The 71331-nt window shown below is 40.2% G+C and overlaps 5 protein-coding genes across 6 annotated transcripts in view; 4 read left to right on the top strand and 1 right to left on the bottom strand.

Annotated features, from left to right (window-relative positions):
- Window positions 1-9097, bottom strand: part of LOC111839626 (tectonic-3-like) — a 12115-nt gene extending 3018 nt beyond the window's left edge. The window contains exons 1-8 of the mRNA XM_023803700.2: window positions 8210-9097; window positions 8000-8114; window positions 7688-7788; window positions 7419-7540; window positions 7197-7305; window positions 6554-6666; window positions 5483-5521; window positions 5323-5397 (exon numbers count right to left, since the gene is read on the bottom strand). Of these exons, the coding sequence (XP_023659468.2) occupies window positions 5323-5397; window positions 5483-5521; window positions 6554-6666; window positions 7197-7305; window positions 7419-7540; window positions 7688-7788; window positions 8000-8114; window positions 8210-8630 (1095 nt within the window). The 5' untranslated portion in view covers window positions 8631-9097. The remainder of the gene's footprint in view (window positions 1-5322; window positions 5398-5482; window positions 5522-6553; window positions 6667-7196; window positions 7306-7418; window positions 7541-7687; window positions 7789-7999; window positions 8115-8209) is intronic.
- A 2936-nt stretch (window positions 9098-12033) lies between these two features.
- LOC111839627 (uncharacterized) lies at window positions 12034-27149 on the top strand. Its single transcript, XM_023803701.2, has 11 exons — window positions 12034-12076; window positions 13070-13338; window positions 13423-13507; window positions 19797-19926; window positions 20011-20227; window positions 20579-20687; window positions 20786-20817; window positions 20924-21023; window positions 21177-21242; window positions 26632-26724; window positions 26814-27149. Exons 2-11 carry the CDS (start codon window positions 13070-13072, stop codon window positions 26979-26981), a joined length of 1269 nt encoding a protein of 422 aa, XP_023659469.2. The 5' UTR covers window positions 12034-12076; the 3' UTR covers window positions 26982-27149.
- Window positions 27150-31938: 4789 nt separating this feature from the next.
- On the top strand, window positions 31939-42619 carry LOC111839622 (sulfotransferase 1 family member D1-like). Its single transcript, XM_023803695.2, has 7 exons — window positions 31939-32288; window positions 35276-35404; window positions 36546-36643; window positions 36739-36865; window positions 37462-37556; window positions 38141-38321; window positions 39242-42619. Exons 1-7 carry the CDS (start codon window positions 32111-32113, stop codon window positions 39352-39354), a joined length of 921 nt encoding a protein of 306 aa, XP_023659463.1. The 5' UTR covers window positions 31939-32110; the 3' UTR covers window positions 39355-42619.
- LOC111839621 (sulfotransferase 1C1-like) lies at window positions 41459-49850 on the top strand. Of its 2 annotated transcripts, none has more exons than XM_023803694.2 (8): window positions 41459-41575; window positions 43698-43877; window positions 44207-44335; window positions 44494-44591; window positions 44682-44808; window positions 45353-45447; window positions 46105-46285; window positions 49058-49850. In XM_023803694.2, exons 1-8 carry the CDS (start codon window positions 41548-41550, stop codon window positions 49180-49182), a joined length of 963 nt encoding a protein of 320 aa, XP_023659462.1. In that variant the 5' UTR covers window positions 41459-41547; the 3' UTR covers window positions 49183-49850. The 2 variants fall into 2 exon arrangements, with proteins under 2 accessions (XP_023659462.1, XP_023659461.2); XM_023803693.2 differs by lacking the exon at window positions 41459-41575 and adding an exon at window positions 42767-42931.
- Window positions 49851-54309: 4459 nt separating this feature from the next.
- Window positions 54310-59339, top strand: LOC111839623 (sulfotransferase 1C4-like). The gene is made up of 8 exons (XM_023803696.2): window positions 54310-54686; window positions 55185-55343; window positions 55498-55626; window positions 56468-56565; window positions 56667-56793; window positions 58029-58123; window positions 58233-58413; window positions 58508-59339. The coding sequence occupies exons 2-8, from the start codon at window positions 55187-55189 to the stop codon at window positions 58618-58620; spliced, it is 900 nt and encodes a 299-aa protein (XP_023659464.1). The 5' UTR covers window positions 54310-54686; window positions 55185-55186; the 3' UTR covers window positions 58621-59339.
- Window positions 59340-71331: the final 11992 nt, after the last annotated feature.

Genomic DNA, 71331 nt, shown 5'->3' with positions numbered 1-71331 from the left:
GCTACAATTTGCACGAGCTCACCAAAATTGGACAGTTGAAGACTGGAAACATGTTGCCTGGTCTGATGAGTCTCGATTTCTATTGAGACATTCAAATGGTAGAGTCAGAATTTGGCGTAAACAGAATGAGAACATGGATCCATCATGCCTTGTTACCACTGTGCAGGCTGGTGGTGGTGGTGTAATGGTGTGGGGGATGTTTTCTTGGCACACTTTAGGCCCCTTAGTGCCAATTGGGCATCGTTTAAATGCCACGGCCTACCTGAGCATTGTTTCTGACCATGTCCATCCCTTTATGACCACCATGTACCCATCCTCTGATGGCTACTTCCAGCAGGATAATGCACCATGTCACAATGCTCGAATCATTTCAAATTGGTTTCTTGAACATGAAAATGAGTTCACTGTACTAAAATGGCCCCCACAGTCACCAGATCTCAACCCAATACAGCATCTTTGGGATGTGGTGGAACGGGAGCTTCGGGCCCTGGATGTGCATCCCACAAATCTCCATCAACTGCAAGATGCTATCCTATCAATATGGGCCAACATTTCTAAAGAATACTTTCAGCACCTTGTTGAATCAATGCCACGTAGAATTAAGGCAGTTCTGAAGGCGAAAGGGGGTCAAACACCATAAGAACATAAGAACTATACAAACGAGAGGAGGCCATTCGGCCCATCGAGCTCGCTTGGGGAGAACTTAACTAATAGCTCAGAGTTGTTAAAATCTTATCTAGCTCTGATTTAAAGGAACCCAAGGATTCAGCTTGCACTACGTTATCAGGAAGACTATTCCATACTCTGACTACACGCTGTGTAAAGAAGTGCTTCCTTAAATCCAGTTTGAAATGTTCTCCCGCTAATTTCCACCTATGGCCACGAGTTCTTGTATTTGAACTAATGCTGAAGTAACTATTCGGTTGAACAGCATCCAAACCTGTTAGAATCTTATAGACCTGGATCATGTCCCCCCTCAGTCTCCTTTGCTTGAGGCTGAACAGATTTAGCTCAAATAACCTTTCCTCGTATGACATTCCTCTAAGACCAGGAATCATTCTTGTGGCCCTACGCTGCACCTTTTCTAAGGCCGCTATGTCCTTTTTAAGATATGGTGACCAAACCTGTACACAATATTCTAGGTGAGGTCTCACCAAGGAATTGTATAATCTTAGCATTACCTCCCTTGACTTAAACTCCACACACCTGGAGATGTACCCCAACATCCTATTGGCCTTTTTTATTGCTTCCCCACACTGGCGAGAATGAGACATGGAAGCATCAACATACACACCAAGGTCTTTCTCATAATCAGCTACCTTTATTTCAGTAGGTCCCATAAAATACCTGTACTTTATATTTCTGCTCCCTACATGGAGTACCTTACATTTGTCTATGTTAAATTTCATCTGCCAGGTGTCAGCCCAGTCACTAATTAAATTAAGATCCCGCTGTAGCTGCTGAGCCGCTAGTTCAGTATCTGCTACACCACCCACCTTGGTGTCATCTGCAAATTTCACCAGTTTACTGTATATATTGGTGTCTATATCATTTATGTAAATTAGGAACAAAAGTGGTCCTAAAATTGAACCCTGCGGTACCCCACTATGAACGCAGGCCCACTGTGACATCGAGCCTCTTATAACTACTCGCTGCTTCCTATCCGTTAACCAGTTATCAATCCAAGTCGCTACAGTTCCTAAAATACCTGTCGCTTTGAGTTTAAGTGAGAGCCTCTTGTGGGGAACAACATCAAAAGCCTTTTGGAAATCTAAATAGATGACATCATAGGCCTTCTTATCATCAACTTCCTGAGTAGCTTCCTCAAAAAACTCCAACAGATTTGTTAAACAGGATCTACCTCTCCTAAATCCATGCTGGCTATCCCTCAAAATGTTATTTGAGTCCAGGTAAATCTACCATTTTCTCTTTGATTATAGCCTCCATAACTTTACCAGTTATACAAGTTAGACTGATTGGCCTATAGTTTGACAAATTACTTCTATCCCCTTTTTTGAAAATGGGCGTTATGTTGGCATGCTTCCAATCAGAAGGTACCACACCTTCAGATAAGGATTTTTGAAACAGTAATGTTAAGGGTCGGCAAATAATATCCCTCATCTCTTTTAACACTATAGGTAAGATGCCATCAGGGCCCTGTGATTTATTTATTTTGAGCTTAGCTAGGCTTTGCAAAACATCAGCTTCAGTTATATATATATTAGTTATAGACGATGTTGAATTAGTAATAAGAACTGGTAAGTTACTAGTGTCCTCGACAGTGAATACCCGTGCAAAACTATCATTGAACTCATTTACTATGTCAATGTCGTTTTCAATTATAAGACCCTTACTATCCTGCAGATTAGTAATTTCAGCTTTTAGAGCTCTTTTAGAGTTAAAATACTGGAAGAAACTTTTAACGTCATCCTTAGCCTCCAATGCGATCTTCCTTTCGACATTCCTTTTAGCTCGTCTAATGTCATTTTTTAATTCAGCCTGTAGATTTAGATACTCTTGCTTTATTATGTCATCATCAGTTATTTTCCATCTCTGGAACAAAGCCCTTTTCCTCCTTACTTTATAGATTAGATTTATACTAGATTTATTCTTGCTAGAAACAGGTATGAAGTCCTCTTGTACTTGCAATAATGTGCTTTTAAAAAATTCCCATGCCTCTTCAACAGTTTTGTTATTTAACTCCATCCAGTTCACGGTTTCTAGTTTTAATCTCATACAATTGAAGTTAGCCTTCCTAACATTATATATTTTTGATTTGGACTTTGCTCTTCGGGCACTAAACTTAACCTCAAATTTAACCATGTTATGATCGCTACTGTCAAGTGGTTCTAAAACATCTAATTTACCAATCCTGTCCTGGTTATTAGACAAAACAAGATCAAGAATGGCATCTCCCCTGGTAGGGGTGTTAACAAACTGAGTAAAAAAACAATCCTGTACTAATTCCACCATCTCAAGTTCATTTTCAGAAGAGCCAGCAACAATGTCCCACTGTATCCCCGGTAGATTAAAATCACCCATAACTACCACATCATTTTTATTGCTCATAATCCTAATATCACTGTATAACAATCTGCTTTCCTCAGCAGCTACATTGGGTGCTCTGTAACAAACACCGACAATTAGGCTATTTGAGTTTGTAGCATCTAATTTTACCCATATAGCTTCCGTACTTTTACTTATATCAGTAAGCTCCCTTGCCTGCAAGATTTCCTTTACATATACTGCAACACCACCTCCCTTCTTACCTATACGGTCTTTACGGAACAATGTGTAACCATCCATATTATATTCTTGTCCATCCTTATCACTCAACCACGTTTCAGTTATTGCTATAATATCATAAGAGTCCGATGAGATAAGAGCCTCTAAATCATGAATTTTATTCCTAATACTCCTGGCGTTTAAATACAGACAACAAAGGGTAGGCTTATTACAGTGCCTACTTATAATATGATTTTTTTGGGCTTTCCGTTTCCCCCCAGTTACATACTTAACTAACCTCCCTGCCCCCCCAGTCCCTAGTTTAAACATTCCTCAACTACTCTACAAATACGCCTTCCCAGTACACTGGTTCCCCTCCGGTTCAGATGCAACCCATCCGGCTTGAACAGGTCCCACCTGTTCCAGAAGGTCCTCCAGTGCCCCATAAACCTAAACCCCTCTTTCCTACACCATCCTTTTAGCCACGCATTTAATCTCCTTATCTCAGCTAACTTAGCCTCACTTGCGCGTGGCACGGGGAGTATTTCGGAAAATACCACCATGGACGTTCTGCTTCTAAGCTTATTGGCGACTTCTATAAATTTATCCTGCAGAACAGCCCTTCTACCCTTGCCTATGTCGTTGGTGCCAACATGCACCACGACAACTGGATCCACCCCAGCTGGGGCCAAAAGCTTGTCCACACGATCTGGAAGGTCTCCTACCTGGGCACCAGGCAGGCAAGACACCGTACGGGACCCTCTATCACGCGTGCACACATAACTGTCTACTCCCCTAATAATTGAATCCCCCACTACCACAACCTCCCTCTTTCTGGGGGGAGGGGGCTCCTCAGTGCCCAAGGGCCCACCTGCTTCCCCAGTCCCTTCCGGCTCTAAAGCTGGAAGCACCTGAAACCTGTTAGACACAGACACCTCAGGTGATGCCGCCTCTGTAACGTGTGTACGCCTTTTCCTGCGTCTACGACCTACGGTCACCCAGCTCTCTCGACCTCTCTGCTCTTCATTCTCCCTCCCCCCCGTTAGTGGCGTACACACCGTCTCCCTAAACGGCGTATCAACTAGCTCATCTAACTCACTGTTGCATTGGATGCGAGCCAGTTGCTCCTCAAGGTCGCGAACCTTGACCATGAGTGAGTCCACTAGCTTACATCGCTCGCAGATGAAGTCCGACTGGACACTAACGTCCAGAAGGGCAAACATCTTGCAAACGCAACACTGAGCTGGCCCCATAATTAACTAACTCACTATGACCCCGTACTCCCAGCCCAGTAAATTTATATAGTGTATTTAACTATAAAGATTAATTTGCGTAACAATAAATGCAGTAACGTGCGGAGTACACTAAAATAAGTTATTACTTGTGTTAAAACGGAACTTAATTATTATTTTATTAAAAATTTTAAACCTGATAAACTTACTACTACTTACCAGAAGAACTTCTGCCTGAACCAAGTATGAACTAAAAACAAGGCGAAATCGAAGTTGCTCTTGGGAGGTCGAAAAACCACAAAAACCCCCTCACAGCAGGCTACTGCCGGAGCGGGAAAAAAGTGGAAAATGTCCTCCCGGCCCCGACTGGCGACCGAGCAAAGCTCAGGAGCAACTGTCCTTTTCCGACGCTTGGTAGCGATACCGACGTTAGATGTTATTAGTTATAATCGCCCCGCGGGTGTTTGTTACGGAGTTTAAACGCGGACAGAAAAACGCCGCGCACGCGACACCCGCAGCTCTCTGTCGGTAATAATCGCGCTGTTGATTAACAGACAGGACAGACAAGCACTCACGCTGACCGAAATAAGAACAATAAATAGAAATAAACAGCCACCCACGTAAACAGGTAAAGCACACAAACACTCAAAACACTCCAAAAAAACAATCCCAAACAATCGCTGCAGCTCAACACCACTCTCTCGCAGCAATCCTCGCAGCAATCCCAGCAATCCCAATATTTTCATATTAATATGGTGTTCCTAATAATCCTTTAGGTGAGTGTATATCATTATACGTATGTAGACAGTTATCTGTCAACAATGTTTTTTATTCGTTTATTAAAATAATACTGATGTTAACTAACCTTTGATACCACGTTCAAACAGGAACCATTCTGGATGCTTGGTTCTGGCCATTCTGACAGTGGAACAACTGGTATCTAAACACAAGAGAGTCAACAGATGCGTAAAACCCAAAGTCATTTATTCTGAAACAAAGACTTCATTTGTAATGTTCAGTCTTACTGTAAATCCAGGGAGGGAGACGTTCTGAGAGAATGGGGCCTGCAACACAAATCACTGTTAGATGCATGACATGGCACTGCCAGAAAAGGCTGTGAACAAGAGAAACCAGTCCTGAAAAACCTAAAAATACTTCATGCTCATGTCAAGCAGCCAATGAACCTGTGAACCTTTTTCTTCTACTAATGCAAAAGAGATAACTAATGAATGCTTGTGGTCATGAATTTTCTCTATGAAGACCCTGAGGAACTGTACAGCTATGAACAATGCAAAATGTATTGCGGTGATGTAACCATCGCCAGCCGCATGTCTCATGGTATCCTGAGAAACACATCAGATTGCGATGCAACTGTAAGTAGTAGTGTAAGTAGAATTTTAGTTTTTCTGCTTGCCTAGTGTCTCAATGTCTTAGTAATAAGAATTTTTAAGTGACCACTTCTTAGCAAATTTCATCTCATTCCTGACATATGTCTTCTAATACATAAATAAAACTTTTAAAGGAGTCAAATAAAATAATGAAAATATACATTACGCAACATTCCTTCTTGCTAAAACTAATGGAATATGTTGAATTTAAAAATTCTCTTCTCCTCTAATGACAATTTATATTGCAGGCAGCCTACAGTTACTGCAGACTCTTCAATACTTTTATCATTTGCCACAGGTATTCAACTCTTTGTGAGCCAGGTTTATTAACATCTGACAATATCATCCACCCTGATCTCAACTATTTTAATATGTAGAAACTAAAATACACAAGGGGACTCTTCATCAGCTCTCTGCAAGGATCTGGAGTACATTCACTGCAACTGAGTGATAAGAAAACAGGAAATAACTGGGAACAAGGAATTTGTGAATGTTGTCTTTGGTGCAAATAACAGTTAAGTGCTGGGATTTGTATACCATTACAATTTTGGAACTATACTTTGAAAATACCTCACACCTAAGTCAATTTTAATAACTGATACAAATAATAAAACTATCAGTTCTGGCACAATACAAGACCATGTGGCATCAAGACAAAAGCACAATCATATGACAAGTCAGCACATTCATTGAATCAGAGCCACAGACCTTTAGCAGACTGATTCCAGAGAAGTAAGAGCGGGCATTAAGACTGGGGTCTGTGAGACAGCTCTGTGCAGTCAGGGAGCGGGAACAGGAGAAAGAGAGGGAGCGCAGGAATCCTGTCATTCAAACATAAATAAATAGATAGTGAATTCAAAACATCTGTCATCCAATGCAAGTAACGAAGTTTACCCTGCTCCAAAATGTGTAGGGAAAATGGGCAGGCATTAACTGCAAAATTTAATTTCTATTTTTTTTTTTCTCAAATTTTTGCAAATGAAGCATGCAAATCTGTACTTAAACATCTGCAGATCAAGCCAACATAATGATTATGCTGTAAAACCATCTGACTGTAGAAGCTATTAGTTAAGCAACTGGAATTCAACAGGCACTTTGACTATGTGCGTGATGGTTGAGGGTTCCACTGGTTATAGAATTACCAAACCATAATTTTAAGTGTTGTATATGCCTTAAATTCAGTATTTGACATACAAGATGGAATACAATTAAAAATATGACATTATAATCTAAAGAAGCTATTTTAACAACTAGAAAAGGATCCTTTTTGTTTTGTTTCTTTTTGAACATGCAAAGTCAAATGAGAAATAACATTATAGTATGCTGCCATCCAAATATTAGAAAATCTTACTCCCAGGGTTCCAGTCCACACACGAATCAGTGCCTGCTCCTGGTGATGGCTGTCTGAATACACCCAATAATGATGAGCTATTGTAATAGGTTAAGATGACATCATCAGCCTGGGACAGAGAGATGTAGATTAATGTGTGTTAATATAGCACAGTGACCAAGCTACATATGCTATAACTGCAATCACAATGATTGTGACAAAAATGCAGACATAGTGCCCCACCTTGTAGAAAGCTCTAGCTGCAGGGCTGGAAGACTGAACTCTATGTTCAGCGAATGAGTAGAAATCCTGTATCTCTGGGAGCCATGAAAGAGCAGGACGACTCTGCTGGATTGTCAGGTTATCTGCATTGAGGATTTTGCAGGAAACAGAAGTATTATTATATTTAAAAAGGAGACTGGCGCTGAGATTGTTGGACAGCTTATATTACACTACAGAACTGAGATATAAAAGCAGTAAACAAATCATTATTGAAAAACAGACAGGTTTACCTTCTAGACTTTTTACACAGAAGAAAGTTTCATTCACAGCTATGAGGCTGGGGTCAACATTCCCTCTGAACATCAGCCAACTCTCAATGCACACAGCATAACTGTAAAACAATCCAACAGCTTTCAAACAGACCAGCACATGCTAAAACTTTAAATGCACTCAATTCTAACATAAAGCCAGCATACCAGGATCATGCTAATTTTAATATGCCATTAATGCAATTGATGAAATTAAACATTTTCATAGTTTCATTTACTTGGCAAACACACACATGCATGCTGTTTAGCTATCACCATCCACTGTCATCTCACCTCTCCACAGTCTCACAGCCACTGAAGACCGTATTCAGGTCACTGACACCACAGTCGATAAAATCACAGCAGCAACCAATATCACAAAACTGTGGGCTAATATCACATGAACAGCCTGAAAAGGAGGAAACAATTAAACAGAATATGCATGCTGTCTGACCGCAAAGAAATGTACTAAATAATCAATGTGATACAAAAGTTAAGTTGCACCTATACTTCTCTTTATGGGAACATCAGTTGTTATTAATCCGGCATCTGTGGTAGCGTCACTCGGTATTAACGTAGAACCTGCAGCGACCTCAGTTAGTAATGTCTCATTTGTGGTGGCATCAGTTGACATTAATGTAGAATTTGTAATGTTATCAGTTGGTAATAATGTAGAGTTAGTGTTGCCATCGGCAAGAGTTGAATTTGGTTGTGCACTCGTCGCAGACATTGTCTCAGGGGTTGCAGTATAAGTCGTGAAAGTGGTATCCGTGGCTGTAAAGTTAACGGAGTCCTCGGCCGGCCATGGAAATCCCGTCGAATTCCTAGGTTCAGAAAACGTCGTCTGCAAAACAACAGTCCCGAACCAATTCGCAATCAAAACCGCAGAAAACGGCACCACGTTACACCAAAGCCAAGTCGCCATTTATTAGAGAGAAAATTAATTATCAAAAAACCTATTCAGGAAAAAAAAAACTCATTTAATGTTTCTAACTATTGTTAAACACTCCATTTTGCTTAATAACATATTGAGAGCTGTTTTTTTAATAAAAAACCAACGAATATGGCCTTCTATAAAAACAGCGGCTGAGAAATAAACGAGTGATGCTTTAAATGCATCACCAGTAATTAATAACTTATGTTACTTATTTTAAGTTCTCTTGCATAGATCCAAACAACCATAGTAATCAACCGTCTCCATGACACCAAAAATCAGCGTCTATTTCCTACTTCCTGCTCCTCTTCTTTTTCGGTGTATCCGTAATCTTACAATAAAAGGAAAATAAACATCGCCATCTAGCGTTTGAAAGGTGAATTTGCACAGTCCATAACACAACTTCGTTACTCCTCATTCATTTTAAAAGGAACTGTATATCAATTTATGTAGCCTTAATTAAGTAGCCATATGGTAGTCTCCCTTGGAATGCAGAACTGACTTTCATGTCTTATATTTAATTATTATTTTAAAATAGTTACACAATTGCTGACAAAATAACATTTGTACATTGTTGTCGGTAAATCATATAGTTGTACCTCGGTCCTCGAACTCACTAGAAATAGAATTTCTTGAAAATCGAACAAACCAGTTTGAGCTAGAACTCGATCTGAATAACAGAAGTCGAACCGTGAACGCCGACCTAATATAAATTGTACGCGCCAGGAAATGAGTCATACTACAATGCAATTCTTACTTGAATGCCTTCTTCACAGACTGGACGATTAACCAAATAAAGCAGCGCAACATTACAGTAACTAACAATAAATAAACCACTAACTTACGTGTACTATTAGAGCATTTATGTCATTTATTTAAACTTTATTTTACCAGGTAAATTAACTGAAAACCAGTTCTCACTGCTTTACGTGATATTCGGGAGAAATAGCAGATTACGCATCGCAACTGCCTGGGTCCCCTGGGATGCAAACGTCATGCGTGTAACTAAACTCTTCAACCAATAAGGGCAAAGGTGTGTCGTCACGGAGGCGGTTCCAGTTTGTGCAACCGGGTGAGAGGTCGCAATGCATCTAACCGTGATGCATTGCGTCAGGATCAGAAATTCAGAATGCGTTGCTTTAAGCCAGCGCTGTAAGCAAGTCGAACGCACCTAATGACCGGACTGGGGAAACAAACTGAAACGCGGACTTAATACAGAGGATTAATGACAACAACCAGAAACAGCTGATCACATGGGTATCCCACACGAGGTTAACGAGGGGGCGTGGCACACGGAAGGAGCGGACGATCGGGCAGGACAGGGGTAATGTTGGGATAATGGGGATCTTTATCGTTTTGGAAGCCATTAAGAAAAAAAATGCTCTTCTTGTTTCTTCTCATTTTTTGTTTAAATGCTAAAACAAAAAAAACAGCACATATTTAGGTGTAATTTTGGGGGGCCGGGAACCAATTAATTGGTTTTCCATTATTTCTTATGGGAAAAATTCGATCCGGAGTCCTGAACGGATTAAGTTCGAGAACCGAGGTACCACTGTATTACACTGTATTGAGTTAAAGGACGTCACCAGACATTTACTTTTGCTGGGGCGTATTTCACAAAGCAAGATTTCTTACTTAGCCTGATGACTATGAGGGATGTCAGATTTAAGGTAGTCTGAGCTACATTTAAGTGGACGAAGATTTGTCCCAGACTACCTTAAATCCAACAAGTTATCTGACTAAGCAAAGAAAAACCGTGCTTTGTGAAATGACCCCTTGGTATTACGGGGTAGCTTTACTTTTCTGAAATGTAAGGTATCTGGTTCCCACACGTTCTACTGCAACACCCCATACACACATACACAAGCAGTCACTCACGCACGTACGCAGTGCGCGCTCCGCGATAGTTACAATATTTGACATTCACTTTTAAACGCAAGGCCAGATATCAAATTATAGTATTCACCCATTAAAATAAATCTTAAAAACCACAGGAATTTGTTAGGGTGGGTGCTATGGCTATCATAGGGGTAGCCACAGCACCCCAAGCCCCTCCCAGGCGCTGTTCACTAAAGTACCTCCTTTTGCAAAGTACAGTGGTACCTCAGAGCTCGAACTTAATTCGTTCAGAACTCCGGATCGAATCCTAAAAAGAATTTCCCCATAAGAAACAATAGAAAACTAGTTAATTGGTTGTTGGCCCCAAAAAATTACACCTAAATATGTTTTTTAGCATTTAAACAGAAAATGAACCGGATAAAACAAGAAGAGCATACACTGTACTAAACACATCTAAGCACATTTATCAAAACAATAATTTGTAAAGTAAGAAAATAAATGTATCCAAACAATGTGTAAATTAAAAAAATATAAAAAAATGTGTCCTGCCCCGATCGTCCGCTCCTTCCGTGTACCACGCCCCCTCGTTATCGCCATGTGGAATCCCCGTGTGATCAGCTGTTTCTGGTTGTTGTCATTAGTCCTCTGTATTTAGTCTGGGTTTCAGTTTGTTTCCCCAGTCCAGTCATTGTATTGTCCATCTGCGTTTTGCCTGCCTTACCTGTAATTAAACCCCGTATTCCCCGATACCCTGACGTCTGCGCCTTTTGTCTCCGTTCCGTCCCTGTTCGGCATGACAATATTATTATAATAAAATGTATTAATGGTTTATTATTAATATTAAAATAATTCATAAGAAATCTTTATTTTTAAATGTATTTTATGATATAATAAAAAATACTGTTACTGTCTATCGTTGTCTAAATGTATTTATACTGTCTAAAATAAATACAGTGGTACCTCAGTTCTCGAAGTCAATGCGAGGCTGAAACTGAAGCTTTACCCTTTGTTTCCGCTGAGAGACGTGCGGCGTGACTCATTTCCTCGCGCGTACAAGTTATCTTAGGTCGGCGTTCACGGTTTGACTTCTGAGATTCAGATGGAGTTCTAGGTAATTTTTTTCAAACTGGTTGGTTCGACTTTTAAGAAATTTGAGTTCTAATGAGTTCGAGAACTGAGGTACCACTGTATATATATTAATTATTATTTTTAGATAACATACAAAAATGTACTTGCCAACGGCGTTTTTAGAGTGATAGTATTCTTAACCAGGTTCTACTGAACCAGAATCAAAATGTGTTCACTTAAGTACGTCACTCTGGTAAATGTGTCTGTGAAATGCAGTAAATGCAAATACATTATACTATAGTACATTATATTGATATTAGGAGCACTTTGTAACTTGTAAAACGCAGTGAGAATACTGAGTTGACCACGCATAATGTATGTGCATAAACACATAGAAGAGGGTGTAGTGTACTGGCCTCGACATGACCCACCCCATGCAGTCCGACATGACCCCCCCCCCCCTCCCCCATCAAGCCTCGCTGTTCAGTTTGGTTTGGTTGCTAAGACACCGCTGTTATTCACCGAAGAGTGTGAGTAAATACGGTAAAATCTGTATATACGAATAGAGATAAAGCAATTAGTTGAAATAAAGAACTGCTTTTCCATTGTATTTGTGTTGAAATACGTTTAACAATTACATCACTGTAATTAGCGTTGAAGGTATTCGTTTTTGTTGCGTTTTCAGATTGCAGAGTAGCTACGTAACATATGAGTTTTACTGGAAGTTACTCAGTTGAATACCTACGTATGATCCATTTCATTTGCTTACCTAACAAAACATAACTTTCAAAGTCGCATTTTTTGTCTACCTACTACCGTGTTTTCGCTGCCCTATAATAAAATGTGTGTATACATACCTTTGTGTTCGATGGTCACTTTACAAGGTGCACCTGCTCATATGCTCAAATTAATGTAAGCAGTTAAGGTCCAGTAGCCCCCCCCCCCCCCCCATCAGTTCTTCTGAATATTTTTAAAAAAACTAACAGCTAGAATGCAAATTGAGTACTGAATATAATTCAATTTCTGACCAATTTTAATATACATAGACAGTCAAAAAATGATGATTTAATGATATTCATGATAGCATATCTCTCAAAGTATATGTTAGCTTAGCCATTTCCAAACCTCTTCAAAAGTCACCCCAGTATTTGTCATAATACCTCATTAAGTTATTTAACTAATTAAATTGTTTAACTAATTAAGAGAGCTGTCGGAATGTGTCAGATATATGGAATGGCTGAGGTGTCCCTGAGGAGAGGTTTGGGAATCAAAGTCATCCAACAAGATTTCAGTAACTTTTTTTTCAAAACAGAAGAAATTATTGTTATTTTGTGTTGCTGTTCGTTTGCACGTTTTTCATGTTAAATTGTGTTTTTTTTTCTCAACAAATATATAGTTACATCCCAGATAAATGGCTTGAGACATTCTGGCTGCCTATGACTTTTGCACAGTACTGTATGTTATAGTTATTCCAGAGGGCTTTGTGTTTTTCCTTTACGCCTTTGTTGTACTTTATCCCTTAGATGTCACGAAGTCCTTCAACCTTTGTGGATGCTGATAATCCACATCAGAGTCTTCGCTCACAGTCAGAACTGACTGACACTGAGAGCAGGAGTGAAACTGATGAAGCAGAAAGTGATTTGGGCACATGCACAATATTGCAGAGTGATGATGTCTGCACTGACAGCCGTGAGGAGAGCGTATGTACAGAAACACAGAAAACTATAGGATCACACTGGAGCTCATACGTGCAGCCCAAAGCTGAAGGAGACCTCCGTATATACAGCCAGCTGTGAGTAGGTTTCTCTATGGGATTTCCATAAATGTAACACTAGTAAATCATTTCAGTACATTTTTAATATCCTCTTCTCTCCAGGGAATGTGGCTGTGAGGTGATGGCGTGCCAGTTTAATAATGATGGCGCTCTTCTGGCTGTTGGACTCAGTAATGGAACAATTAAGGTAGATACTTTTGGATGTATTATTGTGAAGAAGCTTTAGCGTGTTCTGTGCACTGTTGGAATTAGCATTATATGGCATCTCAAACCTCTTACTTTCAGATATAGAAGCAATTGCCACAACAGGACAAAATTAAATAATGTATAGTTACATTAAGAAGTAATGGAGCACAGTACAGGCAAAAGACTACATTCCACACTGCAGAGTGCAGACACCCATATCCCGGTTAGTCCTTTCCTCTTGGCCCAGTCGTGAGATAGATAGATAGATAGATGATAGATAGATAGATAGATAGATAGATAGATAGATAGATAGATAGATAGATAGATAGATCAGTCAACAAACAGGAAACAACATGTTCAGCAAAACCAGAAACCACAGCACAACTTTGCAAAAGAGGCTGCAATCTCTTTAGCCTGGCCTGAGCAGTCTCTGCACTACTGGCATATAGATAAGGGAGAACACCTCTTCCTTGTATCACACCAGCTGTATAATTCACCTGTGGCTCAACTAGAGAACATAACCAATCAGAGTACCCTCAGATTACATTACTGTAAACATATTCTATATTTTATATGCTTGTTTTAAACAAATACACATACATAAATATATGTAGGCTCCCTTCACCATTTACGTACATAATACCATTCACGTACATAAAATTATCTATTTTACGGATGTCAATGCCATGATCCCAGAGACGGCATCACACAATGCTAGGATGACCAGCTTCAATGGAGTGTAACAAGAAATGAATAGTCTATATGAAAAATCCCTACTTGACTGCAATAACCAAACATATGGCTGAGCGATATAAATGTTTACATTATTGGCTTATAATCATATAAAATTTAAAGATTAAAAAAAGGATAAACTGTTGAAAAGCAACATTGGTTAATAGCGTACAACAGCCTATCAAAATTGCTACTCTGCCAGCGATGTCAAACCTGTTCCCTAGAATTAGTAGTGAGGCAGTCAATGAAAAAACCATACAAACCATTTTGGAGTTTTCTAGTATTGTGCCCTATGACGAAAAAGTGTATAATTAGATTATAGTTTGCAGTCCATTTAGCATTTTTTTGCTTTGAATCTATGTAAGGTCAATTTAACAAAAAAAAAGAGCCTTGAAGTGAAGAAATAATAATTTGAATTATACAGTGAGATACAGTGCCTTGCAAAAGTATTCATCCCCCTTAGCATTTTTCATGTTTTGTTGCCTCACAACCTAGAATTAAAATGGGATATTCTTGAGCAAAACCTGTGTCAGTCTGCCTGTGATTTGAGACTGGGACGGAGGTTCACCTTCCAGCAGGACAATGACCCGAAGCATACTGCTAAACACTAGCTTTACTATACATCGGAGAGAATTTGCGTTAATTCCTTGCCTCTTGACCCCCGGGGGTTTGTCATGCTGTGGCAGTACACATCAGTCACACCTGAGAGACCGGCAAATTTGCATTTGACTGCTAGCGCCACTGTCACAGAGAGGTGGGGGAGGGGTTGTTCTGAAAGCACAGGCCTGGCTTTGCTTGAGCAAGAAAAAGGTTTTGTGTCTGACCCTCATTGGAACTTTGGGCAGTGTTTGTGTGTGTGTATATATATATATATATTGTTTTTGCTCCCATTTTTCATGAGCTGAACTCAAAGATCTGAAAGATTTTCAACATACACAAAAAACCCATTACTCTCAAATATTGTTCACAAATCTGTCTAAATCTGTGTTAGTGAGCACTTCTCCTTTGCTGAGATAATCTATCCCACCTCACAGGTGCTGATTAGGCAGCATGAATAATGTACAGGAAAATGGGGTACTCATTTGCTAATGCACCAATGACAAAAGCAGCCAATGGCAGGACTGTACTGTGTATAAAAGTGCTGCCACAGAGCTGCATGAATCATTTCTAAATGTGATTCCTGAAGAACAACACCAGAATGGCCCCTCAAGACCTGCCACGCCAGAAAAGATACACTGCGCAAGCTGCTTTGCTTCTGATGCAGGAAATGGATGACGGCGAGTCTGATGGCGGCGATGTTTCATTCGCTGTAGATAACTCTGATTTGTCATCTGATGAAGACAACGACTTTACAAATACGACGGAACAAGAAAACACCAGCCCCCCACGAAAGAAGAGCCGTGGTATAGGGAAGAGAGATGCCAAGCCAAGCCTGACTGCAAAAGATGGCTCAGTTTGGGTGCATCAAGAAGCCGGACAACAATTTGAGACAGTGCATAGCACATCCTTCACTGCCAGCAGTGGACCCACAGAGTATGCAAAGCGTAAAGTCACCAGCGTGCTGCAGAGCTTCCTGTGTCTGATTGACATTGGGATGCTGCTGACCATCAGAGAGTGTACGCTCCTGCAAGGCCGCAGAACAAATCCCGAATGGAACCTGTCAGTGTATGAATTGATGGCTTTTCTATCAGTTCTGTTTTTCAAAGCAGTTATGTCTCCAGTTGGTGCCATGGTGGACTCCTGGTCGGAAGACTTTCTGGTGCCAGCAGTCAAGGAGACAATGTCCAGAGACCGCTTCATTAGAATTATGGCAAACCTTCGCTTTGACAACAAGGACACCCGTGCTGAGCGTGTAAAAACCAATAGATTTGCAGCAATTTCTGATATCTGGTCACGCTTCACTACAAACTGTGTAGCAAGTTTCTGCCCAGGACAACACATCACAATTGATGAACAGCTTTTCCCAACAAAGGTCCGTTGTCCATTCATACAGTACATTGCCACCAAGCCCGAAAATTTTGGAATTAAATTCTGGATGGCCACAGATTTGGAGACGAAATATGTTTGCAATGTATTCCCTTACTTGGGAAAGGATCCTGGTCGTCCCACAGGTGAGAAGCTGTCAGAGAACATGGTGATGCGTCTCATGCAGCCATTCCTTGATGTGGGCAGGAATGTCACAACGGACAACTTTTTCACCTCATTATCACTGGCACACAGACTGCTTCACCGTAACACCACTCTTCTTGGCACAATGAACAAAGTTCGGCGTGAGCTTCCACCTCCAGCAAAGGACACTGCAGCACGGGAACAATTCTCCACATCGGTGTTCAGAAGTGGCAGTGTGTCATTGACAGTGTATGCTCCAAAGGCAAAGAAAACAGTGTGTGTTCTGAGCTCCATGCACCAACACGTGGTGCCCGGGGATGACAGAAAGAAAAAACCAAACACAATAACAGACTACAACTATATGAAGTGTGGTGTTGGTGTTTTGGACCAAATAGCACGCAAATACTCAGTACGAGCAGCAACACGCAGGTGGCCAGTTGCAGTGTTCTATAATATGCTGGACTTGGCGGCAGTGAATGCCTATGTGCTCTACAAGGCATGCACGGGGTACACAGGTACTAGAAGACGGTTTCTGCATCGTCTAGCCATGGAACTCCGAGGGCGATTCATGCAGGAAAAGGAAATGCAGAAAGAAAAGGCTTCTGCTGCTGCTGCTGCTACTATAGCCGCTGTTGCTGCTGCTGCTGCTCAGGCTGTTGTGCCAATGTCCTCACCCACATGGACAACGCAGTGCCAGGCACAGCAGAAATGCAACAAAAATCGCAGCAAGTTTCGCTGTGCAAAGTGCCACAAGTACACCTGCGCCAAATGTAGGGACCAGGATTACTGGGTCTGTACAGCGTGCAAATAAATAAATCACATAAATAAATTTGTATTTCAATTTGACTCTGAATGTTATCTGTTTGGCTGTTTTTTTCATTTCATTTTTTAACAAATAAACATTCTTGTTCTAAAACATTCTGTGACAGTTTTTCTTTCATAATTGCAGTTTAGTCCGTGTGTGGGACATTTTGTGTGAATAAGGTACACAATCAAGTCACTGCTGTGAATGTTTCTCTGTGAGTTAGAGAGTTCCGGGCTGTAGGTGAATGGTGTGAACAACTGCAAATACCTTCCCTTGGAGAGTGTGAACGGGTAATTGGTGCGTTTACACAGCAATTACAGGAGGACAATGGACTGGCTCAAAATGCTAATTTGTCTCCAGGATTATTTTTTGTCAGTAAAGCTAGTGTAAAGCAACACTCGAGTGGTTTAAGGGGAAACATTTAAATGTGTTGGAATGGCCTAGTCAAAGTCCAGACCTCAATCTAATTGAGAATCTGTGGTCAGACTTGAAGATTGCTGTTCACAAGCGAAAATCATCCAACATGAAGGAACTGCCGCAGTTTTGCGTTGAGGAATGAGCAAAAATCCCAGTGGCAAGATGTGGCAAGTTCATAGAGACTTATCCAAAGCGACTTGCAGCTGTAATTGCCACAAAAGGTGGCTCTACGAAGTACTGACTTTAGGGGGGTGAACAGTTATGCACACTGAAGTTTTCTGTTGTCTTGTCCTATTTGTTGTTTGCTTCACAATAAAAAAGAAATACATCTTCAGAGCTGTAGGTATGTTCTGTAAATGAAATGGTGCAAACTGTCAAACAATCCATTTTAATTCTAGGTTGTGAGGCAACAAAACGTGAAAAATGCCAAGGGGGGTGAATACTTTTGCAAAGCACTGTAATTAGTGATAATTTAATAATAAATAATCAATATTGACTGAAATGAAAAAAATAATTTTGAAATAAAATATTTTGCCATATTGCTCAGCCCCAAGCAGATCCTTACCTAAAGGCCTAGGACAACTTGTCATAGTCTCTCAAAGGAATGATATGGTGGTGGATTGCCAATGACCCTTTTCAATGACCTGCAATCAATGAAACCTTCAGCAGGGTTCTCAGACCTGCTGATCTTGAACTAGGAATCACACAACTGAGAGCTGTACCCTGCGTGCTAGATAATCCTTGTCTTCTTACTAATTCTAGAGCAGAGGTACGCAGTTATTTTTCCCCAAGGTCCAAAGGTCCAAATTGCATCCACCACACAAACCACAGTCTGCTGGGCGAGGTATCCCATCTGTAGATTGCACTTCATGGAGGTCCACCATTTCAATACCCCTGTTCTGCAGTTTTAACAGGACGAGTGGAACTCCAAAGACACTCCTACCCCCAAAAAGCTTGACTGGATGTTCCAGCTATGTTGGACAAGCTGGTGTCCACATACTTTGGGCTATATTTTGTAGCTCAATAGAAGAGGTGGCAGTGGAGCCTTGACCCTGCCTCAGCTGCAGCAAACCAGAATGCAAAAGCTGTCCTGATGCAGAGTGACCAAAGACCCCACAACTCCCTAAAATGTGACAGTGTGGAGATCATCCACTGTCTCACTGCCAAGTAGGAGTGTAACGGTACACATATTCATACCTAAAATTTTCAGTACGGGTCTTCTAGTTCGGTACACATATGTACCACAGGCATTTTTTTAACTGCTGCACCATAATGGATATTTATTTTGTTATACGTTGTATTTTTTGAGACAATATTTGAGTTTCGCAGTTCTAATGTGAAGCTGAAAGCTGTTGATGTGAATACAGTACAGATCAGGTACAATTAATTTTCTAAATGTGCACCTTAATGGATACATATTGTTATTTACTTGAGAGAATATTTATTTTAGTTTACTGTTAAGGGGCGGCATGGTGGTGCAGTGGTTAACACTGTCGCCTCACAGCTCTCGGACCTGGGCTCAGGTCTCTCCCTGGGTTCCATGTGTGTGGAGTTTGGCAGTTCTTCTGGGTACTTTGGTTTTCCCCCACAGTCCAAAAACATGCAGAGGCTTATTGGAGTTACCAAACTGCCCGTAGGTGTGTGTATGTGTGTGGTTCAGGTATACCTTACCTTGTGGGTTGGTGCCCCATCCTGAGTTGTTCCCTGCAGACCCCCCATGACCCTGAACAGGGTAAGCGGTTACAGAAGATGGATGTATTTATTTTAAAATAAATTTTGGTTTTTCATTAGTATAGGTTGCAGCAGTATTTGACAGAGACTTTTTATCTATTAAAGATAGTTATCCTTTGTTCAGTAAACCAGTATTTAATAAAGAAAAAAAAAAACGTGATTTTTGTGTACCGTTACACCCCTGCTGCCAAGGAAAATACACACTGTTACTCATTACTTATAATGCTTTGGTTGTGATAATTGACAGCTTCTCTAAGTGCTTGAGTAGAATGTGTGTATTTTTGTGTTGGTTTTGTTGTGTATTTTTAATAATTTTCTCAGCAAGTGCCAATGAGCCTTAAGCTGGCTGTAGTTCAGCATGCTATTTTTGGTAGACATGTCCCTTTGGATGCAGGCTAAGAGATCTGCTAGGGCAGGTTAGGTCATTTCAGGGTTCTCCGAATATATGAAAATACCATCTAGGATGACCTCCACTCATTGGTATTTAACTCCTTAGGTGTATAACACAGACACCAGCAGTCTAGTGCAGACACTTAGGGACAGTGAGAGCCTGCTGTCCTCTCTCCCTGTCACTGCACTGCGCTTCATTCTCAGCTCCAAGTCTCACAGCCTCCTTCTGGCCACATGTGAGTATTGCATGTTTACCCGTTCTTCATTTTTTTTCTCTCCGTCCTCCTGGCTTTCTGGACTGGTTTTCCTCTTCGCCTCAGATGCCAGTGGCAGCGTGAGGTGCTGGTACATATGGGGGCATGAATGTTTGTGGACTGTAAGAGAGGTTGGAGAAAGTTCCTCCCAAGGAGAGCCAAGGCAGACGCTCTCGCTGTCCATCTCCGCCTCTGGTGAGACGGCAGCAGCTGGGGGCTCAGACTCTGCAATACACCTATATGACATGAAGACTCAGCAGAGGCTTTCAACCTGTAGTGCAAGGTAATCTCAATGGAAGCAAGTTGCTATCTTGACCTCAATTTCTATCTCAATTTATGACAACAACTTAAAAAACTTCTTCTTTCTCGGAAAATTGATATCATCAGTCTGTCAACAGAGGAACACAATCGAAATACCAAAAATTGGGTCAGAACTCAAATGGCTCAGGACCTTTTCATTATATTTTATATCCACCATGGGAGCAACGCAAACATTTCAGCACTAGGCTTTCAGTAACATGCATTTCCATTTATGATAAATTTCCATACTTTGATATTTCCCCATTTAATCCTGTAATTGTGATATTAAAGGCCTTTTAAGTATCAGAAGGAATTCCTCCTCCTGCTCTTTCAGCTCTTCCAGGATGGTTATGGATGGACATAGGCTTCGAGTCTTTGCTGTGACATTCCACCCTGCGAAGGAGAATGAGTTCATTTCAGGAGGCTGGGATAATACTATACATGTAAATAAAAGGCTTGTCTAAACATTGGCAATACTATTTGCTGTGAAATGAGAAGAATAAAGTAATCTTTACAACACTAACCCTAAGCATTCTTATAGTTCTGGGACACTAGACAACAGCGCTCTGTCAGGTAAAGGTTTGTCTAACTTTCTACCCACACTGTCTACTTTACCGCATGACAGTTCATGGTGTCAAATCCATCTAGTGAGAAAATATTTGTGTGTTAACCCTGTCAGAATGCTGTCAGGTCCTCATATCTGTGGGGACTCTCTCCATATTGACCCTGTGACCAATCAAATCCTCTCTGGGTCCTGGAGGAAGGAGAAAGCCCTTGAGGTAACAAGAGTAACGCAAAAACTATTTTGTCAGGTGTGCAGTATAATGTAGTGGTTCATTTATATATTTCACCTAAATACTCAGAGGTTCTGGATGAAGGTGCACAAGTGTTGTTGCATCTTGATGCTGTAAGTCTTCCTTCCTTTGTGACAGATCTGGGAGTATTCTTCTGGCCAGAAGATATGTGAAGTCCCCGAAGACCCCCACGGACAGAGCAGAGTGAGTGTCCATCTGCACACACAGAAACAGTGGCATCTTGTGTCACATAGCAGCATTCGGACATCTAAGAGACCTCAAACATCAAACACTAGACCACACTAGAAACAATAGGACCACAAGGGATTAAAATAAAAGCAAATCGGTGATGATGAAGTTAAATGGGCAGAAACTACACACTCGAGGAGGCACAGTGAAAACAATATCAAAGTACACTACTGGGGATCCAAAACTACACGCAGGGAACAAACACACACTAACAGAACTACATAATCAACAATGTCCAACAAAGGAACAGCGCATGGGCAGGCGGTTATACACATGATGAGGTTCCAACATGGGACAGGTGAGGGTCATTTACAATTAATGAAACACTACCAGGTACACGTAAGAAGGATTACAAAGCTTCACTTCAGAAATAAATACAAACAGAGACCACTAAGAACAAAGGCACAAAACCAGATCCAGTACAGATAAACAAACACGAGACATACCGGTAACTGACACAGGAGTATACCAAACTGAATTCGGGAGAAGAAAATACAAAAAAATCAATATAATTGAGAACCTATGATGGTAGGAATATGTGGTTCTCAGCTGCATGCTCAGCCCATTCAGCCATGCAGTGGCCCAGGATGCAGGGGAAACATTTGGGACTAGAAGATACTAAACACATAAAAGGACAGGATGGACAGAGACTGATCCGAATACCTTGCAAGTGAACTGCATCTCTGTTTGTGGTGCACATCAATCTCGGTGTCCTCAGAGACAAATGCACCCATGTCATATTTTGTCAGTATTTGTGTTATTTTTAATCTTATCGCATCTGGCCAATGTTAAACATATTTATGTAATCACGTATAATTGGTTATACACCTGTGGATTTAGCTTTGATCACAAAGATCTTCAAGTGACATTTTCTCTTAATCATTATGTTATAAGTACAGTCAACTCTAAATGACAATTTATTCTTGATGCTCACAATAAGGCTTCATGTTGTACTCAGTCAGCTCCAATTCAACATGTGCAGCTGGTTTGGCTGACTTGAGCTTCTCTGGCGAAATCCTTGTTACCCCACACTCATTTTGTAAAGTAAGGCTGGTTTTTGTAGGGTTTGGCACAAAAATCAATAACGATGCCAGATAGAAGGTCACAGGACATAATGGTACAAACCATTTTTTTCCTTTTCATTCAGTTGTATGGCTATTAAATGATGTAGCCAATTTTTAAGGCATTCTCGAATAACAGTTTTTTTGTGTACAGTAATGGCCTAAAAAAGACATGTTATTGGAAGGTAAACTCACCAATTCGCCTGAGGCGAGTTATTTAGATGAAGGGTGAGCACAATCAAATGAACACTAGCCTGGTAGCTAGTTAAAAAATATTGCATGTCGGACTACAGTTTTTAACAAACTAGTCCATTCGACGAGTACCACAACTCTTAAGTTATACCCCTTTGTATTACTAACTGATTTTAAGCAGTGCTTATCATGAATTGTTTCAACATCATGGAAACTACAGTCAAACCTTGGATTGCAAGTAACTTGGTTTGCGATTGTTTTGTAAGACGAGCAAAATTTTAACTTGATAAATGAGCGAGGTCTTGCAATATGAGTATTATGTATACGCTTTGTCTGCCGAGCGTCACGTAATCAAAACTGAGCCAATGGTTCTTCTCTGTCTCTCGCTGCAGGATTGTGGGTAATCGTTTCCCATGCTCGGTCTTAGTCGGGGTGCCTCACTCGTATAGTCAAAATTTAGTAGAAAAGCACCACCTGAATAAGGGTGTAGCAGTGCGAGCAATGAATCTGTTTAACGACAATACAATGTCCACATTTCTGCAAAATCAAAAAGGAGGCAAAAGCGGCTGTCATTGGATAGATTCCTTGTTAAAGTTACACGAAAAGAAAAAGATTCCAGTGAGCCAACAGATAGCAGTTATTCCGTTAGTTATAGTGAAAGTCGTCCTACAAAATAACCCTCCTCCTCTCTCTCGTCTCTCACACCATCCACAATTCTTTTCAAAGGTAAAGTGCAGGTTAATTTGTTTTATGTATTTTTACTTTATATTTTGTATTAATTTTTATTTTTATTTTATTTTATTTATCCTTTTTTTCACCAGGAAGGTTCCACTGAGATACAATATCTCTTCTTCCAGGAAGTCCTGGCCAAGATGGCAGCAAATAAGAAAAAAGACAAAAGTTTCATATACATACATACAGAGATGATTAATATGAACACAGACTAAAACACAAATACTAAAATTATACATAGAATAAAATTAATTTATACAAAACAATGGCACTGTTCAAAGTTTAAGAGATTTTTAAACACATTCAGAGAAGGCAAGGACTTTAAATTCAGTATATTTTGTTCCACTCATGTGGTGCATAACAACTAAAGGCCGATTTCCTCAGTTCTGTACATGCGGTGGGAGACTGAAGGAGAAGTTTAACTGATGAACGGGTACTATATGTATTAGAGCGGAACATCAGCAAACTACATAAATACTGAGGTACTTTGCTCATTTAAGCCTTTGTAATAAAAACCAGGCAATGTATTTTCCTTCTAAGATGTAATGATGTCCACTCCACCATCTCATATAGCTTACAGTGATGAGTTCTTGCTGTGGCACCAGTTATAAACCTCAATGCTGTATGATAAATAACATCTAGTTTCTTTAAGATGAAGGTGCATATGTATTTTACATCACCATAATGTAATTGTCACACCCCGATCGTGCTGATCCTCCTGTGCCACGCCCCCTCGTTAACCTCATGTCGATTCCCAGTGTTTCACAGCTGTTTTCAATTGTCTGTATTAGTTCAATGTATTTAAGTCCACGTCAGAGTTTGTTTCCCTAGTTCTGTCATTGTAGTGTCGTGCTGTAGTGTTATGCATGGTTATATCGTCTTGTAGCTCCGTTTTGTTATTTTCTCCTTATGCCCCTTCGTTCTCCCATTAAATCCTTTTATTTAACCCCGTTCCTGATTTCGTCCGCCTGTTTCCCTGGTCCGTGTTCTCCGACGCGTGACAGTAATACTGATAGGAAGGTTCTCTGTACTAGTCTTTTTCTAGCAATGAAGGGAAAACATTTCTTTAAATGTTCACAATAGAGAACACAAGTAATTTACCACCAATTAATACGAATACAGCATCGTCTATGACCTATATATGTATAACTGAGGTTGATGTGATACTAAGCCTAGCTAAACTCAAAATAAATAAATCGCAGGGGCCTGATGGCATCTTACCTTTAGTCTTGAAAGAGATGAGGGATATTATTAGCCAACCTTTGACTTTAATATTCCAGAAATCGTTATCTGCGGGTGTGGTACCATCAGATTGGAAGCATGCTAATATAACACCCATATTCAAAAAAGGGGATAGAAGTAATCCAGCAAACTATAGGCCAATCAGTTTAACTAGCATTACTGGAAAAATAATGGAAGCTATAATTCAAGTGAAAATGGTAGATTACCTAGATGCAAATAACATTATAAAGGATAGCCAACATGGATTTAGGAGAGGTAGATCCTGCTTAACGAATCTGCTTGAGTTCTTTGAGGAAGCTACAAGTGAAATTGATCACAAAAAGGCCTATGATGTGATTTACTTAGATTTCCAGAAAGCCTTTGATGTTGTCCCCCACAAACGGCTCTTGTTAAAGCTTAAAGCTGCAGGAATTTTAGGAACTGTGGCAGCTTGGATCAAAAACTGGCTAACTGATAGGAAGCAGCGAGTAGTTATTAGAGGCACTATGTCACAGTGGGCCTCCGTTTATAGTGGGGTACCGCAGGGTTCAATTTTAGGACCACTATTGTTCCTAATTTACATTAATGATATTGACACGAATACATATAGTAAACTGGTTAAATTTGCAGACGACACTAAGGTGGGCGGGGTAGCAGATACTAATCTAGCAGCAGAGAGGCTTCAACGGGATCTGGATTTAATTAGCGAATGGGCTGATACTTGGCAGATGAAATTTAACACAGATAAATGTAAGGTAATCCATGCAGGGAGCAGAAATATACAGTACAGATATTTTATGGGTTCCACTGAAATAAAGGTAGCTGATTACGAGAAAGATCTCGGTATGTATGTTGATGCTTCCATGTCCCACTCTCGCCAATGTGGGGAAGCAATAAAAAAGGCGAACAGAATGTTGGGTTATATCTCTAGATGTGTGGAGTTTAAGTCAAGGGAGGTGATGTTACACTTATATAATTCCTTGGTAAGACCCCACCTAGAATACTGTGTGCAGGTTTGGTCACCATACCTCAAGAAGGACATTGCTGCCTTAGAAAAGGTGCAACGAAGAGCTACGAGAATGATTCCTGGTCTTAGAGGAATGTCTTACGAGGAGAGGTTAGCGGAACTGAATCTGTTCAGCCTTGAGCAAAGGAGACTAAGGGGGGATATGATTCAGGTCTATAAGATTCTAACGGGTCTGGATGCTGTTCAGCCAAATGACTATTTCAATATTAGTCTAAATACTAGAACTCGTGGCCATAAGTGGAAATTAGCGGGAGAACATTTTAAAACAAATTTGAGGAAGCACTTCTTTACACAACGTGTAGTCAGAGTATGGAATAGTCTTCCTGCTATTGTAGTGGAAGCTAAAACCATGGGTTCCTTTAAATCAGAGCTAGATAAGATTTTAACAACTCTGAGATATTAGCTAAGTTCTCCCCAAACGAGCTTGATGGGCCGAATGGCCTCCTCTCGTTTGTAAATTTCTTATGTTCTTATGTTCTTATGTTCTTATGTAAACGGAAATAGAAGCCTAGTTCTGGGTGAAGTTTTTTTAACAAGCTGTTTATATGGACTCCAAAAGATAACTTGTTGTCAAGCCAGATACCAAGGTATTTGTAAGAAGACACCCTCTCTAGATGAGTGCCATCTAGTGTTAAAACAGAATAATCAAGGGGAGAACATGAATGTGTAAATACCATACATTTAGTTTTCTTGGCATTTAACACCAGTTTTAACTTGATAAGAGACATCTGTAATAAATTAAAATCAGACTCTAATGAATCGATTGTTTCTCGTATTGACAAAGCAGTGGTGTAAAGAATTGTATCATTTATGAATTGTATTATTTATTAATATTTTTGGGTTGTGGAACGAATTATCTGAGTTTTCATTATTTCTAATGGGAAAATTTGCTTTGTTATACGAGCGCTTTGGATTACGAGCATGTTTCCAGAAGGAATTATGTTCGTAATCCGAGGTTTTCCTGTATGTGCAGAGGCATAACAACCAGAGGAAGTGTGGGTTGTGTATATTTAAATTATTCAGATGTGTCCCTTGCAATATCAAACTCTCCTTGAATATGTGCTATTATGATTAGTACTGCTTATAGCCAATGAATTCTGTTCCTTGTCAGGTCTACACCTGTGATTGGCTGGGACAGGATTACATTGTGGCAGGTGGTAGCCAACCAAACATGTTGAGACTCATCGATCGGCGCACATTGACGGTCAGTATACCGATGGCAGCCACTGTCCATTTTCAAAGTGTCTCAAAGTCACTTGTTAACATTTGCCTCTTCCTCGCGTTGTTGTTTAGTCTGTGTCCAGGGTGCTTGGTCTGCCGTCGGCCATATTCAGTTCTTCCATCAGCCCAAGAGGAAAGTGCACAGGGTTAATTGCTGTCACTTCAGGAAGCAGAGTATTCCTGTTAGACAGCAGTAGCCACCAGGCAATGAAGCAGAATGTCCACTGTGAAGAGAAATAGACCTTTATATTTCAACAAATATAGTCCTCCACGTTTCTGTGCTGCTAATATCACACATATTTTTTTAGACTTAATGATGTAACAAGCTTTTGCTTGCAGGCACCCTAAACTACCTTTATGTGTTCAATGGACTGCTCAATAAATTTGAATTATTATTATCATTTTAAATATTTTTTGCTGGTTTTATTTACTGGATTACATGATGGGTTCAAATCTTGAAAAAAAATGTAAGCGAAGAAGGAATTAATACTCTCTAAGTTACTGGCACAGCTTCAGTGAACAGAAGGCACCTCTGCTCTGAATTGGTATGTAAACAGGTACTTTTTTAGGCAGTTGCATAATGTAACATACATGCACATTGTTTGAGTGTGAGAAGCTGTGCAGCTGGAACAGCAGAAATACTGGGGCAGAATGTTTTTATGAGATTTTGTCAGAATGAGTAACAAATGGGTTGAATAAACAGGAAGAACTGTGCCTCCTTATTCTCTACCCTCCCATGTAGGTCCATGGCCACCCCCACACCCCAACACAGAATCTAGTTTAATGAACCTTAACAGATTTTTTGCAAATTAATCATATATATACTATGAGTTTAATCCATGCTGAAGTTCAAGAAATTAATACCTTTGGGCATTTTAAACAGAAGAAATTGTATTGTTTTGAAAATGTTGAGGATCCCAACAGAAGTTAGACTGTAATATGCATTAAGTAAACGTGATTGAGAAAAATCCCTTTGAAATAATAATACTAAGACTAAAATATTATTCTTATTAATCTTCACCCCATGATCACTAATAGATATCATTTCAAAATAAAACCTTGAACTTAAAGTGCATATACATGCTTTATGTACTTCTGTTTCTGTTAAATAACTTTATGTGTTTTTTTCCTATGTTGGTTTAGATGAGCACTGGAATATTCCTTGATTCTTCCTTCTCTGTCAGAGGTTACAAACTGGAAGTGCCATGAATTACATTACAGTTAAACATATTTTACATAACAGTTAAAAGTCCATAGAACCTCTATATGCAAAAACTAAAAAGAAGCTAACTAAACAAAGTTCAGATAAGCAGCATGATCAGCGGTCTTGTGGAGGAGGTATCATTTGAGAAGTCTCTCAAGAGGGCAAGTGATTCTCTCTGTCACTTCCCCCCAGTAAACCTGCAGGGCTGTGCCATTGGTAGTGTCTGGCGCCCAGCACTGGGAATCTGTCTGTGACATCTGGCTTGACCCCTTTGATCTTTATATCTCTGCATACCTCACAGCTGGTGAGACAGAACAAAAGCAAAGGGGGAGAATAGATGGAATCATGGCCTTTCAGATATTTTCTGACAGAAGGTGAACTCTTAAAGGACATTTAATAGAAGATAACTGGAAGAATGGCAAGCAGTAATACATTTAAACAAACATTGTTTTAAAACATTGTTTAATTCCTGCCGGTCATTAAATTCTGATTGTGAATAAATCCATTCTTAATTTAATCCTTAATATAATTCCTGATCTAATACCTGGTTGTGTACCTGCACACTGGAGACACAGCAGTGCATGGGAGATCCCGTTTAACAATAAGGTATTTGCCTTGCATGATCTTTTCATAGACTTCAGTGCTACTGCATTTGCTTCCATGCATCTAAGAAAGGTGCAGAAGGGACCATCGTCATTTGAGACAGATAGGGGGCCATTGTCGTTTGAGACAGATAGAGGGCCATTGTCATTAGAGACAGATAGGGGGCCATTGTCGTATGAGACAGATAGGGGGCCATTGTCGTATGAGACAGATAGGGGGCCATTGTCGTTTTAGACAGATAGGGGGCCATTGTCGTTAGAGACAGATAGGGGGCCATTGTCGTATGAGACAGATAGGGGGCCATCGTCGTTTGAGACAGATAGGGGGCCATCGTCGTTTTAGACAGATAGGGTGCCATCGTCGTTTTAGACAGATAGGGGGCCATCGTCGTTTTAGACAGATAGGGGGCCATCGTCGTTTGAGACAGATAGGGGGCCATTGTCGTTTGAGACAGATAGGGGGCCATCGTCATTTGAGACAGATAGTGAGCCATCGTCGTATAAGACAGATAGGGGGCCATTGTCGTTTGAGATAGATAGGGGGCCATTGTCGTATGAGACAGCTAGGGGACCATTGTCATTGGAGACAGGGGGCCATTGTCATTTGAGACAGATAGGGGGCCATCGTCATTTTAGACAGATAGAGCGCCATCGTCGTATAAGACAGATAGGGGGCCATTGTCATTTGAGACAGATAGGGGGCCATCGTCATTTGAGACAGATAGCGGGGCCATCGTTGTTTTAGACAGATAGGGGGCCATTGTCGTTTTAGACAGATAGAGCGCCATCGTCGTATAAGACAGATAGGGGGCCATTGTCGTTTGAGACAGATAGGGGGCCATTGTTGTATGAGACAGCTAGGGGACCATTGTCATTGGAGACAGGGGGCCATTGTCATTTGAGACAGATAGGGGGCCATCGTCATTTGAGACAGATAGCGGGGCCATCGTTGTTTTAGACAGATAGGGGGCCATTGTCGTTTGAGACAGATAGGGGACCATTGTCATTGGAGACAGGGGGCCATTGTCATTTGAGACAGATAGGGGGCCATCGTCATTTGAGACAGATAGCGGGGCCATCGTTGTTTTAGACAGATAGGGGGCCATCGTCGTTTGAGACAGATAGGGGACCATCGTCATTTGAGACAGATAGGGGGCCATTGTCGTTGAGACAGATAAGGGGCCATTGTCGTTTGAGACAGATAGGGGGCCATCATCATTTTAGACAGATAGGGGGCCATCGTCGTTTTAGACAGATAGGGGGCCATTGTCGTTCACAGTTTTGCCCTCTACTGGCATCCCTGCATCTTAGCATCTTTTGCTTTTGGTTTGGCAGCAACTACAGTCCACAATTCCTCTTTAATAGCTGAGGTGCACCCTGGATGGGATGAGGCATAATAAAAATATCAATTATGTACAAATAAGATTTTTCTCACACATAAACTTTCAGAGTATTACTTGTTTCTGTGGTCAATGTACAGTCTTTTTTGTCCCTGCATAACCCAGCAATGTTATATTTGTTTAGTACACAGGATTTCCCTTTTCCTGTTTGCTTCATACCCCCCACCCCTTTGAACCGGAAATCCCTCAAATAAACGCTTATATCATGTGGATCTGTGCACCAAGCCACCAAGGCTTTCCTACCACCCCTAGAAGCACCCACTATTTTAGCTCAGGGGCAGAGCATTTCAAATAGCTTTTGGATAGTTGCGAGTCAATAAAGGCCAAGAAACTTTGCAAACACATTTTGTACAGATGCCTTTTTAATATAACTGGTCATAAAGAAATTAATTATGAAGTATGCCAGTGCTTATGTGAATGTATATTTCTTACCTGTGGCCTGTACTACGAAGCGGGGTTACCGGTTTATTGGGGTAACTTGTAGGATTTAAGGTAGTCTGGGCAAAATGTAAGTAAACGAATATTAAGTCCATCTAAACTGTGGTACCTTAAATGCGACAAGATACCCCAATAAGCCAGTAACCCCACTTCCTAGTACAGGCCACTGATGTTGAAAAGGCTAACTGGCCAAATAAGTGAAGTGTAGATCTGTAAACTGGTGCACATGCTAAAATTACACAGTTGTGATTATATAATTTCACAAGGAAACCAGACCCTAACCTTTGTTTGTAGATTATACCTAAACATAACAACACACATATGCATTTTTGTGCAGTGATATGCTAAAAAAATATTGGAATACTTTGTTGTCCATGTTGTTACATTTTCATTTTATTGGTACTAGTAGGTCGACATCACCAGTACCAGAAAAACAGGGAGAACTAGGTACCTTTATTGGTCAAGTGTTAGTTCACATCCACATTCCTTTCTTTAATTTAAGAAAGCCAGTAATAACTCCAATAATAAATGTCAATACATGAAATGTGATTGGAGGCACTTTAAAAAGGGTAAAAGGGACCCCCCCCCCCGGCTGAGGACAAGGAAGGCAACCAGGATACAAGCACAAGAAGCAACATATACCGCCCCCCCCCCTCCAATGTTATACTTTTACAACAGATCAAAATCCATCAAGATTTTGTGTGTCGGCATGTTTACCCAGGGCTCAGTGTGGCTAACAGCTCTTATAATGTGACCCAGGCATAGATGTTTAAATATATAATAGTAATTTAATATAAATACCTGGACATCTACACTAGTGGCCAAAATTGTGGAAACACTTCCAGTGTTTAGAGATTGCAGAACTTTATTTTAGTTACTCCAGTTAATTATTTAATAGTCCAATGCATGATATTTGTAAACATTCTTTGACTGTTTATAAACATTATTGATATAATTCATGCAGTAATTTTTAAAGCATAATGCCATAAATGCTAAGTGTTTCCACAATGTTGGCCACTATTGTAGTCAATATATTTAAAACAGAGAATATATATATATATATATATATATATATATATATATATATATATAGAGAGAGAGAGAGAGAGAGAGAGAGAGAGAGAGAGAGAGAGAATAGCATATCAACTTTCTTATAATACAAAAACTTTTGCTAGCATGTTACATTAAAATCTCTCTCCTTTTTATTGTTTTTTTTTTTTTGGTGAGCGCAGCATGAATTACATCTGTGCAGTTCAGTGTATTTGTATCTGCAGCTAGAAGTTTAGGAATGTGGATATGCATGAATATTATTTTCAGAAAATCAGAAACACGATAACTGTTTCTGCATTCCAATGTCCTTCACCTGTAAAAATAAGTTCCTCGTGGCATCTAGAGAACGTAAAGGCAAAGTCAAGCCCCTAGGGAATGTCTGCAAATACTCAGTTTGCCAAGTTCAGTGATTTAACTATGATTTTTCTTCTTCATTTGTTATGATGTAAAAAATCCAGACGCTCCCTTACCTTTTCCACAAATTATTAAGCAAGCAGTTGGAACTGAATCAAGAAGTTGCACAAGATCCCAGAAGTTGCACAACATCCCTTAAAGGGAAGAAGTAAACTGGAGTTGCACAGACTGAGGATAAGAAGGCAACCCAGTACCTAATAATCACGAACAGAAAGGACAGAAGACATCGATTCCCAGCCAGAGCTTGTGATCGTAACTGCAATGGAGGAGCTGACATACGAGGAGTCCATCAGGAGAGCCAGCAAAACACTCTGCCGCTTCCCCCTGAGGAGCGTCAGGGGCATCCCATTAATGGAGCCCATTGCTCAGAGTTGGGAATCAATCTGGTCCTTCTGTCCTGACCCCTCTGATCTTCTCATCTCTACATACCCCAAAGCAGGTGAGACAGAGAAAAGGGGGTGGGGTGGGATGGATTAATGCAATTGTGGTTCATCTAAAAGGAGGGAAATCAGAAATAGACTGAAAATCAAAACAACCTGTAAGTTAGTGGTGTGAAATGTTTTTCCTTCATATCCAATATTCATTGTGATTGCCCAAGCACCATTGATTATATAAGAATACATACAGATTGCTTTTGAAAATTGGGAACCAGTTACTAAAAAGCTGGTTTATAAGAAATCTGCAGTGCTGTTGGAAAATTCAGTTCTCTAAGTGGAGAATCCTGGTTATTTACATTAATTTCCTTCCTTGTCAGGCACTGAAATTCAGAGAATTTATATTCATTTTAGAGTCTCACTTGAGTAGCTAAATTGTTTGTTGTGCAATGATTAAACTGCACTTTGCTTTGGACAGAGAGGTTTACTTGGTTTAGGTGCCCACTGCTTTAAACAAGCAGAGCCAGTGTCTGGCTAATAGCTGTTCTCAGCATGTTTCCTCCTGCTTGTTATTCTTTTTTCAAACATTTTATGCTTTTTTTTTAAATTACTTTATTACTTTATTGAGGCGTCACCTGCTGCATGGCAGCTCACTGGTCCTAATAGGAAGGTAGGTGTGTGGGATGCCTTGTCTCTCCAGCATGATGACTGTCTGCACCCTGCTGTCAAAGAAGCTTTATAAACTCTGAAGTTCAGTGGCGGTACTCCCTGCGGTACGCAGACCGGAGAGTGGCCAGATCTCTATAGATGGGTACACCTATTATTGGTCTGGTCTCTCTAATGGCCGCCATTCTCAGGGAGTAGCTGTTGTTGTGGTGGATCGACTCCTGCCTATGGTGTCTGATGTCACTCCTTTCAATTACCTTATTATGAGACTCAGATTAAGGCACTCTGTGGGTGTCTTGTCTATTGTGTCAGTGTATGCGCCGATAGCAATGAGGGAAACATTTTATTCACAACTTTGCTCGATGGTTGATGGGTACCCACGAGGTGACACTCCTCTGGTCATGGGCCACTTCAGTGTGACTACTGGCACTGACAGGGCTGCCTATGAGGATCATGTCATTCCCCAAATGTCTGGTGACCATAGTGAATTCTGACTACATACTTGTTTCTACGCTGAAGATTCAGCTTAGATCCAGTAGGTTACCACCTACTAGGAGATTGAGGCTGGACCTGGCCAGACTCCAAGATCAGGCTGTTTCTAATGAGTTTCCATGCAATTTGTGTGAGGAATTTGCAGACTTAGGTGGGACTGGTGATCCTGTTGTGATGTGGGAGACCTCCATGATAATACCCTGAAGGTTGCTGAAGGTTGTGTTAGTGTCGCTGGTCGTTCCAGAAGGAGGCACTTCATCTTGCAGGGCACGCTGGAAATTGAAAGGAGTTGCAGCTTACAGCTTCATGGCAGCTCTGGTCTGTACCAAGAACAGAGAAGGATGGCTGCAAGGGTTCTGAGGGTAAATAAGGAGACATTTGTTAGTGGAATCTGTGAGCAAGTAACACACCATCCATGGTCTAGTGTCACACGTCCTGCTTATAGAAAAACGCATATCTGAATCTCTTCCTCAGAAAGTCGCAGTTAGGGCAGGTGATGAAACGGTCCTTGTGGATAACACTGCAGTTGTGACCCACTGGGCCAGCTACTTTGAGCCGCTGTTTGAAGCTGATCCTCCGGCTAGGATGTTGCATGTCTTTGAGTCCATGATTCATGAACCTCATCCTCCAATTAGCTGGGAACTACCAAATTTCCTTGATTGCATGGGCAGTGAACCAGCTCGGGGGGTAGGGAAGGCCACAGGGATCTATGGTATCCAGGGTGAACTTCTCCAGGTGGATGGTAAGGCTGTCCTGGTATTGCAAGTAATTGTTGCACTGTCTACATTTGGGAGACAGGTGTCATCCTAGCTGACTGGTAAATAGGATTTGTTGTCCCTATCTGGAAAGGGAAGGGTGAACGCCTGGATTGTGACAAGGCAGCAGCATGGTGGGATCCTCTGGAGGTGGGCACAGCACAACCAGAATCTTGGGCAGTGAGCAAGGCACAGTTGGGACCTTGGACAGGGAGTATGGCACAACAGGGACCTCGAGCAAAGCACAGTGAGGTTGCAGTTGAGCCATCCAGAGGGCAGGACAGAACCGGGGCACCTGAACTGGGCATGGCAGTGGCCTCTCCTGGGCAGGGTGCAGCAGTGGCCTCTCCTGGGTTGGAAGCTAGTGGAGCAGCGGAGGCCTCACCAGGGCCGGGTGCTTGCAGAGCGGCGGAGGTTTCTCCTGGGCCAGGCACTTGCAGAGCATCTTCTCCGGGGCTGGGCAGGGCAACAGTCTCTCATAGGTCTGGCATGGCCGTGGCAGCTTTACCTGGGCAGAAAACTGGAGACATGGCAGGCTAGATAACCGGGTAGATGGTGTAGGTAACCAGAGGCGCAGTGTCAATTCCTCCTGGGCAGGGCAGTGAAATCATGGCGGGACTCTCACCTGGACCAGTTGGTGTTGGTGTTTGTCTCTTTTTCTGCCTCCTTTGAGGAAAAGAGAAGAAGAGACGGGAGCAGATTTTTTCTCCTCTGGTAGTGGTTCGGAGGGCCGGTCCGTCTCTTGTCACAGGAGGACCTCCTGTCTTATCTTCTCTACGAGTAAGCTCACCTCTACAGGCTGGTAGATCAGGGTCATGGCTGACAGATCCCAGGTGAGCTGAGTGATGCCCTGTTTTCTTAATAAACCCCTTTTCATTGGGGCCGCTCTGTGGATCGTCACTCTTTTCTCTCAAAGAGCAGTGTGCAGTGAGACTGTAGATGCTTGTGGTTTCTAAGATCTTTTTGCCTAATATTTGTGTGAACACTACCGTGACCTCATCAAACAAAGAAAGAAAAAGTGTGATTTTATTCCTTAAAATCAAACTTAATCACTGTAGCTGGATAATGATGGAACTTTGCAGTAAGTTAATTAAATCAACATTCCTATTTTATATTCCTTCCTCCTTATATTCCTTTAGGAACGACATGGACTCAGGAGATAGTGGACCTGTTGCTGCATAATGGAGATGCTGAAGCTTGCAAAAGAGCAACTGTGGCTGTGCGGATACCCTTCCTTGAGATCATCTCCCCACCCCCAATCCCCTCTGGTATTTCTCTCCTAAGCTTCATCTCTACATCTAACCATTATACCTACACAAATTTTTGTAACATCCTATTCTAAATGTAGAGGCTTTGATATGGAGTTGATCTCCCCTTTGTGACTATAATAGCTGCCACTCTTCTGGGAAGGCTTTCCACAAGAATTTGGAGTGTGTCTGTGAGAATTTTTGCTCAATCATCCAGTGCATTTGAAAAACAACCCTGTACCATTATTCCTCCTCCATCAAACTTTACGGTTGGCACATTGCAGTCAGGCAGGTAACATTCTCCTGGCATCTGCTAAACCCAGACTTGTCCATCAGACTGCCAGACAGAAAAGCGTGATTTGTCACTCCACAGAACACATTTCCACTGCTCCAAAGTCCAATGGTGGTGTGCTTTACACCACTCTACCCGAGGCTTGGCATTGCGCTTGGTAATATTTGTGTGCAACTGCTGGGACATCGGACAGTGCACAGTTTTTGTGCTGTGGTTAATGCCAGAGTGGCTGAGTTTCTGTTGTTACTAAATGCTTCCACTTTGCAATAACACCACTTACAGTTGACCGTGGAATATCTAGCAGGGAAGAAATTTCAGGAACTGAATTATTGCAAAGGTGGCATCCTATGAAAGTACCATGCACTGAGTTCTTCAGAATGACCCATTCTCTCACAAATGTTTGTAAACCTAATTGAATGGCTACATGCATGATTTTATGCACCTATGGCAATAGATCTGAATGAAACACCTGAATTCAATGATTAAGAGGTGTGTCCCAAAACTTTTGTCTATACAGTATATATACTGTATATTATTACTATGTCAATTTTGGATTATGGAACCCATAGTTGCATTTAATAGTTACCTTACCTGGATCCTATCCTAGGCATCAGAGGGCACAAGAGAGGCATACAGCCTAGATGGGATGCCACCCTTAGATCTGATATTTTCATATCTTCTTTTCTGCAAAGAAAATATTTAAAAATCTAATCTACTAAAATTATAGTTTATTATGACCCTGCTGCTCTATAAAAAGATTCAAAATTTTGTGCAGTAGGTGTTCCAGTCTATGTGCAAACACAAATCTCCACTGAAATGTTCTATTCATGAAGGTATTAAGCTGGGGTTGAACTATTCTTTCTGATTCAGGTCTGGATCTCCTCAATAAAATGAATCCTCCTAGAGTAATCAAGACCCATCTCCCAATCCAGCTGGTACCTGAAGGATTTTGGAAAAACAAATGCAAGGTAGGAGTGAGACAGTAGTAGTGTTCTGTAACCTATCACACTTGCAATGCTGATAATGAAAAAATAACTTTCTGGATTTTTCATTTAAACCGTAGGTGATTTATGTGGCCCGAAATGCTAAAGATAACCTGGTGAGCTACTACCACTTTGACAGGATGAACCATACCCAACCTGATCCAGGTCCCTGGGATGGCTACATCCACAAGTTTATGAAGGGAGAGTGTAAGAGTGATGTTTCTTCTTAAGAACACTATCCTGTAAAAGAAATTGTGAAACTGGTACTGAAAATATACCCCAAATGCCCATACTGCGTAAGTCAGGGCTATTCAAATCATGATCCTCAACGGCCCAGCACTTCTGGTTTTCCAGCCTTCCTTTACTTGTGAGCCAGGTGTGAGGCCTTTGTGGTGAATCAGAACCAGTTATTATTAAACTAACTACCTGGGAGATCTGAAAACAAAGCCTGGATCTGGACTCAAGGTCCAGATTTGAAGAGCCCTGGCATAGGTCATATTCATATTGGTTGCAAAATTATATAGAAAATAATTAGGTTCATGTACTTGGGTATGGTCACAGGGGTGCTAGCCCTAGCTGAAAGCTGATTGGCTCCCAGAGCGCCCCCTTCCCTGTCACTCACCCATTCAAAACCTATCATTGGCTAATGATATGTTTTGCCCCTCTGTTTGAAATATGGCCCTTCTTAGCCCCTGACTGTAAACAATCATAGAATTGCCCCTTTAAAGTAATAAATACATCACTAGCAGGTGTCTTACTTTATATCTTAAGCAGAATGTGATTCTCGCCATATTCACCAACAGTGGCCTGGGGCTCCTGGTATGACCATGTGAAGGGCTACTGGGAAGAGAGAGAAAATAGGAACATTTTATATCTGTTTTACGAAGACATGAAAGAGGTAGGATGTCATACCCCACATCATTAAAACACTGCATGATCTATTGTAGCCTTGCGCAGTAAATGAATCAATACCAATTTTATTTTTCAGCTTATCTTGTTCCTCTGTACAGCCCTTAATTCCCATGGTTCTTTATCTTCTGATACTAAAGAGATATGAGACAGCTTATTAAAATAAATGGTTCATTTACTTCTGCATGCATTTTTGTATTGCAGAAACATAAAACTGCATAAGTGTGTGTGCATCTGTGTGTGTCTCTACATCTCTGTGTGTTTGTATGCATGTGTGTCTGTATGTGTTTGCATATGTCTGTGTGTAAGTCATCCTCATCAAATGCAAGAAATTAGGTAATGATTCAGAAGCATTCATGAAGGATTCATTTAAAACAGTGCATCCACATATAGCATGAATCACTTTTTTCAAATTTTAAATAAATCATTTTCTCTTGCATTGCCACATATGTGCTTTCATGATCACTCAGTGGTATTCTGGTATTTCACAGTATAGTGGCACAGCGTACGATTGTGTCTGTGATAAATACAATTTGAAACTTGAAGCTCCCCTTCTTTTTGTCACTTCTGCAGAATCCTCGCCATGAGGTGGAACGCATCATGAAGTTCTTGGATCTGTCGCTTTCTGATGATGTCATAGGGAGCATTGTGGAGCTCACATCATTCAAGGCCATGAAGGACAACCCAATGACTAACTATACTTTTCTGCCGGAGGAGATCTTTGACCACTCTGTTTCACCTTTCATGAGAAAAGGTTTGTCTTCCTTTTGGAAAAGATCTTTAATTATTTATTTAAAGGCACTCCATCCTGGTTTATTTCCTGCCTTGCGTCTTTTGCTTCTGGGATAAGCTCTAGACCCTTGTTACCAAGAAGCAGACAAGCAGTATAGTGAATTAATGAATAGGTAATTCAGGTTTGCTGAAAAATGTTATATTGCATGTGTATATTGAAACTATTTCATACCTGTACCCATGAGTGTAATTGGTTTGAAGACACAGCTCGTGATTACAATTTCTCGTGGGTACAAACAATTTTTCCCATAAGGAATAATGGGAAAGGGATTAATTGGTTTTCCGGCCCCAAAATACCCCCATACAAAATATTTATAGGCACAATAGTTGAGCTTTTAGTGACAGTATAAGTAGTACTGATTGAGAATATCATATTGTTCGGCATATTAGACACACTTCCATCTTTAAATGCATAAAAAACTGCGCTATGGCCATACATGAAATAGACCAAGTCACATAGGCTAAGCTAGGCTGCTCGGCATAGCCTACAGCGAGCATAAAACATTGTTGCTAACAATAAAACATTGAAAAACAAGCCTAAATATTACAGTAAATTGTGTTACTAATAAAAATGCAGAAATGCATATAGAGATAAGGAGGTGGGCAGGCTCACGGTACTGCTCGTGGCTCCAAACATTGCTCGTGGGTACAGCGAGATTTTATTAAATGAAAAAGCTTGTGACTCAAGTTACTCGTGGCCTCAGATGCTCATGGGTACAGGTACCACTGTAGTTTGTTCAGATAGTTACATATTATTCCATATTAGGATACCATCCTTTTCTTTTTTCCAGTTGTTTCCTTTTTACATGCATTTGAGGTTTGTTACAAATGAGTGCCAGTGCATATTTTGCACTAACACTATAACACTCTTCTTTTCTGCAGGTGAAGTGGGTGACTGGGCCAATCATTTCTCCTCAGAGCAGCTGCAGTTATTTGAAGAAGATTATGAAAGACAAATGAAAGGCACAAACATTCCTTTCAGGATGAACATTTAGCTCAGGGGTGGAGAATTTCCTTATATTCCTTGTTTTCCAGAGAAGATAAAGGGAGTGAAGATGGGTGAAGTGGGTAGTAAGTCAAGAAGACACTGGATTTTGATCTATGTTCAAAACAATACTGTCACATCTGTCTTCCATTTGTAGTCAGGTATGTGAGTCTGGTCTGTTTGTTCTTGCTGTGTGCCAGTGGTGACTGGCTCTAACTCTTATTCAAACAGAGCAGTGAGTGCTAGTCACTGCTCAGTCGTCATCATTGCTCTTAGTGTGTAGAGATAAGAACTTTGATTAGTTTAAAGTCTCATTCATGGAGCTATGGTTTTGTTTGTTTGTGTTTTACTCCTGAGCTTTGGTCAGAATTGTAGTTCTGGGTGCCAGAATCTCATAACTGAGTCCATGGTTCTGGATGGGCAACATCTTGTATTGAGTTTGCTGGTCTTAGCTGGTGTTTATTTCATGGTCTGGATTAGCTGGAATACCACAGCTGGTGTGCCAGGCAACTGGAATTTTGTTTGTAGGTTTGTTGTACGTTAGTCAGCACCCATCCCACCCTGCCCTTTGTGTCTCCTCCCTGTTTGACCAGCAGGTGTTGCTGGCCATCCTGTCCTCCTCCTTTTCTCTTGCCTTTCAGCCCCAGTGTGTCTATTTTCTAGTGTGTTGTACTCGTTTCCCAAACTGCTGCATAGCCCAGTAGGTTCAGTGTGTGGCTTAGGGACTCTGAACTCTCTGGCTGTGGGTTCAAGGGTGGCTTCAGACCAGCCTCATCTGTTTATTGGTTTTTTCTTTTCTGTTTTCCCAGTTATAGGTTGCCCTGCTGTTTTCCTGTTCTTGTTTGTATTATTTGGTTCTGTAAATTATCCTAGTGTAGTAATTCCCATTGTGGTTTGTGTTTCAGAATTTCAGTGTTCGTTAGAAATCCCTAGTTCTGTGCTTATTGTTGTAACTCACCCCACCTGTTGCTTGTTTCTCTGTCTCTGTTAATTGATTATCATGTTCCACACCTGCCCTCTCGTTAGTTGGTTACCTGTTTCTATTTAAGTGCCCGTGCCTTCTCTATCCTTTAGTAAGTCATTGAGTGTGGTGTGTCCCTGCATGTTGTAAGTGATGTCCCCTTGGTTTTCGGTAATGTCTTGTTTCTTTAATAAACCCCTTATTGTCTTAGAGAGGCTAAGTGGATCGGCACCTTCATTCCTGTCTGTGCCATGCCCCACCATAACAGTCGTTATCTTGGTTTTGTGTTTAAGACCCATTTCCGGTTTCCTCTGGCCTGTTTCCTGTTTTTCCAGTCTTCTGTGCCTGAATCTGCCTTTTGAGTCCTGGGTTAGTCCATCCAGTCAGCAGCCTGTTTGGTTACCTGTTTCCTGCAGTGAGCTGCTTTAAGGTCTCGGGGGCCAGTGGGCAAAAGACCTGACATTATGGATGGATGGCCCAGTTTGGGGTACTCTGTTTTGGAGTCTTATTGTGAAAGGCATTGTTGTGTGTGGTGTTGGGGGTTTTTTTTTTTTTTTTTTTAAACCAAGCACTTGTGACAGAAATTGTTGAAACTGATCTTGTTTGAAAGAAATTAAACTAAAACATTTAATTTTATGTCTAACACTCATTCATAGTAATTATTCTGATTCAAGAGGTTTTCTCATATAGCCACTATGCCATGTGAATATATTCCTCATATGTATTCACCAACTTCAAACAGCACAACTGACAAATTAAGTTAATTTTATATTGAATCAATAGTAAATATGAGTAATTAACTACATAACATATTGACTGAAGTATTTATGGTGACCAATATGATACTAATTCGGCTAAATTATTCTGTTAATGAGCTTGAACAAAACCTTCGTGGTTCTCTATTACTTGTCTGTGCAGTTAACTTTGGTACTGCGATTGCTTAAGTGTAATTTCAAGTCGGTAATATTATCTTGTTCTCCTGTTACCGCATACTCTTTTTCTGGTAAAACTGGTTTCGCGTCTTGTCGTTCATCTTCACCCGACTTCCTCGTGCTGCTTTTATGTGATAAAGATACCAGTGCCCTAAACGGTGAATGAACTCGAATGCTAAGGTCAGCCGATTCAACGCCGATTGGTTCGTATGCTTCGCAAACTCAGAACTGAGCCAATCGCCTTCGAGCGATTATAAGATTATTGTAAAAACGTATCTCACTCATATAAATGCTTCGGTGAACTAAGTTAATGACCAGGAGAAAGAAGAAACAAAACGGTAGGTATAAAGATATTGGCGACTACTTTTCCAACATGATCACGTAATCAAAATGTTTGCTAAAGTTTAGATGGACATATAACTTTTTCTTCCTGATTTACTGTAGTACTCCTTAAAGCTATCGCAATTCATGTAATGAATGAAAGATAATACTGTATGCTAAATGAGAAATATAAGTATCCATTAAATACCTGAAAGGGAATTTGCAAAGAAGACTAGTCGGTTATTTCAGTAGAAATACAGTTAGTATACATGAAATTCAATACATCCATCTTATCAGATTTCCAGACCGCTTATCCAGTGCAGAGTTGCTGTTTAGTTAATACACATTTATTAGGCTACCAATTACAGTTGTTAGGTGGGCCCGATGCATGTCCTCCAATAATTATTTACACTAGATCGCCAGCATTAAGAAGCAGAAGACAATTTTGAAAACAGATGTTAGTTATGCAATGCTTTGCAGTTACATTTTACAGTTTTACCAATACAGTAATACAATATAGTCATCACGGTTATAGTGATCAACCACTTACAATAGGCTACATGGATCAAAAAGCTCGGGACAGAATCATTGCTGTACAAATACTGTTTAAATATTTCGCTTATAGTAATCAAGTAGTCCACTTAGAGTGTTTGTTTTGGGTCTTTTTAAGCATGAGACTTTGATCGCCCTACTTTTCCTTGTAGTAACCCGTCTGCTTCTGCCTAGCTACCTAAGGCTAATTCTGAATGCATAGAAAACATGATGGGGAAAAAGAAAGTCATTTTCTCTCAATGACAAATATAGACTCACCAAAGCTAATCGCCAAAAACGAGCCACTGAAATTATAGCAGCGAAACTACAGTAAGCGCTATGATAGTGTAGCATTGTGAAAATGCACTGTATAAATTGTATTGAAAATTGTGTACAGTACTGTACTGTATTATATGGTATTCGAATTATGCACAGTTCCTCATTTATTTCGTACAGTATTGTAAATTGAAAAGCATTTGAAACAGCTGTTCTCTATTTTTAAATTGTCAATAAAATTAAGTAAATAGCGACGCTGTCCGTTTTATTATCTTTTACATTCATGTAATAAATATACAAATGTGAGTTAGCTGTGAATCTGCCTGAGACAAAGAAAAAGGACAAAATTGGATACAATAATCCTCCGCATTTAGTGATCAATTTAATCCAGATGATCACTATACACAGTTCCCACTACATGTAGCTCACTCTGATTTCTTTACTGTCTTGTTTCCACAAGCTTGATTATTATTTTTTCCCTGTCCTTAACGTTGCTTTTCACCAGTTTTCACCAACTGAAGCGACTCGACCACCCGGCGCACCTGCGTTGAGTCCATCAAGAAAATGTGCTTACGTTTGTGTTTCACTTTCTCCCAATGTACAAAATTTTAGCCCACATATTATAATAATAATAATAATAATAATAATAATAATAATACATTTACTTCTGACCCAAGTAGCATACGTATTTAGTGGGGCGACAGGGGCGTCATGCATGTTGTCACGGAGACACCAGCATCCCACCCCAGAACCGGCCCTGTACATTTCACTTTAGAAATTGTTTCTTTAATAATCTTCCATTGATATTAAACTAGTTTGCACAGTAACATTAAAAAGATTTTTTTTTACCCAAGATGATTTAGAAGCTCTCAACTCACGGTTTGTTGCTATATCCAAATATTATACATATACCGTTAGTTGTTAGCACTTAAGTGGATTGTTGGTGTGATGTTCCAGCTGATAACACGGTCCCGAGACACGTTATTGTTTGTGGATTTTCTTGGTTTTTCCCTGTAAAATCAAAGATCCCTGCTATCCAGGCTGCTAAACTATTAAACTGAAAGATCATTTTTTCATTGTTACCAATAGAGGGCGATGTCACACTGCATTTGTTTTCAAATAGTAGCTGCAGAATCTTCATATCTATAGTTTGGTGGGCAGAACACGGAGTTCTTCACATTTTATCTAGGTTTCAAAGATTGTCGCCATTGTGTGTAGTATATTCCATTGTTGGAAAAGAACACAAATTAGATAAATGTAATAGCATAGGTTGTAAGGTGGAAAGAATGTTAAAGACCTATCTATCCTCTTTAAATCTTTCTGAATTAATAGTGATGGAGGAACAGATGTATGAAGAATCTATGAAAATCGCTAAAGATGCTTTCCGTCGCTTCCCCCTGAAGAATGTCAGGGGAGTTCCGCTCATGGAAGCCATTGTCCAAAATTGGGAATCGGTCTGCACCTTTTGCCCTGATCCCTCAGATCTTCTCATGGCTGCTTATCCCAAAGCTGGTAAGACACAATGAAGAGACAATGGCTGGGGAGAAATTGCATTTTGACAACAATTCATGAAAAGGCAGGAATGCATCTGAACTGAAGGGAATGAAAGGGAATGTAATCAAGAATTAAACCACCCAGTGAGAGGTGTTCTTTAGGTAAAAATAAATAATGACAGCATAATGTTTGACCTCAGTCAAAGTGACCTACAATGTGACAGGATTAATAAGACATAAATGTAGCCAGTAGGTTGCTAAACATGGATTGTACAGTCTTACATAGCCTTGGAGGTTACTGTGCATTTCCGATACTCACTCAGTGATTTCCATCTTTAATGACATCAGGAATTACATGGACCCAGGAGATTGTGGACCTGTTGCTTCACAACGGAGATGCAATGGCGTGCCGGCGAGCCCCCACCATTCTGCGGCACCCCTTCCTTGAGATCTTCTCCCCACCCCCAATTCCCTCTGGTATTTGCTTTATTTATATTACGGCCTGTTACCACGTTATGCTTCTGTGTCAGTAATATGTGGAGCTAGTGACTAGTCTATTGAATGTAAGTCTGTTCTATGCTCATTTAAAACAATATATATGACAAAACCCTTTTTTGAGTATATTCATCTCTCAGGTCTGGACCTCCTCAATAAAATGGATCCCCCTAGAGTAATCAAGACCCATCTCCCAATCCAACTGGTACCGGAAGGATTTTGGAAAAACAAATGCAAGGTAGTAGAAAGAGACTAAAGTTGATTATTCCCTATGACATGTAGCACTCCTGTAATGCCTCTACTTTCCCATTCGATTGATGTGATTTAGGTGATTTATGTGGCCCGAAACGCTAAAGATAACCTGGTGAGCTACTACCACTTTGACAGGATGAACCTTACTCACCCTGATCCAGGTCCCTGGGACGGCTACATCCACAAGTTTATGAAGGGAGAGTGTAAGAGAAATGTTTCTTTTTAAAGATATGTATGTGCAGGTGGAATTGTGGGCAGAAAACCAAATTTGTGCAATACCCTTATCATGATAGTTGGACAGAAGCTGGACAGATTGTTGGTAATCTTTAGGAGATAAGTAAATATATGGTACCATATTATGAGAAACAGTAATTACACAGACCCAAAGTGTACTGATGTAACTCTCAGTGGATACCATTTGCCATATGGAGTGGTGTATTGTCATCATAAAGGACATCCATCTGACCTGCAAGTAGACAGCAATGTAATGGATATGCAAAGGATTCATCTTTATTAATCACAAAATAATACTGTTACAGGGAAGTCAATGTAAGAAATACCCCCCCCCCCTACAATATTTATGAAATTTCCTTAATGCTTGATTCATTCAGACCTATTGCTGCAATGTAAATATGACAGCTGGAAAAGGAGATTGTCACAACTGATGTATAATGTTCATTTTCAGTTTCAGCACTATACTGAAGCTTTACTAATATGCTGCTGTTGCCTTCCTTCCACTCATAACAGTGGCCTGGGGCTCCTGGTATGATCATGTGAAGGGTTACTGGGAAGAGAGACAGAAGATAAATATACTCTATTTATTTTATGAAGACATGAAAGAGGTAGGGTGCCACTGACTAATGTCACTGGGAAGAGTGAAATGCATGAGAAGAACTGACTAAGTAATGGATATTAGTCTCCAGTCTTTGTAGCTTTAGCACCTACCCAAAGTCTTCTATTAACTTCAGTGTTTTTGGAACATTGTGCATTCACCCATATAAGCCAAGTCTGCGATTATCCAGCTTCCGTACATAAACCATCGGGAGCTTCTATGCAAAACATCCAATAAAAAGAAGCACACTGCGGAATGCAAATATTGCAAAGCATTCATTGACAGTTGAGGTGCCTAGCACAACTTCCAGTTTCTACCAAGATTCAGAGAGTTCTCTTGAACTGTGGAGAACTGTTCTTTAAGCAGAGATGAAAAACTATCACTAATTATAGGAATTTAGTAACTATAGAAAAAATTTGGTTTTGGTCATGGCCAGAGCCACAGATGTGCTGCAACTTATCATTAGGGTTTTGTAGAAGTAGCTGCAAAATAGATGGCTTATATATCTAATTTTGAATTTGTATTAGCAGAACATTTTTAATAAAAAATATTCATATGAACATATCATTTTCAAATTACGAAGTACATCCCATGTTTTCTTTTACCCCTGCTTATCAATGATTCATTGTCAATCAGAGGTCCTTTCCATTCTCTGTCATTTCTACAGAATCCTCGCCGTGAGGTGGAACGCATCATGAAGTACTTGGATCTGTCTTGTTCTGATGATGTCATAAAGCGTGTTGTGGAGCTCACATCATTCAAGGTCATGAAGGACAACCCAATGGCTAACTATACTTTTATCACCAAGCCCATCTTTGACCACTCTATCTCTCCATTTATGAGGAAAGGTTGGTGTTTCTTTCAGTATTTTATATTAATTTCATGCGTTGTAGTAATGGTTGCTTGATAAAAATATCCTATTGAAAAATTATTGTAAAGCCATGTTTCAGTATCCTACATATATCAGTTATTCAGATGAATATTTTCTGGGTTGTATAGTATGTTTAATGCTCTCATGGAAGAAACAATTGTTGAGTACAAGGGCATGGGAGTGACTTTGATAGCGGGGGGGGGACAACTTAATCATTTAAATGCAAAGGTCTATTTCTTGGGGCAGGGGTGCATGAAGTCAAATTACACGCCCCCAGTTTCCCCCAATCCCTGCGCTCTGGGTGTGTAAAATACCTGTCTCCATGCATTCTAAATTCAAATGCTAAAAGTATTTAGGCTACCTATAATACAATACAGGCAGTACCCAGGTTACGAATGAGATCCGTTCCCAAAGTCTGTCTTTAAGTCGAATATGTAGGTAAGTCAGAAAAAATAATAACACAGTAGTAATAATAATAATACAGTAATGATAAAAGTAACTATCTACTGTACCTCGAGCCAAAGAACTGCTGAAGCCACGGAATGTTTTCATGAGTGTAACAAAGTAGTGTATGCATTTGTTATTACAAACCATTGTATGTAAACCAAATTTTAATAGGCTTTATGGCAGTCCGTTCTTAAGTATGAGTTGTTCATAAGCTGGACGTTCTTAACATAGGGACTGCCTGTAATATGTAGAGAGATGGTGCTATAAATTTACAAGAAGGCATCAAGGTGGACTACACACATAGAACAAAGGAAGGCATGGGTGATCTAGTGAGTATTATGGCTACCTGACAACTTCAGATAGGCTTCAGATCTCACCCTTCTTCAACGTTTGTGGGATGAACTCCCTCTATGAGTACAGCATTCCTGTTGTCCAGAAATATCTGACCAGGAAAATCAGTGTCTCTGTGTTTTCCTGCATATGCCAAGGATTGTGTGTTAGCTGTGATAGGTGGAGTGTCAGGGACCCGGGCGGCTCGGGCACGGGAACGAGGCATGGTGCACGAAAAAGGGCGGACGACCCACTTGCGGCTCAAGGAACAGAAAAGGGGTTTATTAAATAAAACAGAAAACACAACAAAACCAAAAGGACCACGAGGGGTCAAAAAAACCAAAGGGAATAAACTAACACTACAAATACAATTAAACCAAACTGGGCAGGTAAACATACACCAGCTCTAACACCGGAACATATTATAGACAACGAACCACTAGAGAACAGAACAGAAGCAGGGACTTAAATACAGAAACCAAAACTGGGTAATAAGACTAACACAGGACAGGTGAGACTAATTAACAGACCAGGAAAACAGGGCACAGGTGAAACTAATAAACTTAAAGGAACAAAACAGGGAAACTAAGAACTAACCAAGGAAACAGGGAAACAGAAACCAACACTAGGGAATTTAAACAGGTAAAGACACAAGCAGGGGCACAAGGAACAAATCCAAAACCAACTACAAAATCAGACACAAGAACTAAAGAAACTCAAATGAAACACTAGGGAGCCAAAATACAAAAACAGGGGAGGCGGGATTCAAACACAGGTCAGAAGGGTACACAAACAACTACACGCTCAACACATAGAGCCACATGACCAGATAGGTAACAGAGGAGAACAAAGACTAACATGAAGGACGGGATGACCAGCAACGCCTGCTGGCCAAACGGGGAAGGGACATGGTAGGACCACAGCAGGGGCTGACCCTGGCATGGAGTGGTGGCTCTGAGGCTAGGGCTTGGTACTAGCAATTGGAAGGTTGCTGGTTCAAATCCTTTGAAGGCCAGGAGTGCTCCTACTTCACTGGGCCCTTTCATATGGCCCTTAACTTGCAATTGTTTCATCTTGGGTATAACATTAATCTACAGCCAGCCCTGCAAGGAGGTCCTCTAACTTACAGTGGGAATTTGGGGGTTGGTGGCAGGATTGGCATTCCAGCCACTGGAAAAAAAAAAAGTCACTGTTCCATTTGGACTAGTGTGGTTCTAAGGTATCGCCTGCTGCACTCAGGCACTCATCCCTGGGGTGGTATGGTGGGTTTGGCAATGCATTGTAATCAGTGTATGCTCCTTACCTCTCCTTTCTCTCTGTGATGGGCTTGAGGTCCCCATGACGCTGTCCTGGTCAAGGGGCTGGAAGACAGAGGAACAGATGATTTGTGTAACTCCTGTGGTTGCTTTGTGTTTCCTTGGCGATTGTTCTGAATGGCATAATCACATGTCACGGATAAATAGGATTAGTTGTGTAAAATGTACAGGAGACAAGACTCATGAAGACATATTAGCAAGCCTGCCTTTTATTAGACTGCTCTGCTTTGTCTTATGATTTAATTATTTTTGTTTTCCTTGCTTTTTTCTTTCCCATTTGAAGGTTTCTCAGCGCAGTTTCGATGTTTTGTCCTTTTAAGAGCATTCCCTCTTCCACCCATAGAGCAGACACACACCCAACAATGTGTCACCAATATTAAATTCAGTCCCATCTAGTGGCAGCATTTCAATGGGATAAATTAACGAGTTACTTATGACACCCCAAAAAACAGCTGGGAGCTATTTCAAAATGGCATGAAATGTTTGATTTTTACAGAAGATGCCTGTTGGAATTCTCACATGGCTAAATAAAGGAAAGATCCGGAAGCAGGTGCAGACACAGTCCATCTGGAATAGACGGGGAAACGGCACTAAGCCGAGGTGGCGCGTTTGGCACAGCATGTGGTTGTGTGATGACTCTTTCTTCTTATCTGTAGGAGAAGTGGGTGACTGGGCCAATCATTTCTCCCTAGACCAGCTGCAGTTATTTGAAGAAGATTATGAAAGACAAATGAAAACCACAAGCATTCCTTTTAAGACCAAAACCAAAGTGGACTTCTAATATCTGGTGCAGTCCAGGGAATCCTTGCATACATATTTGCAGAGTGAGGAGCATGGAGTAATGTACGTTTTTAAGACACAGCTTTCTTTTTTATTTTGCAAACTTGTAAAGTACATTCCAACGTAATTAGCCATCGTCATGAACATGCGATAAACAAAGACAAACTCATTATCTTAATATAGAAGGTTTCGGAAGAAAGTCTTTGATGCCTTATTAAAATATACTGAAATCAGTGTTCTCTAAGGACATGAAGAGCACCCATAGCCTACATCTACATCACACTCTGATGGGGCTCACGGGTTCATGATATGTTATTGGGTTAACAGTTCCCAAGGTCCTGAAGGGAAACCAGACCAGAGCTCATATAGGCTCCTCATATGTACATCTTTCAACTAGCACTTCAGCCTGACACATTCACTCAGAGATAAAATAGAATGAGAACCATGAGGTACATTGTCTGTCAGTGCAATCTTCAGATGGCTGTACGCGTCTCAGGTACAGCCTACCTTGACTTCAGAAACCTGTCCTATAATGGAAGACCCAGCTAATGGCAAGAATTTCTTAAACGATGCTTTATATAAATGCTGTTACATCTGCGCAGAAAGTGCAGTTTTTAACTTGGTGATGAAGGAAATGTATGTAATAAAAATTATATTTCCTGAATTCAAGCAGTGGTTTTCATGGCAGATTTTATTTCATATAAAATAATATATAAAATGTGGCATAGTCCTGGGACTTTTGTGGATGTTTAAGCAAAGTGAGTTGTATGGAGTCATCTAGCAAAACTGAATTATTATAAATGACCCGGAATAATCAACGAATGATTGGGCAAAACACAGCAAAATGTTTAGTACTTATTTGTTATTTGTGTGTTCTGTATCAGCTCACTCAACTGCAAGTTTTAAGCATGCAGAAGGAAAGTGGAATACTTGGAGTGAACCCCCCCCCCCCAAAAAAAAAAAAAACATGGGGAAGACCTAACTACATACAGTACTTTACTGTACTGTAGCCAATAACCCACTGAAACCACGCAATGTTTTCATGAGTGTGACAAAGTAGTGCATGCATTTGTTATTACGAACCATTGTATTTAATGCAAATTTTTAATATAATAGGCTTTATCCTCCTGAGTCCCAGGCTTTTGTTTGGTGTGCATGTTTTATTTCCTTTAGCTATTTGGGATAAGTAGTACCTCATAATCATAAAAACCAAACATTATTTTTTTTTAACAATGAATAGTTTTAAACAAAAATGATGCCCTTATATGAGGACGTAGGGTCTCAGGAGGTTAAGGCAGTCCGTTTGTAAATACGAGCTGTTCATAAGTGGCCATTCTTAACCCAGGGACTGCCTGCCCTAACAAATGGCAGGCTTGCCATTCCGTCTTCATGTTTGCTTCATGAGTCTATTTATCCCTGGGAAAGACCTAAACACAGAATGGAACCGACAACTCAGGATGTATGAGGCCAGTGTCAAACCAAGAGTCATCAATCAGGAATGCAAAGACTAGATACAGTTCAGCAAGGAGCAAGTTGCTGCATAAGTTGCTGGACACCACAAAAGCATGCCCTCCACAATCACCATAGGACCGAATTAGCACCGCCGTGACCCCGACTAAACTGATACTCAAGGTCAGTACACATAATAACCTGGGTTAAGAAGCACAAAACCTAGACCCTGGACATCTGGATGAGAAGGACTAAAGCAGCCCATTGCATCTGTTGCCAAATTTTAAACATGGTGGGAGATCTGTAATGGTATGGGCAGGTATATTGTTGGAATCATTAGGATCCATGACTGTTCTCCATTCTGTTATATAAAAACAGGAATACAAGACCATTTTATGAATCAGGTGCACCCTATGATGCAAGTACTCTTGCATCATGATATTCCCAAATTTAAATGTATTTTTGTAGTAGATGGTTTTATGGTGATGTGATGTAATGTACAAACGAGGGTCAGCCAGTTCCTGAGCATTTGGGACTAATGGCCTTGCTGAAGCCCTCAGTTGAAATCACTCTGCCACCCACAGTGTTTGTACCGGCAACTTTCTGATCACAGTGCTAACCCACAGTATCCCATGTATCCCAGTATCCCATGCCACCCCCAAGATGATAATGGTCTCATACATACTGCATGGTTCCATGAACACCAGGATGAAGTGAAGTATCTTCCATGGGTTCCCCAGTCTTTGTTAAAATGCCAGGTTTTTGTGATAGAAAAAATGAGACGGCTTTTCCCACCTTTAATGCTTTAATGTGACCTTTAACCTGTACAATTCAATTGAAAAACAAACAAATGTGTTAGGGGGAAAATATAAAAATTTTAAAAAATTTAAATGTTTAAATGTTTCTGATTAACCCTAAATAAAGTTCAGCTGTCCTAGTAGGGTTTTCCTGATATTTACTCAATTGTATCCTACAGCAAAAGCCATGGTTCATAGAGAGCTTACAAAGCATGAAAAGGATCTCATTGTTGAAAGTATCAGTCAGTAGAAGGGTAAAAAAAATTCCACGGCATTAGATATACCGTGGACACAGTGCAGACTGTCATCAAAAAGTGGAGAAAATATGGGGCCATGGTGATGTTACTGAGAACTGGACGTCCCTCCAAAATTGATGAAAAGACAAGGCGAAAACTGGTCAGGGAGGCTGCCAAGAGGCCTACAGCAACACTGAAGGAGCTGCAGAAATTTCTGGCAAGTACTGGTTGGGTACTACATGTGTCAACAATCTCCCGTATTCTCCATATGCCCAAGGTTGAACTTTTTGGCCACTGTGCCACAAGTTATGCTTGACGCAAAAGCAACACTGCGCATCACCAAAAGAACACCATACCCACAGTGAAATGTGGTGGCAGCATCATGCTCTGGGGTTGTTTTTCCTTTGCTGGAACTGGGGCTTTAGTCAAGGTGGAAGGAATTATGAACAGTTACCAGTCATACCAGTCAATTTTGCCCCAAAACCTGAAAATCAAGAGGAATTTCACCTTTCTGTGCAACAATGACCCCAAGCATACATCCAAATCAACAAAAGAAGGTTGAAGAACAAAAAAATATTCAAGTTTTAGAGTGGCCCAGCCAGAGGCCAAACCTAAATCTGAAAATCTGTGGGGTGACCTGAAGAGGGCCATGCACAAGAGATGCCCTTGCAATCTAAGAGATTTTGAGCATTTTTTGCAAGGGAAAGTCAGCAACGATTGCTAAGTCAAGATGTGGCATGCTGATAGACTCCTACCCAGAAAGACTGAATCCTGGAATTAAATTAAAAGGTGCTTCAGCAAAGTATTAGTTTATGGGTGTGCACACTTATGCAACCAGCTTATTGTGTGTTTTTTTTTATTAAAAAAAATATTTTTCCCCCTAACAGATTTGTTTGTTTTTCAATTGAATTGTACAGATTATAAGTCTGTCAGGGTCAGCACCCATCCAACCCTGCCCTCCTCCCCATCCTGTCTTCTTCTCTGCCTCTTGCCCTTCAGACCCAGTGTACCTAAGTCCCTAGTCTGTGTTCCCTGTTCCCCAGGCTGCGGCATAGCTCAGTGAATTTAAATGCATAGTTCATAGCTCAGTGAATCACAATTTTGAAATATAGATTTTTTAGTTTTTCATTTTTAATATTTTAATCGGTTATTACATAGTAATTATTCATGTGGGGACTGCATATTATTTGTTCAATCTACATAGCTGGACAATAGCTTTAAAACAATATAAGGACCCCTTCTGTGCAGCTTACATTAAGGTAAATACAGCCAGTCAAAGTCATAGCCCCCCCCCCCAAAGAAGTTAAAGTTTTGTTCGTTTAAATCTCCCTCAATATTGACCCCAGACATGCCCAATTTCAGCTTCACGAGTTACTCATGTGACCAAATCAGCATGCCAAGTTTCATTAAAATCCATGACGATGAGGTCCGAAAGTGTGATGATTTGACATGGAATGACCCGGCTGTGTTATTGGTTTCTTAGATTGCTCTGTTATTTTTCCCCGTTTGTTTAGACCTCATGGTCGTTTTGTTTTGTAATTTTGCCAAATGTGTTCAGTTTCTTATGAACAGCTCGTATTTGTGTCTCCAAGTCGCAAGTGGATCGTCACACTCTTTTCCCACCTGCACCATGCCTCATTGTGACAAGGTCATGTTAAAGGTGGGAAAAGTTATGAAATAATTTATTGTGGCCTCATTATTTTTCATACATCACAAATATCTGCGATATGAACATCAATCCATCTTTATGGGATGTTTATGGGATGTTCAGGAGTGCAGCGTGAATAGCAGATGTCCATTTTCTTCTCCCCTTAAACAACGGAAGACTTTTCTTGTGGAAGAATGGTCCAGTATGGAACAGCACACGATTCAGGACATGCATGACCACCATTGAAACTGTTCAGAATCCAAAGGGTGCTTCTGTTTTTATTTATCTACCAAGGAACGTGTATAGGTTTGCACCAGTTTTTGAGATATATAAAAATCTTAAGTTGATAAGTAGTTATCAAAAATACATGGGGGTAGACAAAGTTTATGTTTTTTATTTCTTTATACAAAGTTGTAAATAGCATTCCACTTTATGACATTACATAAGCATCCACAGGCAAATTAGTCCTAGCCATACCAGCCACCTGTAGGTTATAAGTTCACTTTTATTGCTCTAATGTGGGGTGGTTTTGGGTTCAGGCCCCCAACACTGCGAACTGGCCACATCACTAACAGGCTAATCCCTATCAAGGTGAGTTAATAGGCCAATATGATCCTCACAATGTAAACATCCAGCACAAAGTTAAATGTGTAGCTTCATGTACTTATGTAACATTTATCACTTACATTGTATTTTTGTTAAAATAATAAATACAGTAATGAGTTTGTTATTTACAGTACATACCCAGAAATCCTATTTCTTGGTCATGAAGCAGTAGAGTGAACACACGTAGCATAGGTAAAGGGGTCAGCTTCAGACTGAACTGGGATTCTTTGCAACAGTACGATATTAAGCTTACAGGTTTACAGGATGGCTGCAGTAACGCTCTGTGTCGCACGGCTTTTCCATCCGATGTTTATGGAATGTTAGATATGAATCAGCTATGCGGGAGTTATTTCGTGCTTTCCTTTTAGCGGTTACATTGGTAAGTTGGGATCATTTTCATTTTACTGTAACGTGCACAGCCAAATTCGGACTACTTAGATATTTCGTGGTAAGAGCGTATCTTTGGCACGCAAGCGAATATTTCCATTCTCACGCAACAAGTCACCTTACGCACCCCCTGTCTGCCTAGTTTTCCTTCTGTCACGCAACCGCAAATCCTTCACACGCAACGAAGTACTTCAGCGGACTTTAGCAACAAGCGATCAGCGCACTCGTCGTTGATTGGCCGGAAAATATATTGCCTTGCCCATGGAAACATGCCGCGCTGACGTAGCTGTAAGGGCGAAAAAACACTTATTCCCTCCCACTGTTTTACTTTAAAAGCAGGGTGGCAGATGTGTTTGGAGAAGATTAGAGGAGAAATAAAACGGTAAGTTCATACATTTGTTGCAAAAATGGATATTTGTATATTGGTTACAAATAATAAATCATTCGTTTGGTATTTTTTCAATTTGTAACAAATTTTGCATACAGGAAAATTCCTATGAAATAACGTATTACTTTTTATGATGCCAGATCACTGTTTAATGTTAACTTTTAGCTCTTTTTTACTTTTAAAATGAAATAATTTAGATTTTTTGATAGTTTAGATAGTTTGATTCTTGCCAGTGTAATCAACCTAATGAGGAATAAGTGTTTGAAAACGTAAAATTCTACATTCATTTCTATAATTTCTCTATAATTCATATAACTCTCAAATGAAGACGGTGTTGATGTATTGAAGATCGATGATATTGGTGTTGCTCTGTTTTGCTTAACGCTCTTTTCTGTAATCATCGTACGTGTAATGCAGTTGACTGATTTGTGGCACATGCGCCCACAAATAGGCATTCCATTAACCTCTCACGCTGCTTCCTGCCCCTCCAAGAGATGCAGGGCCAAGGAACTGATGCAGGGGGGAGGGAGGAACTTGTTGATGGCGTGGGGGGCGTGTGCTTCGTGCCTTCTGTGATGGAGCGGTGGAGAGAGCTCCAGGAATTCCAGGCCAGACCTGATGATACTCTTATTGCCACATTCCCTAAAGCAGGTGAGTGTCCCTTGTCCACATTATCTGACCATTCTGGCTCAGTAGCAGGACTGTTAGCTTCTCTGCAGTTGTTTCTAAATTTGTGCTGTTCATCTGGTAGGGTCCTCCATGCTGAACTCTGCATTAATCATGTCTCTCTGCACTTTCTGGACAGGGACATCATGGGCAATAGAGATGGTGGATGTCGTAAGGAGAGGGGGTGACATATCGGGGTGCCTGCAGATCCCTTCCATGATGAGAGCTCCTTTCTTGGAACTGAACCCACCCCCGCCGTTTCCCTCTGGTCAGTTACACGTGCTGGTTCTAATGCTCGGCGTTTGCATATTCAAGCAGTGGACAAAACAAAAACTCACTAGGACATAATAGGGAGTAGGGCCAGCATTTGCCTTGAGAACAGCTTCAAGCCTCCATGGAATGCAGTCATAAATATCTTTAACTGTGTCCAGGGGGTATTTTTTTTAGGAAGAAATGCCTTCATCTAGGCTTAGGGATGGTGTATAACTGCTTGGATTTATTTAGCAGTATGTATAATTTTTAACATGCATTATCATGAGGGGAGAGTCTTGTAAAGCGGCTTTCAATTCCTTTGCTGTTATACAACCGTGCTGAATGATCATGGGTCCTGATGACCCCCTCTACATAGCTGCACAGACACCCCCACCCCCCCACACTTTGTTTATGAATTGACAACTGACATTTTTTCTTTTGGCAGGGAACCTGATCTGGATGTAAGGGAAGGGTCAAAAATGGGTCCTGACATTTTTTTGGGGTGCCGGTTCTATAATGGGTCTTTTGTGCAATGGCCTTTTATACAAAGGGGTTTCTGAATGGCAATTCTGTAATAAATTCCAGATGTGTGGAGCTTGCAAGGCCACTGTCCTGTTAGGTGACCATCCATCCCTCTCGTTAAGCTTCTACTTGTGACCACTGTTCATTGATGCCTTTTGTCCATGTTTGGCATTCTGGCATCCAAGTATCTTTCCTTTGCCAAATAAAATAACTTTGCAGTTTTTTAACTGATTTTGTCTAGCCCCTGTACATATTTCTAATACTTAATAATGAAGTGCATGTACACAAGTCTGCATTAACCTAATCATATTTTTGCCTCACAATCTCTCATTCAGGAATAGATATTTTGCAGAATCAACCCTCTCCACGCCTAATAAAAACTCATCTCCCATTCCATCTCCTGCCTCCCTCATTTGTGGATCAGAACTGCAAGGTAGGAAGAGCGCCAACTTTATGCATGAGTTCATGAGATGCATGCATCAGCTGTGCATGTTCTTACACTGACCATGCTGGGATTTTTTGTATTTCACTCAGATGGTGTATGTGGCACGCAATGCCAAAGACACAGCAGTGAGTTATTTTCACTTCCACCGAATGAATAAGAAACTTCCAGAACCTGGAGACTGGAACCAGTTTTTTGATAGTTTCCTCACTGGACAAGGTTAGTGTTACGAATCCGGGGGGGTTTGGTGTGGGGAACAGGCATAGTGCAGGTTGGAACAGAAATGGATGACCCACTGGCGGCTCACGGGACAAATGGGGATTTATTAAACAAAACAGAAAACGCTAAGAACACTACAAAAAAACAAACCAAAAGGACCACAAGGGGTCAGAAACTAAAGGGGATAAACAAAAACTAAATTTACAAAGGGGGTCAGGCCAGGGACGGATTATGGGTTGTGTGGGCCCCTGGGCAAAACGTTCGTCAAAGAACTCAAGTAGATTCGTTAAGCAGGATCTACCTCTCCTAAATCCATGTTGGCTATCCTTTATAATGTTATTTGCATCTAGGTAATCTACCATTTGAAAAAACAGGAGTGAAACAGACAATTAACCAATAGGGGAAGGTGCAGGACAACAAGCAATCAGGAAAACACACAAGGGCAGGCACAAGAACAGGCAACAGGTGAAACTAATTAACTCAGGGAACTGAACAGGGAAACTAAGAACTAACCAAGGAAACAGAAACTAACACTGGGGAGTAACAGACAGGTAGAAACACAAGCATGGGCACAAATAATTTAACCAAAACCAAATATAAAACAAAAGACACAGGAACTAGAAAAACTCATACAATGAGACACTAGGGAACAAAATCTACAAAAACAGAGGAGGCAGGATTCAAATATAACAGAGGGATCACAGGCAGCCACATGTTCAATGCGTTGAGCCATGCGGCTGACAGGGATTAGGGGAAAACACAAAGACTGACAACACGAGGGACAGGATGACCAGCGACGCCTGCTGGCCAAACGAAGAAGGGACACAGAGTGGGACAGGAGCTGACCTTGACAGTTAGATGCTGTTTTCCGTATTTTTATTTGCATACGCTGCAGCCCTAGCGGTGTAGGTATTCAGCCATCTGAGTAAAATAAAACAAATGCAATGATTATGCCATTATGTTCATGCAAACATCATATACTAGCTTATATCCAAAGCAACAAAAACTTGAGAAAGCAGGGTCAGCCAATTCCTGGAGCTGTTGGGGTTGAGGGCCTTGCACAAAGCCACAGTGTAAAATTGTTCTGCTGACCATGGAATTTGAATCGAGGACCTTGAGATCATAGGAACAAAGTCCTAATCCGCTAACCCACACACCACCCCCATTATGCCCTATATGCTGCCAAAATACACAGTATTTTCTGTTAAGCACCCCCTGTGTCACACTCCTTCCAGTGGCCTGGGGTTCATGGTTTGACCACGTGACTGGCTGGTGGAAGGAGAAGAACAACCACAGGATACTCTACCTCTTCTTTGAAGACATAAAAGAGGTGCGAGAAAGGCGAGGGGGAATGAGCCGTTAAGTATTTAAGATGCGTCTTCATTGCCTTTCACTCTGTTGTCTGTTTCTCAGCCGTCTTTTCTCAATCCTGATAACAGAACCCTGCACGGGAGATTGCGAAGCTGTCCAACTTCCTCAGCAAGAAGCTTGATCGGGAAGCAGTTGACCGGATAATTGAGCACACGTCCTTCAAAAATATGAAACAAAATCCGATGACCAACTTTAGCTTACTTCCTGCAAATATTTTTGACCAATCGGTATCCCCCTTTATGAGGAAAGGTAAGTATCCTTAAAATGCAGCCCATGCATTGTGTTCTGATTTTTGATTGGTGCAGGTAGCAGTTATATCCGAGACCTTCCTTTCCTTTGTCAGGCGAGGTTGGTGACTGGAAAAACATGTTCACTGTAGCACAAAATGAAAGATTTGAGAAGGAATACCGCCAGCTGATGTCAGACCGGGGCCCATCGTTTCGCATGGAGTTGTGAGAATACACAGATGAAATGCGTGAAAATTGCAGCATTTATGCTCTTTAAATTGTACTTCATTATAATACAGAAATCACTATGTACTCAGTAGTTAACATTTACGCAACACAAAATTTCTGTATTTTTTCTATTAAAAATATTAATTTTAAAGCTTTAAAGTTGTAATTAAGTACAGGCAGTCCCAGGTAACGAACGAGATCCGTTCCTAAGTCTGTCTTAAGTCAAATTTGTAGCTAAGTTAACCGCAAAGTGATCTGACTTAAAATGGCAGCGCCGACGGACCACTTAAACCATGCAATGTTTTCATGAGCATCATAAAGTAGTGTGTGTGGTCATGATTACAAACCACTGTGCTTAACTCAATGTTTCATATAATAGGCTCTATGGCAGTTTGTTTGTAAACTTGAGCTGTCTGTAAATCTGACGTTCTTAACCTGGGAACTAAACTGTATTAGCAGCTTGGAAAATGGAAGAATGATTATCATTTTTTAGAGCTTTGACATCTCATGACAGTTCTTATTTTTCTAAATCAGTGAAATATAGCACATGAATTTAAAGTGTTTTGTATATGGAATGTAAAGGACATGCATGCGCCTTTATTAAATGAAGAAGGTTCTCACACTAAATGCTGCTGTACGTATACATTTTATAGACCTGATGAAAATTCAGTGGGATACTATTTCGGCTGTTCAATAAATGTGTATGGTGCTTATATGGAATATGGGCCTCATTCAATTTTCCTTCCTCTACATCTGCACAGTACTCTGTTTACAACAGTGATGTTTTTTCAATTCTCTCACATAATTTACCCCAGTGTAAGAGAGCATGCAATAAGTGTGTGTGTGTGAGAGAGAGAGAGAGAGAGAGAGAGAAGGGGGGAGGGGGAGAGTGTGTCCTGCAATGCAGTGCTTGAAGTGGGCCGGAACTTCTGTATTTTCGTCTTTTGGGTTCCGCCACTTTTTTCTGCGTTCCGGTATTTACTGAAACCAAGGGCGTAGATTTGCTCTGGACATTGGTGGGGACCTATGACTCCACCCCCCCCCCCATCCCCTTCCCCACCCACCAACCCCACCACCCCAACTCCGTCCACGGAATGCATGTTTTTTTTATATGCTGCAAAATGCAAAATCACTTTACATTAATACTAGCAATGCTTCGATTGATATTAATCCACTTGAAATGCAATTCATTAAGTTAAATTAAGGAATAGTGTAATGTCAAAGGAATGGAACCACTTAAGGAGTAAATAGTGAGTAAAGTTTTTTTGGGGGCTGGACAATGCCTTTAATAGGCCTCACCTTTGACCCTAACTCTTCCCCTCTGACTGCACTAGTACCTGACAGGATTGCCACCTGATGAAATAGCGTGACAAAAAAGTGAGACATGTGAGTTCAAAACTTTTGCCAAAAACACTAATGAATCACTTACATCCTCAGCCTATCACTCCTCATAATGTTAAATATTAGTATAATCAACATGTATAATACACACACACATATTATAATGTTATATATAATCAACATTCAGATTCACCTCCTGTGACCTTGCCTCTTCACCTAAACTACAACATGGCTGATCTGCTTCTGTCCCCTAATAAAAAAACATTGAGGGATTCCTTATGAGCATTGACAGAGAACGCCTCAGCTTATTATTGGTAACATTGTTAAATCTCAGGACAACTAGGTATAATAATATCAAGTCATCGTTCAACATCACCTGTGACCCCTTCTCTCCATCACTGTCTGATGCACAGCACAGTTGTTTAGATTCTGTCACCTGACAAAACAGGATAAACACATGCCATTTAAACAGCAATCATTTTATTTCACTTTTTCTGAGTCTTTGTGTGCAAATCTCGAATCAAATCATTAATGTTTGCCAAGTCAGTGAATGCATTTTAAAAACTATTTGTGCGAAGTGGATTGTCTATTGGTGAACTGTCAATAAAATTCTAGCCATGGCAATATTAGTATGTAGCAAATCAATTTCTTTCACAAGACTGATTTCTGACAAATAGTCGTCATTAGATTAGGAGAACTGACAGGGATCATATTTATACTTTTACATTTAGCTGTTTAATCTGCTGTTAGTTTTAAGTCCGTATTCACAGACTATAGCCTGCCCTGCTATAATGAATGTGCGTCAAAGCGGTAAAAAAAAAACCCTACTAGCATTAACGTTAACTGTTGTCGTTACTTTGATGGACTTTGATGGATTCATTAGCGAACTTGAAGTGACTTACACTTTTCTTTGAAAAAAAGCTCCTTATGTCCAGCTTCTTTTTTTTTTGCTGCCGCCATCCTCACATGTGTCACCCAACACACCTTCTTGCACGGGGAAAAAAATCCACTGCATTTGGCGCTGCTTGTATCTGAACGCAGCCACAGCCTCTCACATGATAGCAGGGAAATGCACAGCCAATCAAAATGTTCATATGTGTTTTGGGGGCGGGAGGACTCAAGGAGAGAACGTGATTTATCCCTTTCTGCGTGTCTAGGTTAATGTTGACAGCACGATTGTTTTTTTTTTTTAAGTGGATTAAATTAATAGTGGGGACATTTCAATGGTCGGAGGATATTGGTGGGGACACATCCCCTCCGTCCACCCTAAATCTACGCCCCTGACTGAAACTGATCCGACGCAGCGACAGTGGCCCGAGAATAGACAATATCACAAGACCGATAAAAGACTACATGTTGTTTTAATGGTTTTTCAGTATTCCATTTGTGAATTAGAAAAAAATAGCCTATGCCTATAGGTTATTGCTTGGAAGAATGATTAAATTAAAATAGTTTTTGAACCAATTAACACATCCTAAAGACTTGATTTTTTTTTCACCGCACAAATGTCAAATGTCGGAAAATTAGAGTTCCTGCACTTATTTTTTCCCACTTCAAGCACTGCTGCAATGCACTAATATCTTGGGCCATGTGCCCTGCATTCCCCTACCCTATGCTGTCTGAAGATGTTGAGGATTTAACTTTATGGGGGGGTTGAAAACTGAAACATTAAATCGTAAAAAATTTGGTCTACATTACTTATTTTCTTTTTTAATTGTCTGGCTCCTTGAGGATGTTGCCGTTTTCCTACACTCATATTCTGTATTTGTACATATGAGTTTGATGAGTCGTAAGCTCTGGCTATATATCTTAAGTGATAATCCGTTCATTTTTTTGGCTTTCCAATATGAGTGTATCCAAGCTTCCTGTGTTAAATTTGTCACTGAATGAGGAGTCTGTGACGGGATCGGTAAAGTGCAGGAGCCGGGAGCCGGAGGGGTGTACACTGGGACAAGTTCAGAAACTCCGCTTCCAACATGGAGGAGTATGCGAAAGTTGTCACAGACTGCAGGAAATATGCAGAAGACTCTGCCCCCGCCAGGGGTGGAAATGGGCCATTTCACTCCTATAGTAAATAAGCGGCCGTCGCATTTATTAAAATAATAAATGCGAAATTTAGATTATTTTCTATGCGTGTCCACATAAGACACATGGTTCGGCGCCGCCACCCCATAAACTGGTGGCTCCCCCAAACAAAATTTTTTGCTGTCCTCTCACTTCCCAACCAGAAACCGCAAACACCACATTACAGAGATCCGCCAAAATAAAACACTAGCTCGCACTAACGCATTCCAATCCGGAGACGTGCAAGCTTTTAAAACATGCAAGTATGATTTCCCTGAAAGCTATCACACATATCAAGCATGATCATGGCAACGAACTGGAACTGCAGTTCAGTTATACTCAAGATTCGGTTGTCGCACGGTTAAACACGCTCCTTCACGCCTACCGACGCGTCACTTGCAGACGAACTGAAGGTTTTAATTTGGATGACCCAGTGGGGGACTGGCAATATATAGGGTGCGTGCGACTTCATTTAATTTAGGATATTCAAAATTACATTATGGATATCTAAAATGGTGGTATCCTTTCGGATATCTGAAATTAAAAATATGACTATAGTAACAATAGGATTGTAGATATCTGAAATGGGAGTTTTTCCTAGTAAGAATTCAATTGCAGATATCCAGAAAGAACATTCTGGATATCTGAAATAATTGTGGATATCGGAAATTAAAAGCCCAATAGACATGAATGCAAAAAGTGACGTAATTTCTCCTATAGGAAGAATGACGATGTTACTAATAAATGATTTCTTACGAAGCGAACGAAGCCGTGGATATGAACAAAGGACTTTATTTACTGGATAGAACTTCCAAGACAAGCAACATTAATGAGCGGACTGGAGAAACACACTTGAACGCTGACTTAAATACACAGGACTAATCAGGAATGACACGAAACAGCTGAAAACAATCGGGGTTTCACACGAGGTAACGAGGGGGGCGTGGTACACGGAAGGATCGTACGAGCAGGTCATGACAGAACCTAGGGCTGCACGATTTGGGGAAAATATCTAATCGCGATTTTTCTGACAAACATTGCGATTACGATTTGATTTGTGGTTTAATTTTTTAATGTCAAGCTTCAGTTCAATATTCAGTGTGTAGCATGAGATACCATCAATATTAACTGGTCTATATTTTAATGCAAGGATGAGAATTTAAAGATGTGGTGTGTCAAGTTAAATAAAGTAATAATGAAAACAATTGCAGCAAAAAGAAAAATAGCGATTTTGCAGGTAACGCTGATTACCCCCCTAATAACACTAGAACCGCCTTTTCCCACGCCAATGAAGAAGCAAGAACTACTTCGGTGTATGCAGCCCTTTTGTTTGCGCTAATGTGTTAACAGCAGCTAACAACACTCAAAAAGCCGTAATGTTCATAACAGAGTGGCTATTCTGTCCTGAAACCGTAAAGCTGGAAATTTCTAAACGTAGTGTGCATTTTATAAAATGTTGAAGTTTCCGCTTTTTAAGAACTGTATGCGGTTATTTTCTATACAAATCAATTCAGGTGAAACAAAAAAAATTACGTATTCAAGGTTGAAAACTTTCAGACTCTCACGCAAGAAATCTTATGGCAAATGTATATTCCATTCTGAACTTAAAATTAGCTGCATCAAAAACGTTACGGCAGTTTGCAAACCCTACAGACTACTTACAAAGTAATAAAACGTATATAGCCTACATGTAAACGTGTGGGCAGAACAGAGAACAGAAGTTCTCAACGTCGGTAAAGTTAGTTTGCGGTTCGTTTTTCACGATGCAAACGGCCATAAAAACCTTATATATGCACGAAAAAATACAAATTATGGCTCCTTGTGATAGTCCTGTTGTGTGAATTCAGAAAATATAAATACATTGCGTAAAAACAGCATTTAATGTATTTTGACCAGTTATTTTCATTAGCTTCTCACGTCAAAACCAGACGTCCTCATAACTCAGAAAGCGTCTCATATTAAACATCCTGATTTGTGAAAAATTTCACAACTGATAATTTGTCCATATATCGCGTGTAAACCCATAAAAAACACATTGAAAAACGCGCGTTTTAAGGAGGACCAGACAGATAGTTCTTAAGGTGGACCAACAGTATAGCCCAAATACACATATTTTAATAATTCCATTAATCATACATGCATTTAAACTGGTTAAAACTGATCAAGATGACTTGTGATGCTCAAACAAGGACCTTTCACATCTTCATATACCCCTCAGACACTGACATTGATTTGTTAAAGCTTTCACAAGTCATATTTTAAGAGTTATGACTGATTAAAGGCCCTAAAAATGACCAAGATGACCTCTGACTGACCAAATCAAAACTTTCACACCTTCATCTACCCCAGATGGACTCACCCTGATTTGTGAAAGTTTTCACAAGTCATATTTCAGGAGTTATGACTGATTAAAGTACAGTATTATTTATGGCGGATCCAGGTCTCAACCTAGGTGAATTTAAAGGCCCTAAAAATGACCAAGGTGACCTCTGACTGACCAAATCAAAACTTTCACACCTTCATCTACTCCAGAAGGACTCACCCTGATTTGTGAAAGTTTTCACACGTCATATTTTATGAGTTATGAAATATTTATAATAGTAATGACTGAAATCCCATGACATGAAATAAGCACAACAGTACATGGAAATTCAGTTGTGATGAACATCTCTGAAGTCCATGTGTGCTCCTTGACACAACAGAGAGCCACAACAGACATTACAACAATGATACATGAACTTCTCTGGGTTGTGAAAGTTCAAAAATGTTATGTTGAAAGTTGAACATCATTTTATTACAATGAACTATTAGTGTAGTTTAAACATTGCATCAAATAGAACAGTAACATAATATTTAACAAATTACAATTATTAATAAACAATAAAACAATAACTTAATAAAATTCACAATGTTAGTTTTTACATATTATGTACAACATATACAAAACCATGTTTTGTTTGGGTTACTGATGGTGTCAATTTCCTGTTCTGTGAGGTCTGTGCATTTCACATGTGTCCACAACATGCACTCGTCACATTGGATCTACACAGAAAATCACCCAAACAAAACATGATTTTGTATATGTTGTACATAATATGTAAAAACTAACATTGTGAATTTTATAATTAATAATTGTAATTTGTTAAATATTATGTTACTGTTCTATTTGATGTACTGTTGTGCTTATTTCATGTCGTAGGATTTCAGTCATTACTATTATAAATATTTCATAACTCATAAAATATGACTTGTGAAAACTTTCACAAATCAGGGTGAGTCCATCTGGGGTAGATGAAGGTGTGAAAGTTTTGATTTGGTCAGTCAGAGGTCATCTTGGTGATTTTTAGGGCCTTTACATTCACCTAGGTTGAGACCTGGATCCGCCATAAATAATACTGTACTTTAATCAGTCATAACTCCTGAAATATGACTTGTGAAAACTTTCACAAATCAGGGTGAGTCCATCTGGGGTAGATGAAGGTGTGAAAGTTTTGATTTGGTCAGTCAGAGGTCATCTTGGTCATTTTTAGGGCCTTTAATCAGTCATAACTCTTAAAATATGACTTGTGAAAGCTTTAACAAATCAATGTCAGTGTCTGAGGGGTATATGAAGATGTGAAAGGTCCTTGTTTGAGCATCACAAGTCATCTTGATCAGTTTTAACCAGTTTAAATGCATGTATGATTAATGGAATTATTAAAATATGTGTATTTGGGCTATACTGTTGGTCCACCTTAAGAACTATCTGTCTGGTCCTCCTTAAAACGCGCGTTTTTCAATGTGTTTTTTATGGGTTTACACGCGATATATGGACAAATTATCAGTTGTGAAATTTTTCACAAATCAGGATGTTTAATATGAGACGCTTTCTGAGTTATGAGGACGTCTGGTTTTGACGTGAGAAGCTAATGAAAATAACTGGTCAAAATACATTAAATGCTGTTTTTACGCAATGTATTTATATTTTCTGAATTCACACAACAGGACTATCACAAGGAGCCATAATTTGTATTTTTTCGTGCATATATAAGGTTTTTATGGCCGTTTGCATCGTGAAAAACGAACCGCAAACTAACTTTACCGACGTTTAATACGTACTTATTTGGAATGAGAAGTAAAATGCAGTTTCCGACTGAATCGGCTTATCATTCGAGAAGGTCCTCGCTGCAGCCTGCGGGATGGGGCGGGGCGAGATGTCACGCAGTAGCCTTATATGGGTACGTGGATGGGCAGGACCAATTCGAAACTGCGCTCAGTGACTATGGCAGCCTTGCGAAGACATAATGGTTTGACTACAACAACTAATGTGTAAACTTCACCGATTTATGAGATTTTAGCGCTTCTTTCACATTTGGATTGGAATATGTCATACGTTTCTATATATACCCTAATTATCGTATGATATATTGCAATCCAGATGTGAGAAATATTATATATATATTAAAATATTAATTTTATGAAAAAATTCTTCAGCGGATACACTTAAGAATTTATCTGCGTCAAGTTCGGGGAGGCATAAAAGAGAATTTCTTCATGTTATCAAAGTTTTGATTATTATATTGTTTAATGGCATACATACATTATAATTCTGTAATGCTTTCACTGTTTCAAAGATCCTCATCTTTTATGCAATAACGTTCCTCAAGTTGCTACAAAGAACTATGTAAAGAACACCCAGTGTACATGATCAATGAAAGCTCTAGTGTATTACAGAATATTTCATATTGTTATTTAAAAGTTTGATAGCGTTTAAAGTTGAATTAAGACATACAAATTTGTTACGTTACAGGTGTGGGAAATGTTATTTTACTGTCCAACAAACACCATTAAATTCACATCAGAAACAACCAACCCAGATAAATATGGGGGAAAATGGTTTATTTTATTTACATTATTTACAAATCCTTGAAGAAAAAAAAAAACACAGAACAAACAGCAGTTTCTCCTCTGGTTCCTCTTAAACTCCTGATAACCTGGTTGTCAAACAGTTGTCTTTCACTGGTAAGAAAGGATATTACAAAAATTAACTTTAAAAAAAGGTTAAAAAAGCAACTTTCAAATATCTTGGTAATTTTTATCTTTAAACATCATTCAAGATTATTCTAAATATTAATCTTACCTCCAGCCATACTGTGGTCCACGCAGATACATCTGCCTGGGGCTCTTGCCTGTGGGGAGGAGGTTGATGGGGCTGCTGGCATGGAAAGGAGCACTGCTGATGTACATAAGAACATAAGAACTATACAAACGAGAGGAGGCCATTCGGCCCATCGAGCTCGCTTGGGGAGAACTTAACTAATAGCTCAGAGTTGTTAAAATCTTATCTAGCTCTGATTTAAAGGAACCCAAGGATTCAGCTTGCACTACGTTATCAGGAAGACTATTCCATACTCTGACTACACGCTGTGTAAAGAAGTGCTTCCTTAAATCCAGTTTGAAATGTTCTCCCGCTAATTTCCACCTACAGTATGGCCACGAGTTCTTGTATTTGAACTAATGCTGAAGTAACTATTCGGTTGAACAGCATCCAAACCTGTTAGAATCTTATAGACCTGGATCATGTCCCCCCTCAGTCTCCTTTGCTTGAGGCTGAACAGATTTAGCTCAAATAACCTTTCCTCGTATGACATTCCTCTAAGACCAGGAATCATTCTTGTGGCCCTACGCTGCACCTTTTCTAAGGCCGCTATGTCCATTTTAAGATATGGTGACCAAACCTGTACACAATATTCTAGGTGAGGTCTCACCAAGGAATTCTATAATCTTAGCATTACCTCCCTTGACTTAAACTCCACACACCTGGAGATATACCCCAACAGCCTATTGGCCTTTTTTATTGCTTCCCCGCACTGGCGAGAATGAGACATGGAAGCATCAACATACACACCAAGGTCTTTCTCATAATCAGCTACCTTTATTTCAGTAGGTCCCATAAAATACCTGTACTTTATATTTCTGCTCCCTACATGGAGTACCTTACATTTGTCTATGTTAAATTTCATCTGCCAGGTGTCAGCCCAGTCACAAATTAAATTAAGATCCCGCTGTAGCTGCTGAGCCGCTAGTTCAGTATCTGCTACACCACCCACCTTGGTGTCATCTGCAAATTTCACCAGTTTACTGTATATATTGGTGTCTATATCATTTATGTAAATTAGGAACAAAAGTGGTCCTAAAATTGAACCCTGCGGTACCCCACTATGAACGCAGGCCCACTGTGACATTGAGCCTCTTATAACTACTCGCTGCTTCCTATCCGTTAACCAGTTATCAATCCAGGTCACTACAGTTCCTAAAATACCTGTCGCTTTGAGTTTAAGTGAGAGCCTCTTGTGGGGAACAACATCAAAAGCCTTTTGGAAATCTAAGTAGATGACATCATAGGCCTTCTTATCATCAACTTCCTGAGTAGCTTCCTCAAAAAACTCCAACAGATTTGTTAAACAGGATCTACCTCTCCTAAATCCATGCTGGCTATCCCTCAAAATGTTATTTGAGTCCAGGTAATCTACCATTTTCTCTTTGATTATAGCCTCCATAACTTTACCAGTTATACAAGTTAGACTGATTGGCCTATAGTTTGACAAATTACTTCTATCCCCTTTTTTGAAAATGGGCGTTATGTTGGCATGCTTCCAATCAGAAGGTACCACACCTTCAGATAAGGATTTTTGAAACAGTAATGTTAAGGGTCGGCAAATAATATCCCTCATCTCTTTTAACACTATAGGTAAGATGCCATCAGGGCCCTGTGATTTATTTATTTTGAGCTTAGCTAGGCTTTGCAAAACATCAGCTTCAGTTATATATATATTAGTTATAGACGATGTTGGATTAGTAATAAGAACTGGTAAATTACTAGTGTCCTCAACAGTGAATACCCGTGCAAAACTATCATTGAACTCATTTACTATGTCAATGTCGTTTTCAATTATAAGACCCTTACTATCCTGCAGATTAGTAATTTCAGCTTTTAGAGCTCTTTTAGAGTTAAAATACTGGAAGAAACTTTTAACGTCATCCTTAGCCTCCAATGCAATCTTCCTTTCGACATTCCTTTTAGCTCGTCTAATGTCATTTTTTAATTCAGCCTGTAGATTTAGATACTCTTGCTTTATTATGTCATCATCAGTTATTTTCCATCTCTGGAATAAAGCCCTTTTCCTCCTTAAAAAATTCCCATGCCTCTTCAACAGTTTTGTTATTTAACTCCATCCAGTTCACAGTTTCTAGTTTTAATCTCATACAATTGAAGTTAGCCTTCCTAACATTATATATTTTTGATTTGGACTTTGCTCTTCGGGCACTAAACTTAACCTCAAATTTAACCATGTTATGATCGCTACTGTCAAGTGGTTCTAAAACGTTTAATTTACCAATCCTGTCCTGGTTATTAGACAAAACAAGATCAAGAATGGCATCTCCCCTGGTAGGGGTGTTAACAAACTGAGTAAAAAAACAATCCTGTACTAATTCCACCATCTCAAGTTCATTTTCAGAAGAGCCAGCAACAATGTCCCACTGCATCCCTGGTAGATTAAAATCACTCATAACTACCACATCATTTTTATTGCTCATAATCCTAATATCACTGTATAACAATCTGCTTTCCTCAGCAGCTACATTGGGTGCTCTGTAACAAACACCGACAATTAGGCTATTTGAGTTTGTAGCATCTAATTTTACCCATATAGCTTCCGTACTTTTACTTATATCAGTAAGCTCCATTGCCTGCAAGTTTCCGACTGAATCGGCTTATCATTCGAGAAGGTCCTCGCTGCAGCCTAAGATTAAGATTAAGGATTAAGATTAAATGGCAATTTAAATTAATTAAAAGTTGTTCTCTTCTTATTATTGTAGTGGTACAAAAGGGGCAGTGAAAGTGGGTGTGTTTTCTGCAGTTTAATCCACACTTTACTATGGTAAACTCTGAAATGGAAAAAAAGTAATTTGAAACATTTTACCCAATTGGCCTACTTTTAGATATATTTCAGTGCTCAAACAGGTCATTTGTAGGAAGATTTATATAGACACTTTCTGGTTGTTATTTACTCATAAGATGCAGTAAGCATGCTTTCTTTTTCCACCAAAAGACATATAATTATAAATAACAACAGAGATCTTTCAGTTTATATGCCAGTGGAATCACTACAATATAATGTGCATCAAGGGAATTTCTCATTAAGTTAACATGAAAAGTGCAGTCAAAGTACACCAATTTTCATTTGTTGTTCCTTAGCAGATCATTTATTCAAATATTCATACCTTTATGTTTAACACGGGCATGGTTCTGCACATGTATTGCAACCCTGTGTTCTTCTGCAGACATATAGTGGCCAAAACGGGCAGTGATGCTGTCCAGCCTTATAATAAGTGCAAGGCTGTCGGCTGATAAATATGGAAATGTGTCTCTGTAAGAAAGGAAGGGTCAGTGTTGTCATAATGCACATATTTTAACACAGATGAAAAACATAGATCAATGCATAGATAAGCATCATTTAAGAAATGTAAATATTAGGGCTGTCAAAATTAATGGGTTAATGCGGATTAATCCATCATCATGATTAATCTGATTAAAAATTTTAACGAAATTAACCCATCTGCAACGCAGAATGACTCAAAATCCCTGAAATGTCTCTGTCAACCCATTTCGGGCAGTTTTGATGCGTTCCATTTGCCCTGGGAACTCGTATTCTGAGTCGGATTCCGAGTTTTGAAAGCCGGAAGTGACGCCATGCGTGCTCCCGTTTCTCGGAGATCCGAGAAATATCTCGGAGCTGCACAGAGGATCCCGAGTTCAGAACCCAAGATGGCTGCGCCTTTTATCAACAAAAGGGAAAGTTGTAGTTTTATACTGTTTAAGCACTACTTCTCATTTGTGGCTCATTAAATCGGTCGCACACACTATACCGTCCAACTTATCTGTGGACGTGTTGCTACAGAGTTTTATACGTAAAGCACCGCATGTAATGTGTTATCAACTGATATTGCTAAAAATGGCAATTAACCGGGCTAGAATTGGATTTCATGATTAGTCGGATTATTGTCGGATTTACGGTAGTTAGGGCTAATTGTAAGTGAACGAAGATAAAGACCATTTAAACTGAGGTACCTTAAATCCAACAAGTTGTCCGGCTAAGCAAAAAATCTTGCTTTTTGATAAGGGTCCATGGTATTGCACTTCTGTGGCAGATGGAATGCATCCGACTAGTGCCCAAGATATTCAATAAACATGTTAAGTGCATATATATTCCCTTTTTTCTTGAGCCTGTTGGCTCATGCAAAATGAAATGCGATTAATATAGAT

Source organism: Paramormyrops kingsleyae, chromosome 5 (assembly GCF_048594095.1).
Source record: "Paramormyrops kingsleyae isolate MSU_618 chromosome 5, PKINGS_0.4, whole genome shotgun sequence".
NCBI lineage: Eukaryota > Metazoa > Chordata > Actinopteri > Osteoglossiformes > Mormyridae > Paramormyrops > Paramormyrops kingsleyae.
This window is presented reverse-complemented; position numbering and strand designations above follow the sequence as displayed.

Excerpts from the sequence above, each read along its gene's own strand:
- LOC111839627 (XM_023803701.2), top strand. The coding sequence starts at position 13,070 with ATGTCACGAAGTCCTTCAACCTTTGTGGATGCTGATAATCCACATCAG. Across the intron at positions 19,927-20,010 it reads CAGCCTCCTTCTGGCCACAT|ATGCCAGTGGCAGCGTGAGG; the intron begins GTGAGTATTGCA and ends TCTTCGCCTCAG. Across the intron at positions 26,725-26,813 it reads TCGATCGGCGCACATTGACG|TCTGTGTCCAGGGTGCTTGG; the intron begins GTCAGTATACCG and ends GTTGTTGTTTAG.
- LOC111839622 (XM_023803695.2), top strand. The coding sequence starts at position 32,111 with ATGGAGGAGCTGACATACGAGGAGTCCATCAGGAGAGCCAGCAAAACA. Across the intron at positions 36,644-36,738 it reads TTTGGAAAAACAAATGCAAG|GTGATTTATGTGGCCCGAAA; the intron begins GTAGGAGTGAGA and ends TTTAAACCGTAG. Across the intron at positions 37,557-38,140 it reads TTTACGAAGACATGAAAGAG|AATCCTCGCCATGAGGTGGA; the intron begins GTAGGATGTCAT and ends TCACTTCTGCAG.
- LOC111839621 (XM_023803694.2), top strand. The coding sequence starts at position 41,548 with ATGACCAGGAGAAAGAAGAAACAAAACG. Across the intron at positions 44,336-44,493 it reads CCCACCCCCAATTCCCTCTG|GTCTGGACCTCCTCAATAAA; the intron begins GTATTTGCTTTA and ends TTCATCTCTCAG. Across the intron at positions 46,286-49,057 it reads CTCTCCATTTATGAGGAAAG|GAGAAGTGGGTGACTGGGCC; the intron begins GTTGGTGTTTCT and ends TCTTATCTGTAG.
- LOC111839623 (XM_023803696.2), top strand. The coding sequence starts at position 55,187 with ATGCAGGGCCAAGGAACTGATGCAGGGGGGAGGGAGGAACTTGTTGAT. Across the intron at positions 56,566-56,666 it reads TTGTGGATCAGAACTGCAAG|ATGGTGTATGTGGCACGCAA; the intron begins GTAGGAAGAGCG and ends TATTTCACTCAG. Across the intron at positions 58,414-58,507 it reads ATCCCCCTTTATGAGGAAAG|GCGAGGTTGGTGACTGGAAA; the intron begins GTAAGTATCCTT and ends TTCCTTTGTCAG.